Raw genomic sequence first — 72089 nt, forward strand, 5'->3', positions numbered from 1 at the left:
TGCTGATAATAATAGAGCCATGTCTGATACTGCGTCACAATTTGCAGAACATGAGGACGGAGAGCTTCATTCTGTGGGTGACGGATCTGATCCAAGTAAACTGGACTCAGACATTTCAAATTTTAAATTTAAGCTTGAGAACCTCCGTGTATTACTAGGGGAGGTATTAGCGGCTCTGAATGATTGTAACACGGTTGCAATTCCAGAGAAAATATGTAGGCTGGATAAATATTTTGCGGTACCGGCGTGTACTGACGTTTTTTCCTATACCTAAAAGGCTTACAGAAATTGTTAACAAGGAGTGGGATAGACCCGGTGTGCCTTTTTCACCCCCTCCTATATTTAGAAAAATGTTTCCAATAGACACCACCACACGGGACTTATGGCACACGGTCCCTAAGGTGGAGGGAGCAGTTTCTACTCTGGCTAAGCGCACCACTATCCCGGTGGAGGATAGCTGTGCTTTTTCAGATCCAATGGATAAAAAGTTAGAGGGTTACCTTAAGAAAATGTTTGTTCAGCAAGGTTTTATATTACAACCCCTTGCATGCATTGCTCCTGTCACAGCTGCGGCGGCATTCTGTTTTGAGTCTCTGGAAGAGACCCTTAGCTCAGCTCCATTGGATGAGATTATAGACAAGCTTAAAGTCCTTAAGCTAGCTAATTCATTTATTTCTGATGCCGTAGTACACTTAACTAAACTTACGGCTAAGAACTCCGGATTCGCCATTCAAGCGCGTAGAGCGCTGTGGCTTAAATCCTGGTCAGCCGATGTGACTTCGCGGGGATTCTCGGAGTCAGTGATTGATACCTTAATACAGGCTAGGAAACCTGTTACCAGGAAAATTTACCATAAAATATGGCGTAAATACTTATATTGGTGCGAATCCAAGAGTTACTCATGGAGTAAGGTTAGGATTCCTAGGATATTGTCTTTTCTACAAGAAGGTTTAGAAAAGGGTTTATCTGCTAGTTCGTTAAAGGGACAGATCTCAGCTCTGTCTATCCTTTTACACAAACGTCTGTCAGAAGTTCCAGACGTTCAGGCTTTTTGTCAGGCTTTGGCTAGGATTAAGCCTGTGTTTAAGACTGTTGCTCCGCCGTGGAGCTTAAACTTAGTTCTTAACGTTCTGCAAGGTGTTCCGTTTGAACCCCTCCATTCCATTGATATCAAGCTGTTATCTTGGAAAGTTCTGTTTTTAATGGCTATTTCCTCGGCTCGAAGAGTCTCTGAGTTATCGGCCTTACATTGTGATTCTCCTTATCTGATTTTTCATTCAGACAAGGTAGTTCTGCGTACTAAACCTGGGTTCTTACCTAAGGTAGTCACTAACAGGAATATCAATCAAGAGATTGTTGTTCCATCATTGTGCCCTAACCCTTCTTCAAAGAAGGAACGACTTCTGCACAATCTGGACGTCGTCCGTGCCCTGAAATTTTATTTGCAGGCAACTAAGGATTTTCGTCAAACTTCTTCCCTGTTTGTCGTTTATTCTGGACAGAGGAGAGGTCAAAAAGCTTCGGCTACCTCTCTCTCTTTTTGGCTTCGTAGCATAATACGTTTAGCATATGAGACTGCTGGACAGCAGCCTCCTGAAAGAATTACAGCTCATTCTACTAGAGCTGTGGCTTCCACTTGGGCCTTTAAGAATGAGGCCTCTGTTGAACAGATTTGCAAGGCTGCAACTTGGTCTTCACTTCATACTTTTTCAAAATTTTACAAATTTGACACTTTTGCTTCTTCGGAGGCTGTTTTTGGGAGAAAGGTTCTACAGGCAGTGGTTCCTTCCGTGTAAAGATCCTGCCTTTCCCTCCCGTCATCCGTGTACTTTTAGCTTTGGTATTGGTATCCCATAAGTAATGGATGACCCGTGGACTGACTACACTTAACAGGAGAAAACATAATTTATGCTTACCTGATAAATTCCTTTCTCCTGTAGTGTAGTCAGTCCACGGCCCGCCCTGTTGTTTACGGCAGGTCTAAAAAATTTTAACTTAAACTCCAGTCACCACTGCACCCTATAGTTTCTCCTTTCTCGTTTGGTTTCGGTCGAATGACTGGGTGTGACGTAGAGGGGAGGAGCTATATAGCAGCTCTGCTTGGGTGATCCTCTTGCACTTCCTGTTAGGGAGGAGATATAATCCCAAAAGTAATGGATGACCCGTGGACTGACTACACTACAGGAGAAAGGAATTTATCAGGTAAGCATAAATTATGTTTTTGGGGGATGTCCTGGGAGACGCAGTAAACCTGACGGTGGCGCATGCACTCCTTAATAGCACACTAAGACCATACAATAAGGTAATTAACACCTTCATTAGGACAGCCTGCACGGCCACTAGGGTCTGTATTGCCAGACATTGGAAAGTAGGAGCGCCACAATGGTCAGAGGTGTTGGATAAGATTGAGCACATCTATACAATGTCAGAGATAGTGGCCAATATGCAGGGAACCAAGGAACAGTTTACGAACATTTGGTTCTACTGGATCATGTATAGAGCAAGTAGGTAGAGCAGAAGTTGGAGAGAGGAGTGAGCGGCAAGAATAAGAGGGATTCGTAACACAGAGTAGTACCCTTATCGGAGAGTCTAGTCTCACCTGAAATAGGTAAATAGCTCAGTAAGTAGAGCAGAGACAGGACAGTAAAAATTGGAAAAATTTCAGTTTTCAAGTAGCACAGGAAAATTTGGTTAGTTCTGGTACGGTTGGTTGAGACCAGAACAGAGTTTTGTTATTACGGAGGGTGTTTTACTTAACAAAATAAGAAGGGATCACAGGGAAGGGAAGTGGGGAGGGGGGATGACAGGAGTTTATCTGATGAGATTGTACATTGGTCACAACACAAGTTTCTCTTTCTGTATAAATGTTAAGGATGGAGTTGTGACTCCAGTATATGTTCCCTCTTCAGTTATGAAAAATGTCTCGTTATGTACTTTACCTTGTGATCCTGATTATAATAAAGAATATTTCAACATAAATGTCATGATCCTATCTTTTTAGTCAACACATTGATTTAACTCTATTTTATTTTACTTACCTTTAAAGGGATAGTAAACCCCAACATTTTCTTTTATGATTCAGATAGAACATACAATTTTAAACAACTTTCCAAGTTAATTCTATTATCAAATTTTCTTCATTCTCTTGTTATCCATTGCTGAAGGGACAGCATTGCACTACTGACAGGAAGCTGAAAATATCTATTTAGCCAATCACAAGAGACAAATGTGTGCAGGCACCAATTAGCAGCAGCTCCCACTAGTGTAGGATATGTGCATATTTATTTTTTAACAAGGGATACTAAGAGAACGAAGCACATTTGAAAATAGAAGTGAATTTGAAAGTGTCTTAAAATGACATGCTCTATCTGAATCATGCAAGTTTAATTTTGACTTTCATATCCCTTTAACTATTAGGCGAGAGATAAATTAATTAGTATTAAATGTATGTCATTTTGTTGCATATGATATGAGCACTATATGTTACATACATATACTTGCAGCTTGATATTTGCAGAGTTTATAAATGTATGTTACTTTGCTGCATATGACACACTGGGGCCTATCTATCAAGCACCCTATGGAACTTGATGGCCTGTGTTTCTGGCGAGTCTTCAGACTCGCCAGAAACAGCAGTTATGAAGCAGCGGTCTAAAGTCCGCTGCTCTATAACCCTGTCCGCCTGCTCTGAGCAGGCGGACAGGAATCGCTGCAATTCAACCCGATCGAATACGATCAGGTTGATTGACACCTCCCTGGTGGCGGCCGATTGACCCTGACTCAGCAGGGGGCAGCGTTGCACCAGCAATGCTGAATATGGAGAGCGTATTGCTCTCCGCATTCAGCGAGGTCTTGCGGACCTGACCTGATAAATAGAGGCCACCGTGTTTTACATATTTATATACTTGAAGCTTGACTATGGGGACCTGAATACTTTGCAGCTTCTTTGATGTTTAAATGAAACTCTGATGAATTTACGCTGTCAACACTGCTTCTTTATGTATATGTATCTATATTTGTACTTATTCCATATAATCCTAACTGGCAAGGTTGTATTTATTTATCACTTAACATTTCTTATTTGAAACCAGTTTGACTAAGGGGTTAATTAAGAGTGTTTTGTTTTTAACCAATCATGTAACACTATCGTCTTTTTAAAAGTCTCTTGTAACACATGTAGCTAACAAGTCTATGGCCGCGTTCGGCAAGCACTCAGAGCCAGTGCTGGGCACATCTTCTCCAGCGATGATGTGGTGCTAGGAGACGTCACAAGTAAGGGAGCTTATAAAAAAAACGTTTGCATGCGCAAAGGGATCTGCTGCACAATAATGGAGCACTCCTATATAATTCATATGTGAGACACTTTAAGTATTAGAAATATTGCATGCAAATAGAAATGTCTCACATATGAATCATATAGGAGTACTCCATTATTGTGCAGCAGATCCCTTTGCGCATGTGAACGTTTATTATAAGCTCCCTTACTTGTGACAACACATATATATATATATATATATACACACACGTGTTGCTCGTGGAGGCTGCCATGTTTACAAGCGTCTAAGCTTGCTCTGAAAAGTCCCAGCTTTACCAGCACGCTGGAAACGCTGGGACTTGCGTCATCAGAGCACTGAGCGAACGCCCAGCGCCTTGCTTTGAAGTCTTCGCAAAACGCTCCAAGCGAGCTCGAGTTTGCTTGGAGCGCTTGCCGAACGCGGCTTATAAATACTGTTGGCAGAACGAAACCGGTCAGACTTTTTTTTTACCTCTTTAACCCCACTACATGTTGTGGCTTTTATTGGATTGATTAATAAAAATTATATTTTTTATAATACTTTCAATTTTCCATTTTTTTTTCATTGCCTATAAGGAGTACTGGCACTCCGCTTTTGAAAGTGTTTAAATCTTTGGGCATTTTTTTGCATATTTTTAGCTTAACAGGATAGCTTTTGAACTCATCTGTTATACTACAGACTGTGAGCCTCGCTTTGGTATCTGATGTATCAGTCCCCCGGGGTTATATTGGCTTTTGAGCAGGACGCCGAGAATCGAGTGGCTGGATGCCAGTGAGTCAATTCAAGTTCCTATACAGGCTTTGAGGGACTTTACTTCATGTGTTGATTACCAGTGTGGCTTTTGAGTGAGCCGTCCACTGCATAGGAGGTATGTGGATTAGTTTAGCTCCTTATTGAGCTTTAATGAGATTTGCAACCGGTGTGGTCTCTGAGTGATCTGTCCCCTATACATGAGAGATGTGGATTAACTACAGAATTATGGTGGCACGTGTTCGACTCTGTATTAAGAGCGTCTAAGTGTGGACATTAGGGATATGAGTGGTTTGAACTGTGTCCCCTGTGCGCTCCCTTTTCTCTATCAGACCATACATATTCAGTTCATTAAGCTAGCCTGTGTCTCTATGCAGAATTTATTTTTATATACTAACCATATAAATGTATTATTATCATCATCATCATCCATCATCCATCCATCCATCATCATCCATCATCATCCATCATCATTTTGTAAAAGTGCTGCAAAATGCCGTAGCACTGGATATAGAGATAGGGGTATACAATGACAAATATTTGTTATAAGATAATATAAAAATATAACGGACTAAACAAATCAAGTACAAGAGGAGGAGGGCCCTGCTCCTGAGACTTTAAAATTTACAGGTTGAGGATGCAGAGACATAATGTTTGGGGTAGCTTGTTACGTGGATTGTAGTTGCAGAAGTGAGTCAAGGCAGTTCAAGATTTATTTTGAGTAGGATAAAAAACAGAGGAGAGATGGTAAGCCTCTCTAAACAGATGGGTTTTTAAAGAGCATCCGAAGCTTTACAAGGTTGAAGACAGTCTGATGATAGAGAGTTCCAGAGGACAGGAGCAGCCCCTAAGAAGTCTTGGAGGCAAAAAAGGGACGTAGAGATAAACGGAGTGGAGAGACCTAGGTCAGAGATTAATCAAAGAGGATGGGTTGAGAATTATTTAGAGATGAGAAAGGAAATATAGTTGGGAGTGAGACTGTTGAGTAGTTTATAGTTGAGTTGTGAAATTGTCCTTAAAACTAAGTATGATGTTGGGTCTTACGATACAAAGAAAATGTTGCAGGGTTAATGCTTTTAAAAGACATTGATTATGAAAAAGATAATTTTTTCTTAAATATTAAATATTCAACATAGACTATATTGCCGAATGTAAATAGACACCTGACCATCACACCTATATAAGTTTTTTGGACATCCCATTCTAAAACCTTGGCATTAATATGGAGTTTGAGGGTATACTAGCTGCCACTCCTCTGGGAAATCTTTCCACAAGATTTTGGAGTGTCTGAGAATTGATGTCCAATTCAGCTAAAAGAGAGTTTGTGATGTCAGGCACTCTTATTGAACGAGAATATCTGGCTCGCAATCTGCTTTCCAAGTCATCCCAAAGGTGTTTGTGGTTGAGGTCTAAGGGCTCTATGCAGGCCACATAAGTTTCTCCACACCAAACCCGTCAAACCATATATTCATGGATCTTCCTTTGTGCACATGGGCACAATCATGCTTAAACAGGAAAGGGTCTTCCCCAAACTGTTGCCACAGTTGGAATTAGTCAATTGTCTAAAATGTCTTTGAATCCTGTAGCATTCTATACTGGAACTTAGGAGTTCTATAAAACAGCTCAAACCATTGTCTATCCTCACTAAAGTTAGGCACTAGGCATTCAAGTAGAAAGCGTTCTCCTGGCATTTGCCACACACAGATTCTTCCATCAGACTGCCAGATAATAAAGTGTGAATCAGCACTTCACGTTTCCACTGCTCCAGAGTCCAATGGTAGTGGGTTACACCACTCCAGCTGATACTTGGCATTGCACATGTTGGTATAAGGCTTGTGTATAGCTGCTTGGTCATGTGATTTCTTGAAACTCCCAATGCACAGTTCTTGTGCTGATGTTGCTTTCAGAGACAGCTTGGAACTCTATAGAGAGTGATGAATTTTTTTTTCATGATAGCACTTGACAGCCACACTCTTTTAGTTTGTATTTGCTAGTTTTGCATCTAGATGCTTCCATGTCACAAAAATAACACTTATAGTTGACCGGGGCATAAATGTCACAAACTGACTTGTGGCAAAGGTGGCATCATATGACAGTGCCACATTGAAAGTCAATGAACTCTTCAGTATGACATATTGTATTGCCAATGTTAGTCTATTGCTATGTGCTGGATTTTATGCACCAGTTAGTTATGGTTGTGGCTGAAACACCTGAATTAAATAATTAATAGGGTGTCTACATACTTTTGGCCATATAGTGTATATAACATGTATCACATATTGTTTCTCATTACAATAAATATATAATACATTTAATTAAATATATTACAAAAATGCATCTAAAAATTACTTAAAATGAATCATATATGTTTCTATGTTATTAAAACAGCACATTTAAATGTCAAAAACAAACACAAATATATAAAACAATTATATGTAAAGATTGCTTATTCAGTCCTATAGGTGAGTGATCTGGTATTTAATTTATATTCATAAACACCTCCTGTTTGACAAGAATACAATACTCTGCCTATGTTAAAAGTGACCTAAATATTTCCAAGATTAACATAGCTACATATTTAATAAATCTTAACAAAGCAAGTGTAAAAAAAACCTGTTAGTATTTAGTAAATTAAATTCATCCCTTGCAGATTCCCAAAAGTGTATGAGCATAGCATACAACTGATCGGAACAGCCAATAGAATGCGAGCTCAATCTGATTGGCTGATCGGATCAGCCAATCAGATTGAACTTGATTCTGATTGGCTGATTCAGCCAATCGGAATTCGAGGGACGCCATCTTGGATGACATCCCTTAAAGGAACCGTCATTCGTCGGGAAGTCGTCGGTGAAGATGGATTTTCCGCGTCGGCGGGATGAACATGGATCCGGAAGAAAGAAGATTGAAGATGCCACTTGATAGAAGACTTCAGCCGGATCATGGACCTCTTCAGCTCCCGCTTGGATGAAGACTTCAGTCGGATCATGGACATCTTCAGCCCCCCGCTTTGGCTTGGATCAAGACATCGGAGGAGCTCTTCTGGATCGATCGGTGAACCCGGCGTGGTGAAGATAAGGTAGGAAGATCTTTAGGGGCTTAGTGTTAGGTTTATTTAAGGGGGGTTTGGGTTAGATTAGGGGTATGTGGGTGGTGGGTTGTAATGTTGGGGGGGGGTATTGTATGTTTTTTTTTTTACAGGCAAAAGAGCTGAATTCTTTGGGGCATGCCCCGCAAAGGGCCCTTTTCAGGGCTGGTAAGGTAAAAGAGCTTTGAAGTTTTTAAATTTAGAATAGGGTAGGGCATTTTTTTATTTTGGGGGGCTTTGTTATTTTATTAGGGGGCTTAGAGTAGGTGTAATTAGTTTAAAATTGTTGTAATACTTTTCTAATGTTTGTAAATATTTTTTTATTTTTTGTAACTTAGTTCTTTTTTATTTTTTGTACTTTAGTTAGTTTATTTAATTGTATTTATTCGTAGGTATTGTATTTAATTAATTTATTGATAGTGTAGTGTTAGGTTTAATTGTAGATAATTGTAGGTAATGTATTTAATTAATTTATTGATAGTTGAGTGTTAGGTTTAATTGTAACTTAGGTTAGGATTTATTTTACAGGTAATTTTGTAATTATTTTAACTAGGTAACTATTAAATAGTTATTAACTATTTAATAGCTATTGTACCTGGTTAATATAATTACAAAGTTGCCTGTAAAATAAATATTAATCCTAAAATAGCTACAATATAATTATAATTTATATTGTAGCTATATTAGGGTTTATTTTACAGGTAAGTATTTAGCTTTAAATAGGAATAATTTATTTAATAATAGTTAATTTATTTCGTTAGATTTAAATTATATTTAAGTTAGGGGGGGTGTTAGGGTTAGAGTTAGACTTAGCTTTAGGGGTTAATACATTTATTATAGTAGCGGTGTGGTTCGGTCGGCAGATTAGGGGTTAATTATTGTAGGTAGGTGGAGGCGACGTTGGGTGCGGCAGATTAGGGGTTAATAAATATAATATAGGGGTCGGCTGTGTTAGGGGCAGCAGATTAGGGGTACATAGGGATAATGTAGGTTGCGGCGGTGTACGGAGCGGCAGATTAGGGGTTAAAAAAAATATGCAGGTGTCAACGATAGCGGGGGCGGCAGATTAGGGGTTAATAAATATTATGTAGGGGTCGGCTGTGTTAGGGGCAGCAGATTAGGGGTACATAGGGATAACGTAGCTGGCGGCGGTGTACGGAGCGGCAAATTAGGGGTTAAAAATTTTTAATAGAGTGGCGGCGATGTGGGGGAACCTCTGTTTAGGGGTACATAGGTAGTTTATGGGTGTTAGTGTACTTTAGAGCACAGTAGTTAAGAGCTTTATGAACCGGCGTTAGCCCAGAAAGCTCTTAACTACTGACTTTTTTCTGCGGCTGGAGTTTTGTCGTTAGATTTCTAACGCTCACTTCAGCCACGACTCTAAATACCGGCGTTAGAAAGATCCCATTGAAAAGATAGGATACGCAAATGGCGTAGGGGGATCTGCGGTATGGAAAAGTCGCGGCTGCAAAGTGAGCGTTAGACCCTTTCCTGACTGACTCCAAATACAGCGGGCGGCCAAAACCAGCGTTAGGAGCCTCTAACGCTGGTTTTGACGGCTACCGCCCAACTCTAAATCTAGGCCCTAGTTAGCCAATCACAAGAGACAAATGTGTGCAGGCACCAATTAGCAGCAGCTTCCACTGGTGTATGATTTGTGCGTATTCTTTTTCAACAAGGGATACTAAGAGAATGAAGCACATTTAAAAATAGAAGTGAATTTAAGTGTCTTAAAATTACCTGCTCTATTGGAATCATGCAAGTTTAATTTTAACTTTCCTATCCCTTTAAATTTTTTAGTTACCATAATTGTGGATTTTTGGATTTGACTTTGTAGCCTCCTTGTGGGAGCTCTTTCTTCAGTTGGCAACGTTTTCTCTTGATTCACACATTGAGCCTATACATTAATATGTATCACATGACATTCCCTGTACTAAATGTGGCTGTGTAGTACACTACCTGGGTTTAATTTCAGATTGATGATGACGAGGAGCATACTTCAGAGGAAAGAAGTACTTTATGTATGTCAATACCACATATGCCACAATGCTTGTATGGTCACATGATACCCCGTTAAAAAAGTAAGCATCAATTTCCTGGAAGCATTTAAATCCCTAAAGGGCCATTAAATACATTAGAATTGTAAAATCAACAAGAGCATAATAAAATGGCATTACAATAGCACTTTATTATAAATGAGCAGTAGAATTTTTCTGACAAATTTCAAAATGTATTTAAATATGTCTTGTGACATCCATCAGCCAAACACAGACTCTCATATATAGGCATACACTGTGAACTTTTGCACATACTCAGTAGTAGCTGGTGCCTTAGAAAATGTACGTATAAGAATACTGCACAATTTGAAAAAGGAATTAAATTGGAAAGTTGTTTAAAATTGCACGTTCCATTTGAAGCATGAAATTTTAATTTCACTTTAGTATCCCTTAAAGGGACATACAACCCAAAAAATTTATTTTATGATTCAGATAGAACATGTAATTTTAAGCAAATTTCCAATTTACTTCTATTATCTAATGGCTAGATTACGAGTTTGGCGTTAGCCTTAAAAAGCAGCGTTAAGCGGTCCTAACGCTGCTTTTTAACGCCCACTGGTATTACGAGTCTTGCAGGTACAGTTGTACCGCTCACTTTTTTTGGCCAGACTTGGAAATACCGCAAATCCACTTACGTCAATTGCGTATCCTATATTTTCAATGGGACTTGCATAGCGCCGGTATTACGAGTCTGACCAAAAGTGAGCGGTAGACCCTCTCCTGTCAAGCCTGGTACCACATTTAAAAGTCAGTAGTTAAGAGTTTTACACTACAACGTCGTAGCATAAAACTCTTAACTAAAGTGCTAAAAAGTACACTAACACCCATAAACTACCTATTAACCCCTAAACCGAGGCCCCCCCCCCCACATTGCAAACACTAAAATAACTTTTTTAACCCCTAATCTGCCGAACCGGACATCGCTGCCACTATAATAAACATATTAACCCCTAAACCGCCGCACTCCCACATCGCAAACATTAGTTAAATATTATTAACCCCTAATCTGCTGGCCCTAACATCGCCGCCACCTACCTACATTTATTGACCCCTAATCTGCCGCCCCTATAATAAAGTTATTAACCCCTAAACCTAAGTCTAACCCTAACGCCCCCTAAGTTAAATATAATTTAAATAAATCTAAATAAAATTACTACAATTAACTAAATTATTCCTATTTAAAACTAAATACTTACCTATAAAATAAACCATAAGCTAGCTACAAAATAACTAATAGTTACATTGTAGCTAGCTTAGGGTTTATTTTTATTTTACAGGCAACTTTGTATTTATTTTAACTATGTACAATAGTTATTAAATAGTTATTAACTATTTAATAATAACTACCTAGTTAAAATAAATACAAAAGTACCTGTAAAATAAAACCTAACCTAAGTTACAATTACACCTAACACTACCCTACAATTAAATTAATTACCTAAATTAAATACAATTAATTACAATTAAATAAAATTATCTAAAGTACAAAAACCCCCACTAAATTACAGAAAATAATAAAATAATTACAAGATTTTTAAACTAATTACACCTAATCTAATCCCCCTAATAAAATAAAAAATCCCCCCAAAATAATAAAAAGCCCTACCCTATACTAAATTACAAATAGCCCTTAAAAGGGCCTTTTGTGGGGCATTGCCCCAAAGTAATCAGCTCTTTTACCTGTAAAAAAAAGTACAAATCCCCCCAACATTAAAACCCACCACCCACACAACCAACCCTACTTTAAAACCCACCCAACCCCCCCCCCCCTTAAAAAAAACTAACACTAGCTCCCTGAAGATCACCCTACCGTGAGACGTCTTCACCCAACTGGGCCGAAGTCCTCAACGAAGCCAGGAGAAGTCGTCATCCAAACGGTCAGAAGTGGTCCTCCAGATGGGCAGAAGTCTTCATCCAGACGGCATCTTCTATCTTCATCCATCCGGCGCGGAGCGGGTCCATCTTCAAGATATCCGACGCAGAGCATCCTTCTCGGCCGACGACTACCCGACAAATGAAGGTTCCTTTAAGTGACGTCATCCAAGATGGCGACCCTTCAATTCCGATTGGCTCCGATTAATGCTGGGCATAATACATGTGTGATGCGCAGTGGCATTTAGCGGCCTTCTAATTACCAAAAAGCAACGCCAAAGCCATACATGTCTGCTATTTCTGAACAAAGGGGATCCCAGAGAAGCATTTACAACCATTTATGCCACAATTGCACAAGTTGTTTGTAAATAATTTCAGTGAGAAACCTAAAGTTTGTTAAAAAAATTTGTGAAAAAGTGAACGATTTTTTTTTATTTGTTCGCATTTGGCGGTAAAATGGTGGCATGAAATAAACCAAAATTGGCCTTGATCAATACTTTGGGATGTCTTCTAAAAAAAATATATACATGTCAAGGGATATTCAGGGATTCCTGAAAGATATCAGTGTTCCAATGTAACTAGCGCTAATTTTGAAAAAAGTGGTTTGGAAATAGCAAAGTGCTACTTGTATTTATTGCCCTATAACTTGCAAAAAAAGCAAAGATCATGTAAACATTGGGTATTTCTAAACTCAGGACAAAATTTAGTAACTATTTACCATGGGTGTTTTTTGGTGGTTGTAGACGTGTAACAGATTTTGGGGGTCAAAGTTAGAAAAAGTGTGTTTTTTTCCATTTTTTCCTCATATTTTATATTTTTTTATAGTAAATTATAAGATATGATAAAAATAATGGTATCTTTAGAAAGTCCATTTAATGGCGAGAAAAACGGTATATAATATGTGTGGGTACAGTAAATGAGTAAGAGGAAAAATACAGCTAAACACAAACACTGCATGAATAGCCCAGGTCCTTAAGGGAAAGAAATTGAAAAATGACCTGGTCCTTAAGGGGTTAAGCAGGAAAGGGTCTTCCCCAAACTGTTGCCACAGTTGGAATTAGTAAATTGTCTAAAATGTCTATGAATCCTGTAGCATTCTGTACTGGAACTTAGGAGTTCTGAAAAACAGCTCAAACCATTGTCTATCCTCACTAAAGTTAGGCACTAGGCATTCCAGTAGAAAGCGTTCTCCTGGCATCTGCCACACACAGATTCTTCCATCAGACTGCCAGATAATAAAGTGTGAACCATCACTTCACGTTTCCACTGCTCCAGAGTCCAGTGGTAGTGGGTTACACCACTCCAGCTGACACTTGGCATTGCACATGTTGGTATAAGGCTTGTGTATAACTGCTTGGTCATGTGATTTCATGAAACTCCCGATGCACAGTTCTTGTGCTGATGTTGCTTTCAGAGACAGCTTGGAACTCTATAGAGAGTGATGCTTTTTTTTCATGATAGCACTTGACAGCCACACTCTTTTAGTTTGCATTTGCTAGTTTTGCATCTAGATGCTTCCATGTCACAAAAATAACACTTATAGTTGGCTGGGGCATAAATGTCACAAACTGACTTGTGGCAAAGGTGGCATCATATGACAGTGCCACATTGAAAGTCAATGAACTCTTCAGTATGACATATTGTATTGCCAATGTTAGTCTATTGCTATGTGCTGGATTTTATGCACCAGTTAGTTATGGTTGTGGCTGAAACACCTGAATTAAATAATTAATAGGGTGTCTATATACTTTTGGCTATATAGTGTATATAACATGTATCACATATTATTTCTCATTACAATAAATATATAATACATTTAATTAAATATATTACCAAAATACATCTAAAAATGACTTAAAATGAATCATATATGTTTCTAAAACAGCACAGTGAGCACATTTAAATGTCAAAAACAAACACAAATATATAAAACAATTGTATGTAAAGATTGCTTATTCAGTCCTATAGGTGAGTGATCTGGTATTTAATTTATATTCATAAACATCTCCTGTTTGACAAGAATACAATACTCTGCCTATGTTAAAAGTGACCTAAATATTTCCAAGATTAACATAGCTACATATTTATTAAATCTTAACAAAGCAAATGTAAAAAAAAACTGTTAGTATTTAGTAAATTAAATAAATCCCTTGCATAATAAAATGCAGATTCCCAAAAGTGTATGAGCATAGCATACAACTAGCACCTTCTGCACTGTAGATATCTATATACAAATTAGCTAATGAGTCACTAGCAATTTGTGAAAGGAGGTTTTTAGCAATTAAACCACAATACTGTCTATTGCAAACTATAGGATATCTAATACACTGTTTAAAAGATTTACATCTTTGATTCTTGCTTATCAATACATTTGGTTATATGTTGTAAATTCAGTAACGCTAATATTTCCATATTTTCCATAAGTTCATAAGTATGAAAAAAGTATTTTAGGACACAGGGAAATCCATGTGAGATTTATATGCTTCTGTAAATGTTTTAGTATACTATACATTTTATTAAAGGGTTAGTAAACCCAAACATTGTCTTTTATGATTCAGATAGAACATACAATTTTAAACAGCTTTCCAATTTACTTCTTTTATCAAATTTGCTTCATTCTCTTGTTATCCATTGCTGAAGGGACAGCATTGCACTACTGACAGGAAATTGAACACATCTAGTTAGCCAATCACAAGAGACAAATGTGTGCAGGCACCAATTAGCAGCAGCTTCCACTGGTGTATGATTTGTGCGTATTCTTTTTCAACAAGGGATACTAAGAGAATGAAGCACATTTAAAAATAGAAGTGAATTTAAGTGTCTTAAAATGACCTGCTCTATTGGAATCATGCAAGTTTAATTTTGACTTTCATATCCCTTTAAGTTTTTTAGTTACCATAATTGTGGATTTTTGGATTTGACTTTGTAGCCACCTTGTGGGAGCTCTTTCTTCAGTTGGCAACGTTTTCTCTTGATTCACACATTGAGCCTATACATTAATATGTATCACATGACATTCCCTGTACTAAATGTGGCTGTGTAGTACACTACCTGGGTATAATTTCAGATTGATGATGATGAGGAGCATACTTTAGAGGAAAGAAGTACTTTATGTATGTCAATACCACATATGCCACAATGCTTGTATGGTCACATGATACCCTATTAAAAAAGTAAGCATCAATTTCCTGGAAGCATTTAAATCCCTAAAGGGCCATTAAATACATTAGAATTGTAAAATCAACAAGAGCATAATAAAATGGCATTACAATAGCACTTATTATAAATGAACAGTAGAATTTTTCTGACAAATTTTAAAATGTATTTAAATATGTCTTGTGACCTCCATCAGCCATACACAGACTCTCATATACAGGTAGCCCTCAGTTTACGCCGGGGTTAGGTTCCAGAAGGAATGGTTGTAAATCGAAACCGTCGTAAATTGAAACCCAGTTTATAATGTAAGTCAATGGGAAGTGAGGGAGATAGGTTCCAGGCCCCCTCTCAAAATGTCATAAGTAACACCTAATAAATTATTTTTAAAGCTTTGAAATGAAGACTTTAAATGCTAAACAGCATTATAAACCTAATAAAATAATCACACAACACAGAATATATAATTAAACTAAGTTAAATGAACAAAAACATTTGCTAAACAGCATTATAAACCTAATAAAATAATCACGCAACACAGACTTCACTTGCATTTTTTTGCAAACAGTTCTTTCTTTGCATTCCAATCTGGACTGATTTATAGACAGGAAGATCTTGTTCCTTTGTAATCTGCTCGATAGCTCAGGTGTGGTTAAACTGATTAATTTCAGCTTGCTTGGCTTTGCTGCAACACAAGCGGACAGCTCCACCTACTGGCTACTTTAATAAATGCACTGCTTCTCAATGCTTTTCAATAGTAGTCACATGACTGGAAAAAAAGGTTGTTATTCTGAAACGGTGTAAATTGAACCGTTGTAAAATGAGGGTCACCTGTATAGGCATACACTGTAAACTTTTGCACATACTCAGTAGTAGCTGGTGCCCTTGAAAATGAACATATAAAAATACTGCACAATTTGAAAAATAGGAGAATTAAACAAATGTGATAATAGAAATAAATTGGAAACTTTTTTAAAATTGTATTATCTCTCTGATATATTTCCAGCAGTGAGTAGGATATGCTACATGTAACTATTGCATCTATCATTGATGGTAGTGTATCAAGATGCTGGAGAAAGTATCCTCATAAGAAGCGAGGTAGACACAAAGTGGCTGATTTATTCATGTCTGACGGACATGATTCGCTGCAGCATATCATGTCTGCCAGACATCTCTGAATGCGGACAGCATACGCTGTAAGCATTCAGCATTGCACAAGCAGTTCTAGTGAACTGCTTGTGCAGTGCGGCCCTCTGCAGATTTGCAGCCGCTAGCAGGAGGTGTCAATCAACCCAATCATATTTAATCGGGTGGATTGCTGTACGTCGCTCAGAGGCGGCGGATCCAGTTAAGGAGCAGTGGTCTTAAGACCGCTACTTCTTAACTCCTGTTTCCTGAAGGCTTGCACGGAAAAGAGTTGGCCCCATTCGGGGCATAGTAATTCGGCCCCAAAGTGTTACATTTTTCCGTTTGCGGCGACGTGATAATTAACCAGCCATGAGCTTACGGTAGCAATTAGCGCTCTAAAAAATAAACCAGAGAAACAATCTCCAATTTCTCTTGTTAAGTGTAGTCAGTCCACGGGTCATCCATTACTTATGGGATTATATCTCTTCCCCAACAGGAAGTTGCAAGAGGATCACCCAAGCAGAGCTGCTATATAGCTCCTCCCCTCACATGTCATATCCAGTCATTCTCTTGCAACCTAACTAAAGATAGGTCGTTGTGAGAGGTCTGTGGTGTTTTTAAACTTAGTTTATTTCTTCAATCAAAAGTTTGTTGTTTTAAATGGCACCGGAGTGTGCTGTTTGTTTCTCAGGCAGCATTAGAAGAAGAATCTGCCTGCGTTTTCTATGATCTTAGCAGACGTAACTAAGATCCACTGGCTGTTCTCGCACATTCTGAGGAGTGAGGTAACTTCAGAAAAGGGGAATAGCATGCAGGGCCCCCCCTGCAAACGAGGTATGTGCAGTAAATTATTTTTCTAAGCAATGGAATTGACTGAGAAAATACTGCTGATACCAATGTAATGTAAGTTCAGCCTTAAATGCAGTGGTAGCGACTGGTATTAGGCTGATGAGTGTGTGTACACTGAAGTATTTTTCTAGGGAATGGAATTTGACTCAGAAAATACTGTTAATACTTAAGTAATGTATGAGCCTTAACTGCAGTAAAAGCGACTGGTAGCAGGCTTATTAATAACAATTCATAACTTTTAAAATGTATGTTCAAAACGTTTACTGGCATGTTAATCGTTTTTTGTGAGGTACTTGGTGATAAAACTTATTGGGGCATGATTTTTACCACATGGCTAACTTTTGTTTCTGCATAGAAACAGTTAACTGAGCTTCCCCACTGTTGTAATATGAGTGGGAGGGGCCTATTTTAGCGCTTTTTTGCGCAGTAAAAATTCAGTCACAATCTTCCTACTTCATCCTCCATGATCCAGGACGTCTCCAGAGAGCTCAGGGGTCTTCAAAATTCATTTTGAGGGAGGTAATCAGTCACAGCAGACCTGTGACAGTGTGTTTGACTGTGATAAAAACGTTAATTATTAAATTGTTATCCGTTTTTGGGTATTAAGGGGTTAATCATCCATTTGCTGGTGGGTGCAATCCTTTGCTAACTTAATACATTTACTGTGAAAAATTGGTTGCTATAACTAATTTGGTTCATTGTTATTTCAACTGTGACAACTTTTTGTGCTTCTTAAAGGCACAGTAGCGTTTTTTATATTGCTTGTAAATTTATTTGAAAAGTATTTTCCAAGCTTGCTAGTCTCATTGCTAGTCTGTTTAAACATGTCTGACACAGATGAATCTGTTTGTTCACTATGTATGAAGGCCAATGTGGAGCCCCATAGAAATATGTGTACTAAATGCATTGATGTCACTTTAAATAAAAGTCAGTCTTTACATGTAAAGAAATTATCACCAGACAATGAGGGGGAAGTTATGCCAACTAACTCTCCTCACGTGTCAGTACCTTCGCCTCCCGCTCAGGAGGTGCGTGATTTTGTGGCGCCAAGTACATCAGGGAGGCCCTTGCAAATCACTTTGCAAGACATGGCTACTGTTATGACAGAAGTATTATCTAAATTGCCAGAATTAAGAGGCAAGCGTGATAGCTCTGGGTTAAGGACAGAGCGCGCTGATGATGTGAGAGCCATGTCCGATACTGCGTCACAATTTGCAGAAGATGAAGACGGAGAGCTTCATTCTGTGGGTGACGGATCTGATCCAGGGAGACTGGATTCAGAGATTTCTAATTTTAAATTTAAGCTTGAGAACCTCCGCATATTGCTAGGGGAGGTATTAGCGGCTCTGAATGATTGTAACACGGTTTGCAATTCCAGAAAAATTATGTAGGTTGGATAGATACTATGCGTGGGTTCCGGTGTGTACTGACGTGTTTCCTATACCTAAAAGGCTTACAGAGATTATTAGCAAGGAGTGGGATAGACCCGGTGTGCCTTTTTCCCCTCCTCCCCATATTTAGGAAAATGTTTCCTATAGACGCCACCACACGAGACTTATGGCAGACGGTCCCTAAGGTGGAGGGAGCAGTTTCTACTTTAGCTAAGCGTACCACTATCCCAGTGGAGGATAGTTGTGCCTTTTCAGATCCAATGGATAAAAAATTAGAAGGTTACCTTAAGAAAATACAGCCCCTTGCATGCATTGCGCCTGTCACTGCTGCGGCGGCATTCTGGTTTGAGTCTCTGGAAGAGGCCATTCGCACAGCTCCATTGGATGAAATTATGAACATGCTTAAAGCACTTAAGCTAGCTAACGCATTTGTTTCTGATGCCGCCGTACATTTAACCAAACTTACGGCTAAGAACTCCGGATTCGCCATCCAAGCGCGCAGAGCGCTATGGCTTAATCCTGGTCAGCTGACGTGACTTCTAAATCTAAATTGCTTAATATTCCTTTCAAAGGGCAGACCTTATTCGGGCCCGGCTTGAAAGAAATTATCGCTGACATTACGGGAGGTAAGGGCCATGCTCTGCCTCAGGACAGGGCCAAATCAAAGGCCCAAACAGTCTAAATTTTCGTGCCTTTCGTAACCTCAAGGCAGGAGCAGCATCAACTTCCTCCGCTCCAAAACAGGAAGGAGTTGTTGCTCGTTACAGACAGGGCTGGAAAACTAACCAGTCCTGGAACAAGGGCAAGCAGGCCAGAAAACCTGCTGCTGCCCCTAAGACAGCATGAAGAGAGGGCCCCCTATCCGGAAACGGATCTAGTGGGGGGCAGACTTTCTCTCTTCGCCCAGGCTTGGGCAAGACGATGTCCAGGATCCCTGGGCGTTGGAGATTCATATCTCAGGGATATCTTCTGGACTTCCAAAGCTTCTCCTCCACAAGGGAGATTTCATCTTTCAAGGTTATTCAGCAAACCAAATAAAGAAAGAGGCGTTTCTACGCTGTGTACAAGACCTCTTACTAATGGGGGTGATCCACCCAGTTCCGCGGACGGAACACGGGCAAGGATTCTATTCAAATCTGTTTGTGGTTCCCAAGAGAGAGGGAACCTTCAGACCAATCTTGGACTTAAAAATCCCAAACAAGTTCCTAAGAGTTCCATCATTCAAAATGGAAACTATTCGAACCATCCTACCCATGATCCAAGAGGGTCAGTACATGACCACAGTGGACTTAAAGGATGCCTACCTTCACATACCGATTCACAAGGATCATTATCGGTACCTAAGATTTGCCTTCCTAGACAGGCATTACCAGTTTGTAGCTCTTCCCTTCGGGTTTAGCTACGGCTCCAAGAATCTTTACAAAGGTTCTGGGCTCACTTCTGGCGGTACTAAGACCGCGAGGCATAGCGGTGGCTCCGTACCTAGACGACATTCTGATACAAGCGTCAAGATTTCAAACTGCCAAGTCTCATACAGAGATAGTTCTGGCATTTCTGAGGTCGCATGGGTGGAAGGTAAACGTGGAAAAGAGTTCTCTATTACCACTCACAAGGGTTCCCTTCCTAGGGACTCTTATAGATTCTGTAGAGATGAAAATTTACCTGACGGAGGCCAGGTTATCAAAACTTCTAAATGCTTGCCGTGCCCTTCATTCCATTCCACACCCGTCAGTAGCTCAGTGCATGGAAGTAATCGGCTTAATGGTAGCGGCAATGGACATAGTACCATTTGCGCGCCTGCATCTCAGACCGCTGCAATTGTGCATGCTAAGTCAGTGGAATGGGGATTACTCAGATTTGTCCCCCTCTACTAAATCTGGATCAATGAGGACCCAGAGATTCTCTTCTATGGTGGCTTTCTCTCGGCCCCACCTGTCCAAGGGGATGACCTTTCGCAGGCAGATTTCGCAGCCCTTCTAGGTTGGGGCGCAGTCCTGGAATTCCTGAGGCTCAGGGATCATGGTCTCAGGAGGAGAAACTCCTCCCAATAAATATTCTGGAGTTAAGAGCAATATTCAATGCTCTTCTAGCTTGGCCTCAGGTAGCAACTCTGAGGTTCATCAGATTTCAGTCGGACAACATAACGACTGTGGCTTACATCAACCATCAAGGGGGAACCAGGAGTTCCCTAGCGATGTTGGAAGTCTCAAAGATAATTCTCTGGGCAGAGTCTCACTCTTGCCACCTGTCAGCGATCTACATCCCAGGCGTGGAGAACTGGGAGGCGGATTTTCTAAGTCGCCAGACTTTTCATCCGGGGGAGTGGGAACTTCATCCGGAGGTCTTCGCTCAACTGATTCATCGTTGGGGCAAACCAGATCTGGATCTCATGGCGTCTCGCCAGAACGCCAAGCTTCCTTGTTACGGATCCAGGTCCAGGGACCCGGGAGCGGTGCTGATAGATGCTCTGACAGCCCCTTGGGTCTTCAACATGGCTTATGTGTTTCCACCATTTCCGATGCTTCCTCGGCTGATTGCCAAGATCAAACAGGAGAGAGCATCGGCGATTCTGATAGCGCCTGCGTGGCCACGCAGGACCTGGTATGCAGACCTAGTGGACATGTCGTCCTGTCCACCATGGTCTCTGCCTCTGAGGCAGGACCTTCTAATTCAGGGTCCTTTCAACCATCCAAATCTAAATTCTCTGAGGCTGACTGCATGGAGATTGAACGCTTGATTCTATCAAAGCGGGGCTTCTCGGAGTTGGTTATTGATACCTTAATACAGGCTAGGAAACCTGTTACCAGAAGAATTTACCATAAGATATGGCGTAAATATTTATATTGGTGCGAATCCAAGAGTTACTCATGGAGTAAGGTTAGGATTCCTAGGATATTGTCTTTTCTACAAGAGGGTTTAGAAAAGGGCTTATCCGCTAGTTCGTTAAAGGGACAGATTTCTGCTCTGTCTATTCTTCTACACAAACGTCTGGCAGAAGTTCCAGACGTTCAGGCTTTTTGTCAGGCTTTGGCTAGGATTAAGCCTGTGTTTAAGACTGTTGCTCCGCCGTGGAGCTTAAACTTAGTTCTTAACGTTCTGCAAGGCGTTCCATTTGAACCCCTTCATTCCATTGATATCAAGCTGTTATCTTGAAAAGTTCTGTTTTTGATGGCTATTTCCTCGGCTCGAAGAGTCTCTGAGTTATCTGCCTTACATTGTGATTCTCCTTATCTGATTTTTCATTCAGACAAGGTAGTTCTGCGTACTAAACCTGGGTTCTTACCTAAGGTAGTTTCTAACAGGAATATCAATCAAGAGAATGTTGTTCCATCATTGTGTCCTAACCCTTCTTCAAAGAAGGAACGACTTTTGCATAATCTGGACGTATAGTCCGTGCCCTGAAGTTCTATTTGCAGGCAACTAAAGATTTTCGTCAACTTTCTTCCCTGTTTGTCGTTTACTCTGGACAGAGGAGAGGTCCAAAAGGCTTCGGCTACCTCTCTCTCCTTTTGGCTTCGTAGCATAATACGTTTAGCCTAATGAGACTGCTGGACAGCAGCCTCCTGAAAGAATTACAGCTCATTCCTACTAGAGCTGTGGCTTCCACCTGGGCCCTTTAAAATGAGGCCTCTTGTTGAACAGATTTGCAAGGCTGCAACTTGGTCTTCACTTCACACCTTTTTCAAAATTTTACAAATTTGACACTTTTTGCTTCTTCGGAGGGCTATTTTTTGGGAGAAAGGTGCTTCAGGCAGTGGTTCCTTCCGTTTAAAGTTCCTGCCTTGTCCCTCCCTTCATCCGTGTACTCTTAGCTTTGGTATGGTATCCCATATGTAATGGATGACCCCTGGACTGACTACACTTAACAAGAGGAAAGACATAATTTCTGCTTACCTGATAAATTTATTTCTCTTGTAGTGTAGTCAGTCCACGGCCCCGCCCTGTCTTTTAAGGCAGATCTAAATTTTAATTAAACTCCAGTCACCACTGCACCCTATGGTTTCTCCTTTCTCGTCTTGTTTCGGTCGAATGACTGGATATGACATGTGAGGGGAGGAGCTATATAGCAGCTTTGCTTGGGTGATCCTCTTGCAACTTCCTGTTTGGGAAGAGATATAATCCCATAAGTAATGGATGACCCGTGGACTGACTACACTACAAGAGAAATAAATTTATCAGGTAAGCATAAATTATGTTTTTAAAAGTGCCCCAAATGCCCTCAAAATAGAGGGCATTATATATATATATTTTTTTTTTAAAAAAGTAGCATTTTTTTAAAATTAAAAACAACGGCACTAGGCAGTTTTTGGGGGCTAAAGTTGGCGGATGTGGGGCACTGAAAATGCCTTTACATTGTGGTCTATGGGAATTGTGTGATATTTAGCGCTCCACTTGTAATCTAGCCCAAAAGGTTTACAAACTCTGGTATCAATGTTGTAACAGAAATTGAGATGAAGCCAACCAGGCAGAAGCACACACACACTGGTGTCAATGTAGGAGCAAGATCTAAAGATTAGAAAGATTATGAACTTGACATCTCAGCAGAGGTGATGTTCAGAGACAAGCGACAAGAAAAGGACTGATCATGTGAATCATAGCAAAGTGCTAATCCAAATGAGAACTTAAAGGGATATTCCAGCTAAAATTGAAAAACACATGGTTGCTTTTCGGTATTGAACTGAAACAATTTTGTAATATACATGTTTCTTCTGTTAAGTGTGATCAGTCCACGGGTCATCATTACTTCTGGGATATTACTCCTCCCCAACAGGAAGTGCAAGAGGATTCACCCAGCAGAGTTGCATATAGCCCCTCCCCTCTACGTCACCCCCAGTCATTCTCTTGCACCCAACGACTAGATAGGATGTGTGAGAGGACTATGGTGATTTTATTTAGTTTATTTCTTCAATCAAAAGTTTGTTATTTTTTTAATAGCACCGGAGTGTGTTATTCCTTCTCTGGTAGAGTTTGAAGAAGGAATCTACCAGAGTTTTTACTATGATTTTAGCCGGAGTTGTTAAGATCATATTGCTGTTTCTCGGCCATCTGAGGAGAAGGTAAACTTCAGATCAGGGGACAGCGGGCTAGTTTATTCTGCAAAACAGGTATGTAGCAGTTTTTATTTTCTAACAATGGAATTGCTGAGAAAATCCTGCCCATACCGACATTATATCATGTATGTATAAATTTACATTTTAGTATTCTGGGGAATGGTACTTCACTGGAATTACACTGTGTAAATAAGATTTTAGCCTTAATAGAACTACAACAGGCTTTTTATAATTCTTAATTATGTTAAACGTTTTTGCTGGAATGTAACAATCGTTTTCATTTTCTGGAGGTACTGGGTGAATAAAATGTTTGGGCATATTTTTCCACTTGGCAGTGCTGGGATCTAATTATGACAGTTTTTAATCTCTCTCACTGAGTGTGTGTGAGGAGGGAGGTGGGACCTTTTTTAGGCGCTTTTGCTACGCATCAAAAATTTCAGTCAAAAGCTCATTGTCTTTTTCCTGCATGTTCCGGTTTATCTCTACAGAACCCAGGGATCTTCAAAGCTAATTTGAGGGGAAGTAATCTAACAGAGCTGTAAGATTGTAGTTGACTGTGATAAAAAAACGTTTATTCTTTAACTTTTTTTATGCCTCAGGGTTAGTTATTTCTTGCTTCTGGGTACAAGCCTTTACTAAGTTGCAATTTTGTTTTACAAAGCTGATTGATTTATTCTGTTATATATATCTCAGTGCTTTTTCAAGCACAGTTCGTTTTTTTCATTGTATTTTACTTGTATTAGTATTCCAAATTGCAAGTTTATTTGCTAGTTTGTTAAACCATGTCTGATTCAGAAGATGAGACCTGTACTATTTGTTACTAAAGCCAAGGTGGAAGCCCAATAGAAATTTATGTACTAACTGTATTGATGCTACATTAATAAAAGTCATTCTGTACAAATTGAACAAATTTCACCAAACAACGAGGGGAGAGTTATGCCGACTAACTCGCCTCACGTGACAGTACCTGCATCTCCCGCTCGGGACGTGCGCGATATGGCGACGCCAAGTACATCTGGGCGGCCATTACAAATAACATTACAAGATATGGCTACTGTTATGACTGAGGTTTTGGCTAAATTACCAGAACTAAGGGGCAAGCGTGATCACTCTGTCAGATACTGCGTCACAACTTGCAGAACATGAGGACGGAGAGCTTCATTCTGCGGCTGACGGTTCTGATCCAAACAGATTGGATTCAGATATTTCAAATTTTAAATTTAAGCTGGAAAACCTCCGTGTTTTACTAGGGGAGGTGTTAGCGGCCCTGAATGATTGTAACACAGTTGCAATACCCGAGAAAATGTGTAGGTTGGATAAATATTTTGCTGTACCAACAAGTACTGACGTTTTTCCTATACCTAAAAGACTAACTGAAATTATTACTAAGGAGTGGGATAGACCCGGTGTGCCGTTCTCACCCCCTCCAATATTTAGAAAGATGTTTCCAATAGACACCACCACACGGGATTTATGGCAAACGGTCCCTAAGGTGGAGGGAGCAGTTTCTACTTTAGCTAAACGTACCACTATCCCGGTAGAGGATAGCTGTGCCTTTTCAGATCCAATGGATAAAAAATTAGAGGGTTACCTTAAGAAAATGTTTGTTCAACAAGGTTTTATATTGCAACCCCTTGCATGCATTGCGCCGATCACGGCTGCAGCGGCATTCTGGATTGAGTCTCTAGAAGAGAATCTTGGTTCAGCTACGCTGGACGACATTTCAGACAGGCTTAGAGTACTTAAGCTATCTAATTCATTCATTTCGGAAGCCGTAGTACATTTAATTAAACTTACGGCTAAGAATTCCGGATTCGCCATTCAAGCGCGCAGAGCACTGTGGCTAAAATCCTGGTCAGCTGATGTAACTTCTAAGTCCAAATTACTTAATATACCTTTCAAGGGACAGACCTTATTTGGGCCTGGTTTGAAAGAAATTATCGCTAACATTACAGGAGGTAAGGGCCACGCCCTACCTCAAGACAAAGCCAAACCTAAGGCTAGACAGTCTAATTTTCGTTCCTTTCGGAATTTCAAAGCAGGAGCAGCATCATCTTCCACTACTCCAAAACAAGAAGGATCTGGTGCTCGCTACAGACAAGGCTGGAGACCTAACCAGTCCTGGAACAAGGGCAAGCAGGCCAGGAAGCCTGCAGCTGCCACTAAAACAGCATGAATTGAGGGCCCCCGATCCGGGATCGGATCTAGTGGGGGGCAGACTTTCTCTCTTCGCCCAGGCTTGGGCAAGAGATGTCCAGGATCCCTGGGCGCTAGAGATAATATCTCAGGGATACCTTCTGGACTTCAAACACTCTCCTCCAAGAGAGAGATTTCATCTGTCAAGGTTGTCGACAAACCAAACAAAGAAAGAAGCGTTTCTACGCTGCATACAAGAACTATTGTTAATGGGAGTAATCCATCCAGTTCCACGGTCGGAACATGGACAAGGGTTTTACTCAAATCTGTTTGTGGTTCCCAAAAAAGAGGGAACTTTCAGACCAATACTGGATTTAAAGATCCTAAACAAATTCCTAAGAGTTCCATCATTCAAAATGGAGACTATCCGGACAATTTTACCCATGATCCAAGAAGGTCAGTACATGACCACAGTGGACTTAAAGGACGCTTACCTTCACATACCGATTCACAAAGATCATTACCGGTATCTAAGGTTTGCCTTTCTAGACAGGCATTACCAGTTTGTGGCTCTTCCATTCGGATTGGCTACAGCTCCAAGAATCTTCACAAAGGTTCTAGGTGCTCTTCTGGCGGTACTAAGACCGCGGGGAATTTCGGTAGCTCCTTACCTAGACGACATTCTGATACAAGCTTCAAGCTTTCAAACTGCCAAGTCTCATACAGAGTTAGTACTGGCATTTCTAAGGTCACATGGATGGAAGGTGAACGAAAAGAAAAGTTCACTCGTTCCACTTACAAGAGTTCCCTTCCTGGGGACTCTTATAGATTCTGTAGAAATGAAGATTTACCTGACAGAAGACAGGTTAACAAGACTTCAAAGTGCTTGCCGCACCCTTCATTCCATTCAACACCCATCGGTGGCTCAATGCATGGAGGTAATCGGCCTAATGGTAGCAGCAATGGACATAGTGCCATTTGCTCGCTTACACCTCAGACCACTGCAATTGTGCATGCTAAGTCAGTGGAATGGGGATTACTCAGACTTGTCCCCTTCTCTGAATCTGGATCAAGAGACCAGAAATTCTCTTCTATGGTGGCTTTCTCGGCCACATCTGTCCAGGGGGATGCCATTCAGCAGACCAGACTGGACAATTGTAACAACAGACGCCAGCCTTCTAGGTTGGGGTGCCGTCTGGAATTCTCTGAAGGCTCAGGGACAATGGAGTCAGGAGGAGAGTCTCCTGCCAATAAACATTCTGGAATTGAGAGCAGTTCTCAATGCCCTCCTGGCTTGGCCCCAGTTGACAACTCGGGGGTTCATCAGGTTTCAGTCGGACAACATCACGACTGTAGCTTACATCAACCATCAGGGAGGGACAAGGAGCTCCCTAGCAATGATGGAAGTATCAAAGATAATTCGCTGGGCAGAGTCTCACTCTTGCCACCTGTCAGCAATCCACATCCCGGGAGTGGAGAATTGGGAGGCGGATTTCTTAAGTCGTCAGACTTTTCATCCGGGGGAATGGGAACTTCATCCGGAGGTCTTTGCCCAAATACTTCGACGTTGGGGCAAGCCAGAGATAGATCTCATGGCGTCTCGACAGAACGCCAAGCTTCCTCGGTACGGGTCCAGATCCAGGGATCCAGGAGCAGTCCTAATAGATGCCCTGACGGCACCTTGGGACTTCAGGATGGCTTATGTGTTTCCACCCTTCCCGATGCTTCCTCGATTGATTGCCAGAATCAAACAGGAGAGAGCATCAGTGATTCTGATAGCACCTGCATGGCCACGCAGGACTTGGTATGCAGACCTGGTGGACATGTCATCCTGTCCACCTTGGTCTCTACCTCTGAAACAGGACCTCCTGATACAGGGTCCTTTCAAACATCAAAATCTAACTTCTCTGAAGCTGACTGCTTGGAAATTGAACGTTTGATTTTATCAAGACGTGGGTTTTCTGAGTCAGTTATTGACACCTTAATACAGGCCAGGAAGCCTGTTACCAGAAAGATTTACCATAAAATATGGCGTAAATACCTATATTGGTGTGAATCCAAAGGTTACTCTTGGAGTAAGGTTAGGATTCCTAGGATATTGTCTTTTCTACAAGAAGGTTTAGAAAAGGGTTTATCTGCTAGTTCATTAAAGGGACAGATCTCAGCTCTGTCTATTCTGTTACACAAACGTCTGTCAGAAGTGCCAGACGTTCAGGCTTTTTGTCAGGCTTTAGCGAGGATTAAGCCTGTGTTTAAGACTGTTGCTCCACCATGGAGTTTAAATCTTGTTCTTAACGTTTTACAGGGCGTTCCGTTTGAACCCCTCCATTCCATTGATATAAAGTTGTTATCTTGGAAAGTTCTATTTTTAATGGCTATTTCATCGGCTCGAAGAGTCTCTGAATTATCAGCCTTACATTGTGATTCTCCTTATTTGATTTTTCATTCGGATAAGGTAGTTCTGCGTACTAAACCTGGGTTCTTACCCAAGGTAGTCACTAACAGGAATATCAATCAGGAGATTGTTGTTCCATCTTTGTGTCCAAATCCTTCTTCAAAGAAGGAACGTCTTCTGCACAATCTGGATGTAGTTCGTGCCCTAAAATTTTACTTACAGGCAACTAAAGAATTTCGACAGACGTCTTCCCTGTTTGTCGTTTACTCTGGTCAGAGGAGAGGTCAAAAAGCTTCTGCTACCTCTCTCTCTTTTTGGCTTCGTAGCATAATACGTTTAGCCTATGAGACTGCTGGACAGCAACCTCCTGAAAGAATTACAGCTCATTCCACTAGAGCTGTGGCTTCCACTTGGGCCTTTAAGAATGAGGCCTCTGTTGAACAGATTTGCAAGGCTGCAACTTGGTCTTCGCTTCATACTTTTTCCAAATTTTACAAATTTGACACATTTGCTTCCTCGGAGGCTATTTTTGGGAGAAAGGTTCTTCAGGCAGTGGTTCCTTCTGTATAAAAGAGCCTGCCTATCCCTCCCGTCATCCGTGTACTTTTGCTTTGGTATTGGTATCCCAGAAGTAATGATGACCCGTGGACTGATCACACTTAACAGAAGAAAACATAATTTATGCTTACCTGATAAATTCCTTTCTTCTGTAGTGTGATCAGTCCACGGCCCGCCCTGTTTTTTAAGGCAGGTAATTATTTTTAAATTATACTCCAGTCACCACTACACCCTTGGTTCCTCCTTTCTCGTTGGTCCTTGGTCGAATGACTGGGGGTGACGTAGAGGGGAGGGGCTATATGCAACTCTGCTGGGTGAATCCTCTTGCACTTCCTGTTGGGGAGGAGTAATATCCCAGAAGTAATGATGACCCGTGGACTGATCACACTACAGAAGAATGGAATTTATCAGGTAAGCATAAATTATGTTATTAGCTAAAATGCTTCTAATAAAAGCTATAGCTGTTTCAAAAGTGTTTTTAAGTATGCACCGTGCACCAGCATTTTAAACACAACACTTGGTCAAAGAGTCTAAGGTGCTTGTACCATCTGGTAATGACTTAATTTGTTAATTGCTGACAATATAATAAAAGTCCCAGTGATGATCTGAGCAGCTGCAGTATTTAAAATGTGGGTGCAGTAACAATATCTAGCTATGCTTCACATGCACGTGCAGAGAAAAACGTTAACACTAAACAGTGATGACTTTTACTAGAAGCATTTTTGCTTATACATGTATATTGCAAATATCTTTCTATTCAAAGATGTAATTAATCTATCTGCATTTAAATTTTTACTGGAATGTCCCTTTAAAGGGCCATGATACCCGAGTATTGAAGCACATGAAACTGATGCAGCATAGCTGTATAAAGCTGACTAGAAAATATCACCTGAACATCTCTATGTAAGATATTTACTAGACACGTGCAACGCTAAAAATGTTTTGTTTAGTTTTCACTAGTTAAATAAATAATTTTGTTAGTTAAATTTAAAAAAAAAATTAGTTTTGGCAAATTAGTTATGTTAAGTTAAATCGTTTTTTTAGATCCGTTTGTTTTTTCGGATCCATTGTTTATTCATATGCATTAATCTATTCTGAAGTTTAGAATAGAATAATGCATATGAATAAAGAATGGATCCAAAAAAATGAAAGGATCGGAAAAACAATTTAACTTAAACCGCCATCCCCCCACGTCGCCAACACCAACTAAACCTAATTAACCCCTAAACTGCCGTTCCCAAACATCGCCAACACTAACTAAAACACTAAACCTATTAACCCCTAAATCGCCATTCCCAAACTTCCCCAACACTAACTAAACATATTAACTCCTAAACCACAGTTCCCAGACATCGGCAGCACTAACTAAACCTGTTAAACCCTAAACTGCAGTTCCCCGACATCGCTGACACTAACTAAACCTATAAACCCCTAAACCGCTGTTCTAAAACATCGCCAACACTAACTAAACCTATTTACCCCTAAACCGCAGTTCCCCGACATCGCTGACACTAACTGAAACATTAAATAAACCTATTAACCCCAAAACCGCCGTTCCAAAACATCGCCAACACTAACTAAACCTATTAACCCCTAAACCGCCGTTCCCAAACGATTAGGGCTTTTTTTTATTTTAATGGGCCGAAAAAGAGCCCATACAAATGCCCTTTTCAGGGCAATGGGTAAATTAGGAGTTTTTAAATGTCACAATACAAACTGCATAGCTTGCAGCCATTTACTAATGGGAAATGGATTTAAAAGCGAAGTAACAGGGGAAAACTTCACACATGAGAAATGCTTTAATTGTAGAGCTACTTATGTGATTTATTTACTAACACGCTCACTACGTAATTTGCAATACATAGGTATTACCTCACGAGAGGTCAAATCTGGAATTCGTGAGTATGCGAGTAATATAAAAGGAGGAATTTTGACAACTCAATTAATTTCACATTTTAACTACCTTCACAATAAGAGCCCTAGTTGTCTAAAATGGACCATTGTCAAACATATCTCACCCCCACAAAGAGGGGGACACAGAGATCAATTACTAGCAAGGGAAGAGGTCTATTGGATCCTAAGATTAAAGAGTAGGAGACCATTTGGCCTCAATAGTGAATATGACTTCATAAACTTCTGGCATTAACAAAGATCTGGTATTAAATAGCTTAGTGTTTGATAATCTACACTCTGTATTATTATTATTTTACCTCCTAAGTATGAGCTTAGATTTAAGTAAGGCTTAATAGAGCATCAGAAAAAATGTATAACAGGAGCACCAAGTATATGGATAAAAAATCAAACTTTATTTAGAACATAAAGGGTGTCTTAACCCTTGGGTAAGAACATACATGTATAGTTAAACAGATGAAAAAAAAAGGCTGACCGGTTTCGGCTGTTGCCTTACTCCTAGCCTGCTTAAAACTGTCTGTCAGTTCTCAGATTTAAAAAAATAGTATCACGAACAAACACAGATTCTTAGTAGAATACACCACTTTCTTTAACTAAAACATAGGCGGTCTAGAAGCATATCAGGAAATCTTAGAGCTGTTAAAAGAGACAGGATAAATACAAAAACACACAGTACTCGTGTTTATACATATCTCTATATACAAGCGGTTTCAGCTCTGAGACAGTTTCTCTATACAAATATATGTTGAATAGACCCAATTAACAGTTTTTTGTCATTTCTCATTGTTTGGCACTTATTGAATATTGAATACTAATGATCAATAGGAGATTAGGAACTTAGTCTTTTTGTAATAATATTTTGTAATATTGAGTAAATAGACAAGTGCATCTATGTTGAAAAGGAGGGTCAATTGATCCCAGCTGAAGGGAGTTACAATGAGGGGTGTGGATTTTTGAACCAATAGGATTGCAGATGAGGGTTTTTAAATCTGAGAACTGACAGACAGTTTTAAGCAGGCTAGGAGTAAGGCAACAGCCGAAACCGGTCAGCCTTTTTTTTCATCTGTTTAACTATACATGTATGTTCTTACCCAAGGGTTAAGACACCCTTTATGTTCTAAATAAACTTTGATTTTTTATCCATATACTTGGTGCTCCTGTTATACATTTTTTCTGATGCTCTGCTTACCACTTGGCCAAACAGTGAGCACAGGTTTTGGATATGAATTGCGGTAGGTGGGCTAGAGGCACACTGCACTGACTGTCTTTTCATCCAAGGGACACAGGTGAAGTTTTTCAGGGCCCTTAAAATGGAATAATGGGCAGAGAGTAGCAATCCTGGATTACAAGACACAATTGTTCACACCAGCACTGGACACAGCATCCTGATCTGAATAAACACCACACCAAGGGACTGAAGAGTGGTGAGTCAAGCATCTTTTCTTGTGTATACACGGATGTCTGGGAGTGGTCCCTTGTGAATGATATTAGTGTGGGGGTTGTTTTGGGGAACACCGCCACATTTTTTCCTTTATAAACAGTCTAAGTTGTGCAGTGGCCTTACAAGGAATTGTTTACAGGACTTTTTATACATTTCTTTAATACAGTGCATACACCTTAACCATTTCCCCTATTGTATTTTGAAAGTAAGGCTTAATAGAGGTCTAAACTTAACATGTCATGTTGTTGCTTAAAAATGGCAACTAAGTTTATTTTTATTGGAATGCATATTGAAACTAGATGTGGTATGAGTGGCATTCCAAATCATCACTCTACTGTCTGTTCATTCGCTATAATAAATGTATAGCATTTTAAAGCTACAATACCCATTGTATGACAGAAACAGACTTTAAGGGTTTGTAATGATTTCATGGAAAGCTTTGCAAACACAACTATGTTTAATTGAAGACTAAGCTAACTTCCCTGATTTGAGGATTGGCGGATAATTCCGCATAAGCTTTCTCTTTTAGGAATTTGTTGTTTGATTTTCTTTTCTGATCATTGCTTAAGTAGCATGCATTATGGCAGTAGGGTGTTCAGGATCTGAATGAAGGTGTTTAGTGGGCGTTCATAATAATTTTTGTATAATGAGCAGGATTGGTTAGGTGTGGTTTTGTTTTAACCAATAGTGTGAGATCCACTCTGTCTTAAACTGTAAGGATGGCGGTCACTAATTAAGCTATGACTACGGCAAAGGAAGCCGAAACACGTCAGCATTAGCGGTGCTGCAGCCCTGAGTGCTGTGTAAATGCTGCCGGATTGTTTTATCCTTTTCTACGGAGCACATTGTTGTATCAAATAAAGATGATCTGAGGATTCTAAACAAGGTGTCCAGGACTCTCTTTACCTCTGTTTGTTGCATAGGTTTTTGTTAGTTAGGTTTTTTTTTATTTTGTGGGTTTGGCGGGGTGGGGGTTTGTAATGTTAGGGGGGGTTGTTTTTATTTGTTTTCAAAAGAGCGTTTAACTTTAGGGCAATGCCCTACAAAAGGATCATTTAGTTTGCTATTTTTTGTAATAGTAGTTTTTTTGTATTTTTTGTAATTTTAGTGTTTATTATTTTTGTAATTGTAGTTTTAATTTTTTAGTAATGTTATTTTTTTTATTTTTAGTAATGTTAGGTTTTATTAGTTTAAGCTTAGGTTTTATTTTTATTTCACAGGTAAGTTTGTATTTATTTTAACTAGGTAGTTATTAAATAGTTATATTGTAGCTATCTTAGGTTTTATTTATATTTCACAGGTAAGTTTGTATTTATTTTTAAATAGGTAGTTAGTTAATAATTGTAACTTTCTCCTGTTAAGTGTAGTCAGTCCACGGGTCATCCATTACTTATGGGATATTAACTCCTCCCCAACAGGAAGTGCAAGAGGATCACCCAAGCAGAGCTGCTATATAGCTCCTCCCCTCTACGTCACACCCAGTAATTCTCTTGCACCCAACTAATAGATAGGATGTGTGAGAGGACTGTGGTTATTAAACTTAGTTTTTATTTCTTCAATCAAAAGTTTGTTATTTTAAATGGCACCGGAGTGTGTTGTTTTTTCTCAGGCAGCATTAGATGAAGAATCTACCTGAGTTTGTGTATGATCTTAGCGGACGTAACTAAGATCCATTTGCTGTTCTCGGCCATTCTGAGGAGCGAGGTAACTTCAGAACAGGGGACAGCGGGCAGGTTCACCTGCAAAGAGGTATGTTGCAGTATATTATTTTCTAAGGAATGGAATTGACTGAGAAAATACTGCTAATACCGATGTAATGTAAGTACAGCCTTAAATGCAGTAGTAGCGACTGGTATCAGGCTGATATATATGTATGTTTACAATTAAGTATTTCTGGGGAATGGCACTTCACTGGGAAAATACTGTATACATATAACTTTTAGCCTAATCTGCAGTGTGAGCGACTAGCAGCAGGCTTTTTAATAACATTTCATAGATTTTATTTTAAACGTTTGCTGGCTGTTAATCGTTTATTTATCTGAGGTACTTGGTGAAAAATTGTTTTGGGCGTTATTTTCCACATGGCTGTCGTTTGTTTTGAATTAAAACAGTTTACTGAGCTTCCCTCACTGTTGTATTGTGAGTGGGAGGGGCCTATTTTGGCGCTTTTACTGCGCATTAGAAATTCAGTCACAGCCTGCCTTCTTCTCCCTGCATGATCCAGGACGTCTCTACAGAGCTCAGGGGTCTTCAAAACTAGTTTTGAGGGAGGTAATCACTCACAGCAGACCTGTGAGACTGTGCTTTGACTGTGATTAAAACGATTATATTTTCAATTGTTAACCGTTTTTTTCTGATATTAAGGGGTTAATCATCCATTGCTAGTGAGTGCAATCCTTTGCTAACTTTATGCATTTACTGTGAAAATTTGGTTTCTATAACTAATCCGGTTCATTGTTATTTCAACTGTGACACTTTTGTGTGCTTCTTAAAGGCACAGTAACGTTTTTTATATTGCTTGCAAATTTATTTGAAAAGTATTTTCCAAGCTTGCTAGTCTAATTGCTAGTTTGTTTTAACATGTCTGACATAGAGGAATCTCTTTGTGCAATATGTTCAAAAGCCAATGTGGAGCCCAATAGAAATTTGTGTACTAATTGCATTGATGCTACTTTAAATAAAAGCCAATCTGTACATTTTAAGAAAATTTCACCAGACAACGAGGGGAAAGTTATGCCGACTAACTCTCCTCACGTGTCAGTACCTGCATCTCCCGCTCAGGAGGTGCGTGATATTGCGACGCCAAGTACATCAGGGCGTCCATTACAAATCACTTTACAAGACATGGCTAATGTTATGACTGAAGTTTTATCTAAATTACCAGAACTTAGAGGTAAACGCGACCACTCTGGGGTGAGAACAGAGTACGCTGATAATGTTAGAGCCATGTCTGATACTGCGTCACAGATGGCAGAACATGAAGACGGAGAGCTTCATTCTGTGGGTGACGGATCTGATCCAAATAAACTGGATTCAGACATTTCAAATTTTAAATTTAAGCTTGAGAACCTCCGTGTGTTACTAGGGGAGGTATTAGCAGCTCTGAATGATTGTAACATGGTTGCAATCCCAGAGAAAATACCTAAAAGGCTTACAGAAATTGTTAACAAGGAGTGGGATAGACCCGGTGTGCCTTTCTCACCCCCTCCTATATTTAGAAAAATGTTTCCAATAGACGCCACCACACGGGACTTATGGCAGACGGTCCCTAAGGTGGAAGGAGCAGTTTCTACTTTTGCTAAGCGTACCACTATCCCGGTGGAGGATAGCTGTGCTTTTTCAGATCCAATGGATAAAAAGTTAGAGGGTTACCTTAAGAAAATGTTTGTTCAACAAGGTTTTATATTGCAACCCCTTGCATGCATTGCGCCTGTCACGGCTGCGGCGGCATTCTGGTTTGAGTCTCTGGAAGAGACCATTAGCTCAGCTACATTGGATGAGATTACAGACAAGCTTAGAGTCCTTAAGCTAGCTAATTCATTTATTTCTGATGCCGTAGTACATTTAACTAAACTTACGGCTAAGAACTCCGGATTCGCCATTCAGGCGCGCAGAGCGCTGTGGCTTAAATCCTGGTCAGCTGATGTGACTTCTAAATCTAAATTGCTTAACATACCTTTCAAGGGGCAGACCTTATTCGGGCCCGGTTTGAAAGAAATTATCGCTGACATTACTGGAGGTAAGGGACATGCCCTGCCTCAAGACAGAGCCAAACCAAGGGCTAGACAGTCTAATTTTTGTGCCTTTCGCAACTTCAAGGCAGGAGCAGCATCAACTTCCTCCGCTCCAAAACAGGAAGGAACTGTTGCTCGCTACAGACTGGGCTGGAAACCTAACCAGACCTGGAACAAGGGCAAGCAGGCCAGAAAACCTGCTGCTGCCCCTAAGACAGCATGAAGTGAGGGCCCCCGATCCGGAAACTGATCTAGTGGGGGGCAGACTTTCTCTCTTCGCCCAGGCTTGGGCAAGAGATGTCCAGGATCCCTGGGCGTTATAGATCATATCTCAGGGATATCTTCTGGACTTCAAAGCTTCTCCTCCCAAAGGGAGATTTCATCTTTCAAGGTTGTCAACAAACCAGACAAAGAAGGAGGCGTTTCTACGCTGTGTTCAAGATCTTTTGCTAATGGGAGTGATCCACCCGGTTCCGCGGTCGGAACACGGACAAGGGTTTTACTCAAATCTGTTTGTGGTTCCCAAGAAAGAAGGAACCTTCAGACCAATCTTGGATTTAAAGATACTAAACAAATTCCTAAGAGTTCCATCGTTCAAAATGGAAACTATTCGGACAATTTTACCCATGATCCAAAGGGGTCAGTACATGACCACAGTGGATCTAAAGGATGCGTACCTTCACATACCGATTCACAAGGATCATTACCGGTACCTAAGGTTTGCCTTCCTAGACAGGCATTATCAGTTTGTAGCTCTTCCCTTCGGGTTAGCTACGGCTCCAAGAATCTTTACAAAGGTCCTGGGCTCTCTTCTGGCGGTACTAAGACCGCGAGGAATAGCCCTTCTGTCTTGGCCTCAGTTAGCAACTCTGAGGTTCATCAGGTTTCAGTCGGACAACATCACGACTGTGGCTTACATCAACCATCAGGGAGGGACAAGGAGTTCCCTAGCGATGATGGAAGTTTCAAAGATAATTCGCTGGGCAGAGTCTCACTCTTGCCACCTGTCAGCGATCCACATCCCAGGTGTAGAGAACTGGGAGGCGGATTTCCTAAGTCGCCAGACTTTTCATCCGGGGGAGTGGGAACTTCATCCGGAGGTCTTTGCCCAAATACTTCGACGTTGGGGCAAACCAGATATGGATCTCATGGCGTCTCGCCAGAACGCCAAGCTTCCTTGTTACGGGTCCAGATCCAGGGACTCGGGAGCGGTCCTGATAGATGCTCTGACAGCACCTTGGACTTTCAAGATGGCTTATGTGTTTCCACCATTCCCGATGCTTCCTCGATTGATTGCCAGGATCAAACAGGAGAAAGCATCGGTGATTCTAATAGCGCCTGCGTGGCCACGCAGGATCTGGTATGCAGATCTAGTGGACATGTCATCCTGTCCACCTTGGTCACTGCCTCTGAGACAGGACCTTCTAATCCAGGGTCCTTTCAAACATCAAAATCTAATTTCTCTGAAGCTGACTGCATGGAGATTGAACGCTTGATTTTATCAAAGCGTGGATTTTCGGAGTCAGTAATTGATACCTTAATACAGGCTAGGAAACCTGTTACCAGGAAAATTTACCATAAGATATGGCGTAAATATTTACACTGGTGCGAATCCAAGAGTTACTCATGGAGTAAGGTTAGGATTCCTAGGATATTGTCTTTTCTACAAGAAGGTTTAGAAAAGGGTTTATCTGCAAGTTCTTTAAAGGGACAGATCTCAGCTCTGTCCATCCTTTTACACAAACGTCTGTCAGAAGTTCCAGACGTTCAGGCTTTTTGTCAGGCTTTGGCCAGGATTAAGCCTGTGTTTAAGACTGTTGCTCCACCATGGAGCTTAAACTTAGTTCTTAACGTTTTACAGGGTGTTCCGTTTGAACCCCTTCATTCCATTGATATCAAGCTGTTATCTTGGAAAGTTCTGTTTTTAATGGCTATTTCCTCGGCTCGTAGAGTTTCTGAGTTATCGGCCTTACATTGTGATTCTCCTTATCCGATTTTTCGTTCAGACAAGGTAGTTCTGCGTACTAAACCTGAGTTCTTACCTAAGGTAGTCACTAACAAGAATATCAATCAAGAGATTGTTGTTCCATCATTGTGCCCTAATCCTTCTTCGAAGAAGGAACGACTTCTGCACAATCTAGACGTAGTCCGTGCCTTGAAATTTTATTTACAGGCAACTAAAGATTTTCGACAAACTTCTTCCCTGTTTGTAGTTTACTCTGGACAGAGGAGAGGTCTAAAAGCATCTGCTACCTCTCTCTCTTTTTGGCTTCGTAGTATAATACGTTTAGCCTATGAGACTGCTGGACAGCAGCCTCCTGAAAGAATTACAGCTCATTCTACGAGAGCTGTGGCTTCCACATGGGCCTTTAAGAATGAGGCCTCTGTTGAACAGATTTGCAAGGCTGCAACTTGGTCTTCTCTTCATACTTTTTCCAAATTTTACAAATTTGACACTTTTGCTTCTTCTGAGGCTGTTTTTGGGAGAAAGGTTCTTCAGGCAGTGGTTCCTTCCGTGTAAAGATCCTGCCTGTCCCTCCCGTCATCCGTGTACTTTAGCTTTGGTATTGGTATCCCATAAGTAATGGATGACCCGTGGACTGACTACACTTAACAGGAGAAAACATAATTTATGCTTACCTGATAAATTCCTTTCTCCTGTAGTGTAGTCAGTCCACGGCCCGCCCTGTTTTTTATGGCAGGTCTAAATTTAAATTAAACTCCAGTCACCACTGCACCCTATAGTTTCTCCTTTCTCGTTTGGTTTCGGTCGAATGACTGGGTGTGACGTAGAGGGGAGGAGCTATATAGCAGCTCTGCTTGGGTGATCCTCTTGCACTTCCTGTTGGGGAGGAGTTAATATCCCATAAGTAATGGATGACCCGTGGACTGACTACACTACAGGAGAAAGGAATTTATCAGGTAAGCATAAATTATGTTTTCTCCTGTTAAGTGTAGTCAGTAGCTGATGTGTCATCTAAATCTAAACTTTTGAACATCCCTTTCAAAGGAAAGACCCAATTCGGGCCTGAACTGAAAGAGATTATTTCAGACATCACTGGAGGGAAAGGTCATGCCCTCCCTCAGGATAGATCAAATAAGATGAGGACCAAACAAAATAATTTTCGTTCCTTTCGGGAACTTCAAGAGTGGTCCCGCTTCAGCTTCCTCTGCTGCAAAGCAAGAGGGGAATTTCTCCAACATAGGTGTGTCCGGTCCACGGCGTCATCCTTACTTGTGGGATGTTCTCCTCCCCAACAGGAAATGGCAAAGAGCCCAGCAAAGCTGGCCATATAGTCCCTCCCAGGCTCCGCCTACCCCAGTCATTCTCTTTGCCGTTGCACAGGCAACATCTCCACGGAGATGGCTAAGAGTTTTTTTGGTGTTTAAATGTAGTATTATTCTTCAATCAAGAGTTTGTTATTTTAAAATAGTGCTGGTATGTACTATTTACTCTGAAACAGAAAAGAGATGAAGATTTCTGTTTGTAAGAGGAAAATGATTTTAGCAACCGTTACTAAAATCGATGGCTGTTTCCACACAGGACTGTTGAGATGAATTAACTTCAGTTGGGGGAAACAGTGAGCAGACTTTTGCTGCTTGAGGTATGACACATTTCTAACAAGACTTGGTAATGCTGGAAGCTGTCATTTTCCCTATGGGAACCGGTAAGCCATTTTCTTAGTTTAGTATAAGAATAAAGGGCTTCATTAGGGCTTAAAAAACTGGTAGACATTTTTCTGGGCTAAAACGATTACTTTACTAAGCATATTTGGCAGATTATAACTATTAATAGTTATTATAATCTTGGGGATTGTTTTAAAAAAACGGCAGGCACTGTATTGGACACCTTTTTCACTGGGGGCCTTTTCTAGTCATAGGCAGAGCCTCATTTTCATGCCACTAATGCGCAGTTGTTTTTGGAAAGCAAGGCATGCAGATGCATGTGTGAGGAGCTAAGAACCACTGAAAAAGCTTATAGAAGGCATCATTTGGTATCGTATTCCCCTCTGGGCTTGTTTGGGTCTCAGCAAAGCAGATACCTGGGACTGTATAGGGGTTAAATGTAAAAACGGTTCCGTTATTTTAAGGGTTAAAGCTTTCAAATTTGGTGTGCAATACTTTTAAGGCTTTAAGATACTGTGGTGAAATTTTGGTGAATTTTGAACAATTCCTTCATACTTTTTCACATATTCAGTAATAAAGTGTGTTCAGTTTAAAATTTAAAGTGACAGTAACGGTTTTATTGTAAAACGTTTTTTGTGCTTTGTTGACAAGTTTAAGCCTGTTTAACATGTCTGAACCATCAGATAACGATGTTCTATATGTATGAAAGCCAAGGTTTCTCCCCATTTAAATATATGTGATAATTGTGTCATAGTGTCCAAACAAAGTAGGGACAATAATGCCATAGATAATGATATTGCCCAAGATGATTCCTCAAATGAGGGGAGTAAGCATGGTACTGCATCATCCCCTTCTGTGTCTACACCAGTTTTGCCCACACAAGAGGCCCCTAGTACATCTAGTGCGCCAATACTTATTACCATGCAACAATTAACGGCTGTAATGGATAATTCTATTGCAAACATTTTATCCAAAATGCCTACTTATCAGAGAAAGCGCGATTGCTCTGTTTTAAACACTGAAGAGCAAGAGGACGCTGATGATAACTGTTCTGGCATGCCCTCACACCAATCTGAAGGGGCCAGGAGGGAGGTTTTGTCTGAGGGAGAAATTTCAGATTCAGGGAAAATTTCTCAACAAGCTGAACCTGATGTTGTAACATTTAAATTTAAATTAGAACATCTCCACGCACTACTTAAGGAGGTATTATCTACTCTGGATGATTGTGACAATTTGGTCATTCCAAAGAAATTATGTAAGATGGACATCCTAGAGGTTCCGGTGTCCCCTGATGCTTTTCCTATACCCAAGTGGGTGGCGGACATAGTAAATAAGGAGTGGGAAAGGCCCGGCATACCTTTTGTTCCTCCCCCTATATTTAAGAAATTATTTCCTATAGTCGACCCCAGAAAGGACTTATGGCAGACAGTCCCCAAGGTCGAGGGGGCGGTTTCTACTCTAAACAAACGCACTACTATTCCTATAGAAGATAGTTGTGTTTTCAAGATCCTATGGATAAAAAGTTAGAGGGTTTGCTTAAAAAGATGTTTGTTCAGCAAGGTTACCTTCTACAACCAATTTCATGCATTGTTCCTGTCACTACAGCTGCGTGTTTCTGGTTCGAAGAACTAGAAAAGTCGCTCAATAAAGAATCTTCGTATGAGGAGGTTATGGACAGAGTTAAAGCACTTAAATTGGCTAACTCTTTTATTTTAGATGCCGCTTTGCAATTAGCTAGATTAGCGGTGAATAATTCAGGGTTTGCTATCGTGGCGCGCAGAGCGCTTTGGCTAAAGTCTTGGTCAGCGGATGTGTCCTCCAAGACCAAATTGCTTAACATCCCTTTCAAGGGTAAAACACTGTTTGGCCCTGACTTGAAAGAGGTTATTTCAGACATCACTGGGGGAAAGGGCCACGCCCTTCCTCAGGATAGGTCTTTTAAGGCTAAAAATAAGCCAAATTTTCGTCCCTTTCGCAGAAACGGACCAGCCTCAAATTCTACACCCTCTAAGTAAGAGGGTAATACTTCTTAAACCAAGCCAGCCTGGAGACCGATACAAGGCTGGAACAAGGGTAAGCAGGCCAAGAAACCTGCCACTGCTACCAAAACAGCATGAAGTGTTGGCCCCCGATCCGGGACCGGATCTGGTGGGGGGCAGACTTTCTCTCTTTGCTCAGGCTTGGGCAAGAGATATTCAGGATCCTTGGGCGCTAGAAATAGTTTCTCAAGGTTATCTCCTGGAATTCAGGGAACTACCCCCAAGGGGAAGGTTCCACAGGTCTCAATTATCTTCGAACCAAATAAAAAGACAGGCATTCTTACATTGTGTAGAAGACCTGTCAAGAATGGGAGTGATTCATCCTGTTCCATTAGGAGAACAAGGGATGAGGTTTTACTCCAACCTGTTCATAGTTCCCAAAAAAGAGGGAACATTCAGACCAATTTTAGATCTCAAGATTCTAAACAAGTTTCTAAGGGTTTCATCGTTCAAAATGGAAACCATTCGAACGATCCTTCCTACCATCCAGGAAGGTCAATTCATGACCACGGTGGATTTAAAGGATGCGTACCTACATATTCCTATCCACAAGGAACATCTTCGGTTCCTAAGGTTCGCCTTTCTGGACAAGCATTACCAGTTTGTGGCACTTCCATTCGGATTAGCCACTGCTCCAAGGATTTTCACAAAGGTACTAGGGTCCCTTCTAGCGGTGCTAAGACCAAGGGGCATTGCAGTAGTACCTTACTTGGACGACATCCTGATTCAAGTGTCGTCTCTGTCAAAAGCAAGGGCTCATACGGACATTGTCCTAGCCTTTCTCAGATCTCACAGGTGGAAAGTGAACATAGAAAAAAAGTTATCTGTCCCCGTCAACAAGAGTTCCCTTCTTGGGAACAATAACAGTTTCCTTAGAAATGAAGATTTTTCTGACAGAGGCCAGAAAATCAAACTTCTAAGCTCTTGTCAGGTACTTCATTCTGTTCTTCTTCCTTCCATAGTGCAGTGCATGGAAGTAATAGGTTTGATGGTTGCGGCAATGGACATAGTTCCTTTTGCACAAATTCATCTAAGACCATTACAACTGTGCTTGCTCAGACAGTGGAATGGGGATTATACAGACTTGTCTCCGACGATCCAAGTAGATCAAAGGACCAGAGATTCACTCCGTTGGTGGCTGACCCTGGACAACCTGTCACAGAGAATGAGCTTCCGCAGACCAGAGTGGGTCATTGTCACGACCGACGCCAGTCTGGTGGGCTGGGGCGCGGTCTGGGAACCCCTGAAAGCTCAGGGTCTATGGTCTCGGGAAGACTCTCTTCTCCCGATAAACATTCTGGAACTGAGAGCGATATTCAATGCTCTCAAGGCTTGGCCTCGACTAGCAAAGGCCAAATTCATAAGGTGTCAATCAGACAACATGACGACTGTTGCATATATCAACCATCAGGGGGGAACAAGGAGTTCCCTGGTGATGGAGGAGCATCCAGGGGAGTGGGAACTCCATCCGGAAATCTTTGCCCAAATAACTCAATTATGGGGCATTCCAGACATGGATCTGATGGCCTCTCGTCAGAACTTCAAGGTCCCTTGTTACGGGTCCAAATCCAGGGATCCCAAGGCGACTCTAGTGGATACAATAGTAGCACCTTGGATCTTCAACCTAGCTTATGTATTCCCACCGTTTCCTCTCATTCCCAGGCTGGTAGCCAGGATCAATCAGGAGAGGGCTTCGGTGATCTTGATAGTTCCTGCGTGGCCACGCAGGACTTGGTATGCAGACCTGGTGAATATGTCATCGGCTCCACCATGGAAGCTACCTTTGAGACAGGACCTTCTTGTTCAGGGTCCATTCGAACATACGAATCTGGTTTCCCTCCAACTGACTGCTTGGAGATTGAACGCTTGATTCTTTCAAAGCGTGGGTTTTCAGATTCTGTAATAGATACTCTTATTCAGGCTAGAAAGCCTGTAACTAGAAAAATTTACCATAAAATATGGAAAATATATATCTGTTGGTGTGAATCTAAAGGATTCCCATGGAACAAGATAAAAATTCCTAAGATTCTTTCCTTTCTACAAGAAGGTTTGGAGAAAGGATTTTCTGCAAGTTCTCTGAAGGGACAGATCTCTGCTTTATCTGTTTTACTTCACAAAAGGCTGGCAGCTGTGCCAGACGTTTAAGCGTTTGTTCAGACTCTGGTTAGAATCAAGCCTGTTTACAGACCTTTGACTCCTCCCTGGAGTCTTATTCTAGTTCTTTCAGTTCTTCAAGGGGTTCCGTTTGAACCCTTACATTCCGTAGATATTAAGTTATTATCGTGGAAAGTTTTGTTTTAGGTTGCAATTTCTTCTGCTAGAAGAGTTTCTGAGTTATCTGCTCTGCAGTGTTCTCCGCCCTATCTGGTCCATGCAGATAAGGTGGTTTTGCGTACTGAGCCTGGTTTTCTTCCGAAGGTTGTTTCCAACAAAAATATTAACCAGGAGATAGTTGTACCTTCTTTATGACCGAATCCAGTTTCAAAGAAGGAACGTTTGTTACACAATTTGGACGTAGTCCGTGCTCTAAAATTCTATTTAGAGGCTACAAAAGATTTCAGACAAACATCTTCCTTGTTTGTTGTTTATTCTGGTAAAAGGAGAGGTAAAAAAGCAACTTCTACCTCTCTTTCCTTTTGGCTTAAAAGCATTATCAGATTGGCTTTTGAGACTGCCGGACGGCAGCCTCCTGAAAGTATCACAGCTCACTCCACTAGGGCTGTGGCTTCCACATGGGCCTTCAAGAACGAGGCTCCTGTTGACCAGATATGTAAGGCAGCGACTTGGTCTTCACTGCACTCTTTTGCCAAATTTTACAAATTTTATACTTTTGCTTCTTCGGAGGCTATTTTTGGGAGAAAGGTTTTGCAAGCCGTGGTGCCTTCCGTTTAGGTGACCTGATTTGCTCCCTCCCCTCATCCGTGTCCTAAAGCTTTGGTATTGGTTCCCACAAGTAAGGATGACGCCGTGGACCGGACACACCTATGTTGGAGAAAACAGAATTTATGCTTACCTGATAAATTACTTTCTCCAACGGTGTGTCCGGTCCACGGCCCGCCCTGGTTTTTTAATCAGGTCTGAGGAATTATTTTCTCTAACTACAGTCACCACGTTTCCATATGGTTTCTCCTATATATATTTCCTCCTGTCCGTCGGTCGAATGACTGGGGTAGGCGGAGCCTGGGAGGGACTATATGGCCAGCTTTGCTGGGCTCTTTGCCATTTCCTGTTGGGGAGGAGAATATCCCACAAGTAAGGATGACGCCGTGGACCGGACACACCGTTGGAGAAAGTAATTTATCAGGTAAGCATAAATTCTGTTTTTGAAAAACAGGATTCTATCCTAGGTTCTTTGGACGCTTTCTTTTCAGAAATGTCCACACTCTACGATGATCCTTATAAGCAGATCTCAGCAGAGAATAACCTCAGAGCTTTGAAACAAAATAAAAATGCTGTTGAAACATACATAACTCAGTTTAAGATTTATGCCACTGACTCTTTGTGGAATGAGATTTCACTAAGGAATCAATTTCGCCTGGGATTAAGTGAGGAGCTGAAAGATGAACTCTCACGGATTGGAATACCAGACACCTTGGAGGAGCTGTACACAGTGTCCATATCCATTGACCGGCGTCTGAGGGAGAGACGTTCTGAAAAATCTGGGTTCACAAAGAGAGTTTCTGCAATACCTTCTCCTTCTTCAGGAAAAGATTTCCCACAACCTATGGAAATAGGCTTTATTAAAGGCCCTTTATCCACACAAGAAAAATCTAGAAGAAAAACACTAAACCTGTGTTTATATTGTGCTTCCCCTAAGCACAAGGTTAAGGAATGCCCCCTACTGGCAAAACAGAAATTAGGTAAGAATGACCTTCCTCTTCCTAACTTTTTCTCCAAAACTGCTGCCACTAAATATTTAACATTGCCCATCTCTTTACAGTGGGAACATTACAAGATCCGGACTACAGCCATAATTGACACAGGGTCCTGTGGTAATTTCATTGACGCGAATTTTGTGAAAATAAATAAAATTCCTTTGATCACTAAGCACATCCCAGTCTCTGTGAAGGTTATTGATGGTAATCTTTTACCTAGTGGTCCACTCACTCATCAAACCATTCCCCTCCTGTTACACACAGAACAGAATCACTCTGAACAGATAAGTTTAGATGTTATCTCTTGACCTATGTTCGAAGTTATTCTTGGAATTAAATGGTTAAGTCTGCATAAGCCACATATTGATTGGTCAAGTCTAACCATTACATTCCCAGAAAACCATAACATCAAGATTACAACTAGTAATCCTATTTGTTTAACTCTGACTGATTCAGAGAATAAGTTACCCCCTCAGTACTATGAATTCACTGACGTATTTGACAAAAAAGAAGCAGAATCCTTACCTCCCCACAGGGCATATGACTGCCCCATCGATCTGCTTCCAGCTGTCTCTATACCATTCGGGCATCTGTATCCCCTGTCTAAGCCTGAATTGGAGCATTTGAAAACATATATAGATGAGAACCTTAAAAAAGGCTTTATAAGACCCAGCACCTCACCTGCAGGTGCTGGCATGTTCTTTGTTACCAACAAAGACGGTTCTCTCAGACCTATAATAGACTATAGAGAGCTAAATAAACGCACTAGAAAAAACAGGTACCCTCTTCCATTAATCCCCGAACTGATAGAAAGATTGCGGGACGCCTCAATATTCACCAAATTGGATCTTAGGGGCGCCTATAATCTTATCAGAATGAGAGCTGGTGACGAATGGCTTACAGCATTTAGGACCAGATATGGTCTTTATGAGTATACTGTAATGCCATTCGGGCTTTGTAATGCCCCAGCAACATTTCAGTGCTTCATTAACGACCTTTTCAGAGACATATTGGATGTATATATTGTCGTCTATTTAGATGACATTCTAATATATTCACAAAATCTTGACCAACATAGAATTCACGTCAAAGAAGTACTAACCAGATTAAGAAAAAATAGTTTATACGCTAAACTTGAGAAATGTATTTTTGAAACTCAAGACATCTCTTTCCTAGGCTATCATATAACCGTACAAGGAATTTCTATGGATAACAAAAAGGTACAAGCGGTGCTTGATTGGCCAATTCCTAGCACTAGAAAAGAAACTCAACGCTTCCTAGGATTCTCAAACTTCTATAGGAAGTTTATTCCTGGGTTTGCTGCAATTGCTAAACCTCTTACGGAACTCACAAAGATACATAGCATATTCCGTTGGACGCCTAAAGCTCAAGAAGCATTTGATATCCTCAAGGAAAGATTCTCTACAGCCCCCATCTTAAGATTTCCAGATATGAATCATCAATTCGTACTGGAGGTAGACGCTTCCGAATATGCAATCGGTGCTATCTTCTCCCAAAGACCATCATTCAAGGATCCTTTGCATCCGGTTGCCTATTTTTCCAGGATTTTACAGCCTGTCGAAATTAATTACCCTGTCGGTGAAAAGGAATTGCTGGCGATCAAAAGTTCATTTGATCACTGGAGACATCTGCTGGAAGGCGCTGTTCACCCTATCATAATATTCACAGACCATAAGAACCTGCAATATTTGCAATCCAATAAAACTCTCTCCTCCAGACAATTACGATGGAGCCTTTATTTTTCAAGGTTCAACTACGTTATTACTTATAGGCCAGGAGAGAAGAACGGAAAAGCCGATGCCCTCTCTAGACAACATGCCATTTCCACCTTTGACAATACCCCATCCACTATAATTCCTCAAGACTGTATCCTAGGTTTCTTAGGTGATATCTTGCCACAGATGAAAAATGCTCAAAATTCTGACGACAACAGACCTACAGATGGTCTTACTATGCATACAGATGGGTTGTTATACAAAGAAAAGAAATTGTATGTGCCAGCTTCCCTCCGTCCATTGGTGTTGAAAAGTGTCCATGACTCACCTTTAGCAGGACACATGGGGGTAAGCAAGACCACCAAACTTATTCTTCGTTCTTATTGGTGGCCTGGAATCAGAAAATCAGTTAAATCCTATCTATCTAATTGTACTATCTGTGCCACCTCAAAACATTCAAAACAACGTCCAATTGGATTCTTACAACCACTCCAAGCCCCCCTGAGGCCCTGGGATAAAGTCTCTATGGACTTCATCGTTGAGTTGCCCAGATCCAATGGGTATACTACTATCTTCGTTGTTACCGATCTGTTTTCGAAGATGGTCCACTTTATCCCTACTTCTGCTCTTCCTACGTCCAAACATACTGCTGAACTTTTCATTAGAGAGGTGATTCGCTTACATGGAATACCAAAATCTGTGGTTAGTGACCGAGGAACGCAGTTCACGTCTAGGTTTTGGAGACACCTTTGTAAGGCCTTACATATTGACCAATGCCTCACGACTTCTTTCCACCCACAGTCTAACGGGCAGACTGAGCGAATGAATCAAGCTGTAGAACAGTATCTGAGATGTTACTGCTCTCAGGAACAGAATGCCTGGGCGACTTATTTACCTTTGGCAGAGTTTGTGTATAACAACCATGTAAGTTCTTCCACTGGTTTCAGCCCCTTTTTCATCAACTATGGACTCCATCCTCGTCATGATCTTTTACCTAAAATCGATTCTCCATGTCCTCTGGTGAACGATACGGTGAATGACATTTCACGCATTTTCTCTTCTGCACGGGCTCATATCCTTGAAGCCCAGGCCTCCCAGAGTAAATACTATAACCTACGCCATAGGGACAGTCCTCAGTATGCGGTTGGACAGCGGGTCTGGCTCTCCACTAAGAACTTAAAGTTACACTATCCCTGTAGGAAGTTGAGTAGGACTTACATTGGTCCTTTTGTTATCACCTCCATGCGTAACCCGGTTACTGTTACTTTGGATCTTCCACCCTCTTTGCGGGTGCATCCCACCTTCCACATTTCCTTGGTGAAACCCTGTACCTCTACTGTGCCTACGACGGGGTGGGTTTGGATCCTCAGGAGGAATACCAAGTTCATAGTATCCTTGATTCCCGTCTTCTCCGTGGTCAACTCTACTACCTGGTCCATTGGTTGGGTTATGGTCATGAGGAGGATTCCTGGGAGCCAGCCTCTAACCTCTCTGCTCCTCGTCTTGTCTCCCTCTTCCATCGGAGACACCCAGATAGACCTCGTCCGTGAAACCTCGCTGTGGTTTCCTTGGTGGGGGGCCTATGTAAGGATTCCTCGCTATTACTCTATCTGGCTGTACCTTTAAGGATCACTACCTCCTCCCTTTATAAGGAACTTCCTCCCAGCAGTTCCTTGCTGGTTAATTGAAGTCTCTAAAGGATCTTCAGCACAGTCAGCCTTACAGAGGTTTACACTTTTCAAGTGAATTTTCCTTTACCTCCTTTGCAGCTACCGGCTTCCTGACATTCTGATACCAAACTAAAGATTACAGCATCCGCTCTGCTACCCAAACAGCATAACCTGTTCTTTCAACTTGGCACCGTTCCAGTTCCATCCAAAGCCGCTGAATACGTCATCAGCTACGGCCGCTGTGCGGTAAGCTTGTCTCTCTCCCTGCAGCTCTGTTCACTGTATCGCCGGAACTCCTCTTTCCTGATCCTTTGCTTGCTAAAGCATTTAGCAACCTCCAAACTTTTCCGCTGACTCAAGCTACATGAACTAAACCTGGGACTTAAGGTACTGTCATTTACTTGTTCAATATCTTAATTAAAAGCCTTACTGTTTCTTGCTGTTATTGCACCTCCCTGATTTCAGTATAAACTGTGTTTGGCTTATAACAATTCATATATGTACCTTGGGAAACATATTATTTTCTATGAAGTTACATGTGTGATACACACTACACTTTGTCTCAGATTATTACAGCTCCCCCATGGAGCTTAAAATTGGTTCTTAAGGTGTTGCAGAAGGTTCCGTTTGAGCCTATGCATTCCATTGACATTAAGATTCTGTCCTGGTAGATTATCTTCCTTTTGGCCCTTGCATCGGCATGCAGAGTATCTGAAATGGCTGCCTTGCAATGTGAGCCTCCTAATCTGGTTTTTCATGCGGATAAGGCTGTGCTTCGCACTGGTTTGGGGTTTCTTCCCAAAGTGGTGTCCAACTGTAACATCAATCAGGAAATAGTGGTTCCTTCTTTGTGTCCTAACCCTTCTTCTTCTAAGGAGAGGGTACTTCATAATCTGGATTTGGTTCGTGCCCTGAAGTTCTATCTTCAGGCTACAAGGGATTTCAGACAGTCTACATCTCTTTTTGTGGTGTATTCAGGGAAGCGCAAGGGGCAGAAAGCCTCTTCTACTTCTTTGTCCTTTTGGTTGAGGAGCTTGATTCGCTTGGCCTATGAGACAGCGGGACATAAGCCTCCTCAGAAGATCACGGCTCATTCAACTAGAGCTGTTGCTTCGTCTTGGGCCTTCAAGAATGAGACCTCTGTGGAGCAAATTTGTAAGGTGACTGGTCCTCCTTACACACTTTTACAACATTTTATAAGTTTGACGTTTTTGCTTCTGTGGAAGCTGTTTTGGGGAAAAAGGTTTTGCAGGCTGTGGTGACCTCAGATTAGGGTCCGCCTTTTCCCTCCCGGTTTCATTCAGTGTCCTCTAGAGCTTGGGTATATGTTCCCAAATGTAATTAATGAAGCTGTGGACTCTCCTCCCCTTTAGATGGAAAACATAAATTATGCTTACCTGATAATCTCATTTCCATCGAGGGGAGGAGAGCCCAAGGCTCCTGCCCGTATCTCCGAGGGGCGGACCTAAATTTAGTTTATCTTCTGGCACCATTTATACCCTGATATTTCTCCTACTGTTCCATGTTCTCTCGGCAGAATGACTGGGGGATGAGGGGATGGATGAAGATAGAAGATGCCGCCTGGATGAAGACTTCTGCCGCTTGGAGGACCTCTTCTGCCTGGATCGGATGAAGACTTCTGCCCCTCTGGAGGTCCACTTGTGCCCGGCTGGGTGAAGACGGCTCAAGGTAGGGAGATCTTCAGGGGGTAGTGTTAGGTTTTTTTAAGGGGGGATTGGGTGGGTTTTAGAGTAGGGTTGGGTGTGTGGGTGGTGGGTTTTAATGTTGGGGGGGGTATTGTATTTTTTTACAGGTAAAAGAGCTGATTACTTTGAGGAAATGCCCTGCAAAAGGGCCCTTTTAAGGGCTATTTGTAATTAAGTAAATATAGGGTAGGGAATTTTAATATTTTGGGGGGGCAGATTATGTGTAATTAGTTTAAAATTCTTGTAATTCTTTTCTTTTTTTCTGTAATTTAGTTTATTTAATTTAATTGTAGGTAGTTTAGGTAATTAGTTTAATTATAGTGTAGTGTTAGGTGTAATTGTAACTTAGGTTAGGATATATTTTACAGGTATATTTGTCTTTATTTTAACTAGGAAGTTATTAAATAGTTAATTACTATTTAATAATTATTCTACCTAGTTAAAATAAATACAAAGTTGCCTGTAAAATAAATATAACTCCTAAGATAGCTACAATGTAACTATTAGTTATATTGTAGCTAGCTTAGGGTTTATTTTATAGGTAAGTATTTAGTTTTAAATAGGATTAATTTATTTAATTGTAGTAATTTTATTTAGATTATTTTATTTTTAATTATATTTAAGTTAGGGGGGGTTAGGGTTAGACTTAGGTTTAGGGGTTAATACCTTTAATATAGTAGCGGCGACGTTGGGGGTGGCAGATTAGGGGTTAATAAATGTAAGTAGGTGTCGGCGATATTAGGGACGGCAGATTAGGGGTTAATAAAATTTAACTAGTGTTTGCGAGGTGGGAGTGCGGCAGTTTAGGGGTTAATATATTTATTAAAGTGGCGGCACTGTCCAGTCGGCAGATTAGGGGTTAATATATTAAAGTGTTTCTGATGTGGGGGGGGGGGCTCGGTTTAGGGGTTAATAGGTAGTTTATGGGTGTTAGTGTACTTTTAGCACTTTAGTTAAGAGCTTTATGTTCCGGCGTTAGCCCATAAAACTCTTAACTATTGACTTTTAAATGCGGTAGAAGTCTTGACAGGAGAGGGTCTACCGCTCACTTCTTCCAAGACTCGTAATACAGCGTTAGGCAAATCCCATTAAAAAGGTAGGATACGCAATTTACGTAAGGGGATTTGCGGTAAGCTCAAGTCGCGGAAGAAAAATGAGCGGTGAGCCTGTACCTGCCTGACTCGTAATACCAGTGGGCGTTAAAAAGCAGCGTTGGGACCTCTCAACGCTGCTTTTTAAGGTGAACGCAAGACTCGTAATCTAGGCGTTAGATTGTAATAAAAAATTATAAATTGTATATGTATAAAAAAGTCTACAATATACTTTCATTGTTTATTTTGGCCTTTTTTACCTGTAATTCCATTTTGAAATTGTGAGCTTTTCAGTTCCTGTTAGAAATGGAAGTGCAGAACACTGTTATATTCCACACAGTCATTGGCTACACACTCTAGTGATCTATTTATAACTATCCCTAATTGGCCACAGCAAAGAAGGTAACCTAAGTTACAACATGGCAGCTCCCATTGTTTTATAGACACTAAGGGGCCTATTTATCAAGCTTCGTATGGAGCTTGATGCCCTGTGTTTCTGGAAAGCCTTAGGGCTCGCCAAAAACACGTTATGAAGCAGCTGTCTAAAGACCGCTGCTCCATAACCTGTCCACCTGCTCTGATTGGCCGCGAATCTGCAGGGGGCTGTATTGCACCAGCAGTTCACCAGAATTGCTGGAGCAATGATAAATTCCGAGAGCATATGCTGTCGGCATTTATCGATGTGCAGCGGACATGATCCATAATATCGGATCATGTCCGCTCGCACGTTCTTAAATAGGCCCCTAAAACTTTACACTTATTTTTTCAATATTTAAACCGCTAATGAAACTTTAATAAAAATACATCTACATGTTATTCTCAGACTAATCTTTTTGAATCATTCTATCTAACATTTATTTACGGCTAGATTTAGAGTTTTGTCGGTAAGGACCCGCGTAGCTAACGCTGGCTTTTTTCTGGCCGCACCATAAAAATAACTCTGGTATTGAGAGTCCACATAAAGGCTGCGTTAGGCTCCAAAAAGGGAGCGTAGAGCATATTTAACGCAGCTTCAACTCTCGATACCAGAGTTGCTTACGGACGCGGCCAGCCTCAAAAACGTGCTTGTGCACGATTCCCCCATAGGAAACAATGGGGCTGTTTGAGCTGAAAAAAAACTTAACACCTGCAAAAAAGCCGCGTTCAGCTCCTAACGCAGCCCCATTGTTTGCTATGGGGAAACACTTCCTACGTCTGCACCTAACACCCTAACATGTACCCCGAGTCTAAACACCCCTAACCTTACAATTATTAACCCCTAATCTGCCGCCCCTGCTATCGCTGATCCCTGCATATTATTTTTAACCCCTAATCTGCCGCTCCGTAAACCGCCGCTACTTACATTATCCTTATGTACCCCTAATCTGCTGCCCCTAACACCGCCGACCCCTATATTATATTTATTAACCCCTAATCTGCCCCCACAACGTCGCCTCCACCTGCCTACACTTATTAACCCCTAATCTGGCGAGCGGACCGCACCGCTATCATAATAAATGTATTAACCCCTAATCCGCCTCACTAACCCTATAATAAATAGTATTAACCCCTAATCTGCCCTCCCTAACATCACCGACACCTAACTTCAATTATTAACCCCTAATCTGCCGACCGGAGCTCACCGCTATTCTAATAAATGTATTAACCCCTAAAGCTAAGTCTAACCCTAACACTAACACCCCCCTAACTTAAATATAATTTAAATCTAACGAAATTAATTAACTCTTATTAAATAAATTATTCCTATTTAAAGCTAAATACTTACCTGTAAAATAAATCCTAATATAGCTACAATATAAATTATAATTATATTATAGCTATTTTAGGATTAATATTTATTTTACAGGTAACTTTGTATTTATTTTAACCAGGTACAATAGCTATTAAATAGTTAAGAACTGTTTAATAGCTAAAATAGTTAAAATAATTACAAAATTACCTGTAAAATAAATCCTAACCTAAGTTACAATTAAACCTAACACTATACTATCATTAAATTAATTAAATAAAATACCTACAATTACCTACAATTAAACCTAACACTACACTATCAATACATTAATTAAATACAATACCTACAAATAACTACAATGAAATAAACTAACTAAAGTACAAAAAATAAAAAAGAACTAAGTTACAAAAAATAAAAAAATATTTACAAACATAAGGAAAATATTACAACAATTTTAAACTAATTACACCTACTCTAAGCCCCCTAATAAAATAACAAAGACCCCAAAATAAAAAATGCCCTACCCTATTCTAAATTACTAAAGTTCAAAGCTCTTTTACCTTACCAGCCCTGAACAGGGCCCTTTGCGGGGCATGCCCCAAGAGGTTCAGCTCTTTTGCCTGTAAAAAAAAACATACAATACCCCCCCCAACATTACAACCCACCACCCACATACCCCTAATCTAACTCAAACCCCCCTTAAACAAACCCCCCTTAAATAAACCTAACACTAAGCCCCTGAAGATCATCCTACCTTGTCTTCACCTCACCGGGTATCACCGATCGGTCCTGGCTCCAAAATCTTCATCCAACCCAAGCGGGGGCTGGCGATCCATCATCTGGTGGCTGAAGAGGTCCAGAAGAGGCTCCAAAGTCTTCATCCTATCCGGGAAGAAGAGTAGATCCGGACCGGCAACCATCATCTTCCAAGCGGCATCTTCTATCTTCATCCGATGAGGACCGGCTCCATCCTGAAGACCTCCACCGCGGACCCATCTTTATCCGGCGACGTCCAACTGAAGAATGACGGTTCCTTTAAGGGACGTCATCCAAGATGGCGTCCCTCAAATTCCGATTGGCTGATAGGATTCTATCAGCCAATCGGAATTAAGGTAGGAATATTCTGATTGGCTGATGGAATCAGCCAATCAGAATCAAGTTCAATCCGATTGGCTGATCCAATCATCCATCTTGGATGACGACCCTTAAAGGAACCGTCATTCTTCAGTTGGACGTCGCCGGATGAAGATGGGTCCGCGGTGGAGGTCTTCAGGATGGAGCCGGTCCTCATCGGATGAAGATAGAAGATGCCGCTTGGAAGATGATGGTTGCCGGTCCGGATCTACTCTTCTTCCCGGATAGGATGAAGACTTTGGAGCCTCTTCTGGACCTCTTCAGCCACCGGATGATGGATCGCCAGCCCCCGCTTGGGTTGGATGAAGATTTTGGAGCCAGGACCGATCGGTGATACCCGGTGTGGTGAAGACAAGGTAGGATGATCTTCAGGGGCTTAGTGTTAGGTTTATTTAAGGGGGGTTTGGGTTAGATTAGGGGTATGTGGGTGGTGGGTTGTAATGTTGGGGGGGGGGGGGTATTGTATGTTTTTTTTTACAGGCAAAAGAGCTGAACTTCTTGGGGCATGCCCCGCAAAGGGCCCTGTTCAGGGCTGGTAAGGTAAAAGAGTTTTGAACTTTAGTAATTTAGAATAGGGTAGGGCATTTTTTATTTTGGGGGTCTTTGTTATTTTATTAGGGGGCTTAGAGTAGGTGTAATTAGTTTAAAATTGTTGTAATATTTTCCTTATGTTTGTAAATATTTTTTTATTTTTTGTAACTTAGTTCTTTTTTATTTTTTGTACTTTAGTTAGTTTATTTCATTGTAGTTATTTGTAGGTATTGTATTTAATTAATGTATTGATAGTGTAGTGTTAGGTTTAATTGTAGGTAATTGTAGGTATTTAATTTAATTAATTTAATGATAGTATAGTGTTAGGTTTAATTGTAACTTAGGTTAAGATTTATTTTACAGGTAATTTTGTAATTATTTTAACTATTTTAGCTATTAAATAGTTCTTAACTATTTAATAGCTATTGTACCTGGTTAAAATAAATACAAAGTTACCTGTAAAATAAATATAAATCCTAAAATAGCTATAATATAATTATAATTTATATTGTAGCTATATTAGGATTTATTTTACAAGTAAGTATTTAGCTTTAAATAGGAATAATTTATTTAATAAGAGTTAATTAATTTCGTTAGATTTAAATTATATTTAAGTTAGGGGGGTGTTAGTGTTAGGGTTAGACTTAGCTTTAGGGGTTAATACATTTATTAGAATAGCGGTGAGCTCCGGTCGGCAGATTATGGGTTAATAATTGAAGTTAGGTGTCGGCGATGTTAGGGAGGGCAGATTAGGGGTTAATACTATTTATTATAGGGTTAATGAGGCGTATTAGGGGTTAATAACTTTATTATAGTAGCGGTGCGGTCCGCTCGGCAGATTAGGGGTTAATAAGTGTACGCAGGTGGAGGCGACGTTGAGGGGGGCAGATTAGGGGTTAATAAATATAATATAGGGGTCGGCGGTGTTAGGGGCAGCAGATTAGGGGTACATAAGGATAACTTAAGTAGCGGCGCTTTGCGGTCGGCAGATTAGGGGTTAATTATTGTAGGTAGCTGGCTGCGACGTTGTGGGGGGCAGGTTAGGGGTTAATAAATATAATATAGGGGTCGGCGGTGTTAGGGGCAGCAGATTAGGGGTACATAAGGATAACGTAGGTGGCGGTCGGCAGATTAGGGGTTAAAAAAATTTAATCGAGTGGCGGCGATGTGGGGGGACCTCAGTTTAGGGGTACATAGGTAGTTTGTGGGTGTTAGTGTACTTTAGAGTACAGTAGTTAAGAGCTTTATGAACCGGCGTTAGCCCAGAAAGCTCTTAACTACTGACTTTTTTCTGCGGCTGGAGTTTTGTCGTTAGATTTCTAACGCTCACTTCAGACACAACTCTAAATACCGGAGTTAGAAAAATCCCATTGAAAAGATAGGATACGCAATTGACGTAAGGGGATCTGCGGTATAGAAAAGTCGCGGCTGAAAAGTGAGCGTTAGACCCTTTTTTGAGTGACTCCAAATACCGGAGGTAGCCTAAAACCAGTGTTAGGAGCCTCTAACGCTGGTTTTCACGGCTACCGCCAAACTCCAAATCTAGGCCTTAGTGTTTAATGTCCCTTTAACCTACCATAGAGGAAGCTCAGACAATTTCAATCACTAGAACTATTCTGTGACTAGACTAAAATTTAATAAGCAAATTGTATGTTCTGTTAGCATTGAAAGATAAGTTCTTGGAATTGATTGAATTCTATAAGGTAATATTTTTATTAAAACTAATTGCATATATTTACTGTCCCCATTGGAATTAATGGTAACAAATCCAAAACCAATACTCAGCTTAAATGAGCGCTCACATGAAGAAGATTCTGCTAAAATAAGTATTAGGACACATCTGAAATGAATCTTTCAAACAAAACTATTTTCTCTTGTTAAGTGTAGTCAGTCCACGGGTCATCCATTACTTATGGAATATATCTCTTCCTAACAGGAAGCTGCAAGAGGATCACCCAGCAGAGCTGCTACATAGCTCCTCCCCTCACATGTCATATTCAGTCATTCTCTTGCAGCCTAACTAGATAGGTCGCTGTGAGAGGTCTGTGGTGTTTTTTAACTTAGTTTATTTCTACAATCAAAAGTTTGTTATTTTAAATGGCACCGGAGTGTGCTGTTTATTCTCAGGCAGCATTAGAAGAAGAATCTGCCTGCGTTTTCTATGATCTTAGCAGACGTAACTAAGATCCACTGGCTGCTCTCATCTGAGGAGTGAGGTAACTTCAGAGAAGGGGAATAGCATGCAGGGCCCCCCTGCAAATGAGGTATGTGCAGTAATTATTTTTCTGAGGAATGGAATTGACTGAGAAAATTCTGCTCATACCAATGTAAAGTAAGTTCAGCCTTAAATGCAGTGATAGCGACTGGTATTAGGCTGATGAGTGTGTGTACACTGAATGTATTTTTCTAAGGAATGGAATTGACTCTGAAAATACTGTTAATACTGAAATAATGTATGAGCCTTAACTGCAGTAAAAGCGACTGGTAGCAGGCTTATTAATAACAATTCATAACTTTTCAAATGTATGTTTAAAACGTTTACTGGCATGTTAATCGTTTTTTGTGAGGTACTTGGTGATAAAACTTATTGGGGCATGATTTTTACCACATGGCCATCTTTGTTTTCTGCATAGAAACAGTTTTCTGAGCTTCCCCACTGTTGTAATATGAGTGGGAGGGGCCTATTTTAGCGCTTTTTTGCGCAGTAAAAATTCAGTCACAATCTGTCTACTTCATCCTCCATGATCCAGATCGTCTCTAGAGAGCTCAGGGGTCTTCAAAATTCATTTTGAGGGAGGTAATCAGTCACAGCAGACCTGTGACAGTGTGTTTTGACTGTGAGAAAAACGTTAATTATTAAATTGTTAATCCGTTTTTGGGTATTAAGGGGTTAATCATCCATTTGCAAGTGGGTGCAATGCTTTGCTAACTTAATACATTTACTGTGAAAAATTGGTTGCTATAACTATTTTGGTTCATTGTTATTTCAACTGTGACAGCTTTTTGTGCTTCTTAAAGGCACAGTAGCGTTTTTTATATTGCTTGTAAATTTATTTAGAAAAGTATTTCCAAGCTTGCTAGTCTCATTGCTAGTCTGTTTAAACATGTCTGACACAGATGAATCTCTTTGTTCACTATGTTTAAAGGCCAATGTGGAGCCCAATAGAAATTTATGTACTAATTGCATTGATGCTACTTTAAATAAAAGTCAATCTTTACATGTAAAGAAATTATCACCAGACAACGAGGGGGAAGTTATGCCGACTAACTCTCCTCACGTGTCAGTACCTTCGCCTCCCGCTCAGGAGGTGCGTGATTTTGTGGCGCCAAGTACATCAGGGAGGCCCTTACAAATCACTTTGCAAGACATGGCTACTGTTATGACAGAAGTATTATCTAAATTGCCAGAATTAAGAGGCAAGCGCGATAGCTCTGGGTTAAGGACAGAGCGCGCGGATGAGGTGAGAGCCATGTCAGATACTGCGTCACAGTTTGCAGAACGTGAAGACGGAGAGCTTCATTCTGTGGGTGACGGATCTGATCCAGGGAGACTGGATTCAGAGATTTCTAATTTTAAATTTAAGCTTGAGAACCTCCGCATATTGCTAGGGGAGGTATTAGCGGCTCTGAATGATTGTAACACGGTTGCAATTCCAGAAAAATTATGTAGGTTGGATAAATACTATGCGGTACCGGTGTGTACTGACGTGTTTCCTATACCTAAAAGGCTTACAGAGATTATTAGCAAGGAGTGGGATAGACCTGGTGTGCCCTTTTCCCCTCCTCCCATATTTAGGAAAATGTTTCCTATAGACGCCACCACACGAGACTTATGGCAGACGGTCCCTAAGGTGGAGGGAGCAGTTTCTACTTTAGCTAAGCGTACCACTATCCCGGTGGAGGATAGTTGTGCCTTTTCAGATCCAATGGATAAGAAATTAGAGGGTTACCTTAAGAAAATGTTTGTTCAACAAGGTTTTATCTTACAGCCCCTTGCATGCATTGCGCCTGTCACTGCTGCGGCGGCATTCTGGTTTGAGTCTCTGGAAGAGGCCATTCGCACAGCTCCATTGGATGAAATTATGAACAAGCTTAAAGCACTTAAGCTAGCTAACGCATTTGTTTCTGATGCCGTCGTACATTTAACCAAACTTACGGCTAAGAACTCCGGATTCGCCATCCAATCGCGCAGAGCGCTATGGCTTAAATCCTGGTCAGCTGACGTGACTTCTAAATCTAAATTGCTTAATATTCCTTTCAAAGGGCAGACCTTATTCGGGCCCGGCTTGAAAGAAATTATAGCTGACATTACGGGAGGTAAGGGCCATGCTCTACCTCAGGACAGGGCCAAATCAAAGGCCAAACAGTCGTGCCTTTCGTAACTTCAAGGCTGGAGCAGCATCAACTTCCTCCGCTCCAAAACAGGAAGGAGCTGTTGCTCGTTACAGGCAGGGCTGGAAAGTTAACCAGTCCTGGAACAAGGGCAAGCAGGCCAAGAAACCTGCTGCTGCCCCCAAGACAGCATGAAGAGAGGGCCCCCTATCCGGAAACGGATCTAGTGGGGGGCAGACTTTCTCTCTTCGCCCAGGCTTGGGCAAGAGATGTCCAGGATCCCTGGGCGTTGGAGATCATATCTCAGGGATATCTCCTAAACTTCAAAACCTCTCCTCCACGAGGGAGATTTCATCTTTCAAGGTTATCAGCAAACCAAATAAAGAAAGAGGCGTTTCTACGCTGTGTACAAGACCTTTTACTAATGGGGGTGATCCACCCAGTTCCACGGACGGAACAGGGGCAGGGATTCTATTCAAATCTATTTGTGGTTCCCAAGAAAGAGGGAACCTTCAGACCAATCTTGGACTTAAAAATCCTAAACAAATTTCTAAGAGTTCCATCATTAAAAATGGAAACTATTCGAACCATCCTTCCCATGATCCAAGAGGGTCAGTACATGACCACAGTGGATTTAAAGGATGCCTACCTTCACATACCGATTCACAAGGATCATTATCGGTACCTAAGATTTGCTTTCCTAGACAGGCATTACCAGTTTGTAGCTCTTCCCTTCGGATTAGCTACGGCTCCAAGAATCTTTACAAAAGTTCTGGGCTCACTTCTGGCGGTACTAAGACCGCGAGGCATAGCGGTGACTCCGTACCTAGACGACATTCTGATACAAGCGTCAAGTTTTCAAACTGCCAAGTCTCATACAGAGATAGTTCTGGCATTTCTGAGGTCGCATGGGTGGAAGGTGAACGTGGAAAAGAGTTCTCTATTACCACTTACAAGAGTTCCCTTTCTAGGGACTCTTATAGATTCTGTAGAGATGAAAATTTACCTGACAGAGGCCAGGTTATCAAAACTTCTAAATGCTTGCCGTGTCCTTCATTCCATTCCACACCCGTCAGTAGCTCAGTGCATGGAAGTAATAGGCTTAATGGTAGCGGCAATGGACATAGTACCATTTGCGCGCCTGCATCTCAGACCGCTGCAATTGTGCATGCTAAGTCAGTGGAACGGGGATTACTCAGATTTGTCCCCCCTACTAAGTCTGGATCAAGAGACCAGAGATTCTCTTCTATGGTGGCTCTCTCGGCCACATCTGTCCAAGGGGATGACCTTTCGCAGGCCAGATTGGACGATTGTAACAACAGACGCCAGCCTTCTAGGCTGGGGCACAGTCTGGAACTCCCTGAAAGCTCAGGGATTATGGACTCAGGAGGAGAAACTCCTCCCAATAAATATTCTGGAATTAAGAGCAATATTCAATGCTCTCCTAGCTTGGCCTCAGTTAGCAACTCTGAGGTTCATCGGATTTCAGTCGGACAACATCACGACTGTGGCTTACATCAACCATCAAGGGGGAACCAGAAGTTCCCTAGCGATGTTGGAAGTCTGAAAGATAATTCGCTGGGCAGAGTCTCACTCTTGCCACCTGTCAGCGATTTACATCCCAGGCGTAGAGAACTGGGAGGCGGATTTTCTAAGTCGCCAGACTTTTCATCCGGGGGAGTGGGAACTTCATCCGGAGGTCTTTGCTCAACTGATTCTTCGTTGGGGCAAACCAGATCTGGATCTCATGGCGTCTCGCCAGAACGCCAAGCTTCCTTGTTACGGATCCAGGTCCAGGGACCCGGGAGCGGTGCTGATAGATGCTCTGACAGCCCCTTGGGTCTTCAACATGGCTTATGTGTTTCCACCATTCCCGATGCTTCCTCGTTTGATTGCCAAGAACAAACAGGAGAGAGCTTCGGTGATTCTGATAGCGCCTGCGTGGCCACGCAGGACCTGGTATGCAGACCTAGTGGACATGTCGTCCTGTCCACCGTGGTCTCTACCTCTGAGACAGGACCTTCTAATTCAGGGTCCTTTCAAACATCCAAATCTAATTTCTCTGAGGCTGACTGCATGGAGATTGAACGCTTGATTCTATCAAAGCGTGGCTTCTCGGAGTCGGTTATTGATACCTTAATACAGGCTAGGAAGCCTGTTACCAGAAAAATTTACCATAAGATATGGCGTAAATATTTATATTGGTACGAATCCAAGAGTTACTCATGGAGTAAGGTTAGGATTCCTAGGATATTGTCCTTTCTACAAGAGGGTTTAGAAAAGGGCTTATCTGCTAGTTCGTTAATGGGACAGATTTCTGCTCTGTCTATTCTTCTACACAAACGTCTGGCTGAAGTTCCAGACGTTCAGGCTTTTTGTCAGGCTTTAACTAGGATTAAGCCTGTGTTTAAGACTGTTGCTCCGCCGTGGAGCTTAAACTTAGTTCTTAATGTTCTTCAAGGCGTTCCATTTGAACCCCTTCATTCCATTGATATCAAGCTGTTATCCTGGAAGGTTTTGTTTTTGATGGCTATTTCCTCGGCTCGAAGAGTCTCTGAGTTATCTGCCTTACATTGTGATTCTCCTTATCTGATTTTTCATTCAGACAAGGTAGTTCTGCGTACTAAACCTGGGTTCTTACCTAAGGTAGTTACTAACAGGAATATCAATCAAGAGATTGTTGTTCCATCACTGTGTCCTAACCCTTCTTCAAAGAAGGAACGACTTTTGCATAATTTGGACGTAGTCCGTGCCCTGAAGTTCTATTTGCAGGCAACTAAAGATTTTCGTCAAACTTCTTCCCTGTTTGTCGTTTACTCTGGACAGAGAAGAGGTCAAAAGGCTTCGGCTACCTCTCTCTCTTTTTGGCTTCGTAGCATAATACGTTTAGCCTATGAGACTGCTGGACAGCAGCCTCCTGAAAGAATTACAGCTCATTCTACTAGAGCTGTGGCTTCCACCTGGGCCTTTAAAAATGAGGCCTCTGTTGAACAGATTTGCAAGGCTGCGACTTGGTCTTCGCTTCACACCTTTTCAAAATTTTACAAATTTGACACTTTTGCTTCTTCGGAGGCTATTTTTGGGAGAAAGGTACTTCAGGCAGTGGTTCCTTCTGTTTAATGCTCCTGCCTTGTCCCTCCCTTCATCCGTGTACTTTAGCTTTGGTATTGGTATTCCATAAGTAATGGATGACCCGTGGACTGACTACACTTAACAAGAGAAAACATAATTTATGCTTACCTGATAAATTTATTTCTCTTGTAGTGTAGTCAGTCCACGGCCCGCCCTGTCTTTAAGGCAGATCTAAATTTTAATTAAATTCCAGTCACCACTGCACCCTATGGTTTCTCCTTTCTCGTCTGCTTTGGTCGAATGACTGAATATGACATGTGAGGGGAGGAGCTATGTAGCAGCTCTGCCTGGTGATCCTCTTGCAGCTTCCTGTTAGGAAGAGATATATTCCATAAGTAATGGATGACCCGTGGACTGACTACACTACAAGAGAAATAAATTTATCAGGTAAGCATAAATTATGTTTTTTACACAATCCACACCTCTTGTGTTCACAGTCGCTTTAAAGGGACATTAAACACTTTGAGATGGTAATATAAAATGATAAATTGTATATATAAAACAACTCTGCAATATACTTTCATTATTTATTTTGTCCTCTTTGCCTGTAATTCCATTCTGAAATTGTGAGCTTTTCAGTTCCTGTTCGAAATGGAAGTGCAGAACAATGTTAAATCCAGCAGAACCATTGGCTGCACACTCTAGTGACCTATTTATAACTGACCCTAATTGGCCACAGCAGAGAAGGTAACACAAGTTACAACATGGCAGCTCCCAGTGTTTTATAGACACTAACGGCTAGATTTAGAGTTGGGCGGTAGCCGTCAAAAAATACCGCCCTCTGGTATTTGGAGTCAGTCAGGAAAGGGTCTAATGCTCACTTTCCAGCCGCGACTTTTCCATACCGCAGATCCCCTTACGTCAATTGCGTATCCTATCTTTTCAATGGGATCTTTCTAACGCCGGTATTTAGAGTCGTGGCTGAAGTGAGCGATAGAAATCTAACGACAAACTCCAGCCGCAGAAAAAAGTCAGTAGTTAAGAGCTTTCTGGGCTAACGCCGGTTTATAAAGCTCTTAACTACTGTGCTCTAAAGTACACTAACACCCATAAACTACCTATGTACCCCTAAACCGAGGTCCCCCCACATCGCCGCCACTCTATTAAAATTTTTTAACCCCTAATCTGCCGTCCGCACGCCGCCGCAAGGTACGTTATACTTATGTACCCCTAATCTGCTGCCCCTAACACCGCCGACCCCTATATTATATTTATTAACCCCTAATCTGCCCCCCTCAATGTCGCCTCCACCTGCCTACACTTATTAACCCCTAATCTGCCGACCGGACCGCGCCACTATTATAATAAAGTTATTAACCCCTAATCCGCCTCACTCCCGCCTCAATAACCCTATAATAAATAGTATTAACCCCTAATCAGCCCTCTCTAACATCGCCGACATCTAACTTCAAGCATTAACCCCTAATCTGCCGACCGGAGCTCACCGCTATTCTAATACATTTTTTAACCCCTAAAGCTAATTCTAACCCTAACCCTAACACCCCCCTAACAAATATAATTTAAATCTAACGAAATAAATTAACTATTATTAAATAAATTATTCCTATTTAAAGCTAAATACTTACCTGTAAAATAAACCCTAATATAGCTACAATATAAATTATAATTATATTGTAGCTATTTTAGGATTTATATTTATTTTACAGGTAACTTTGTAATTATTTTAACCAGGTACAATAGCTATTAAATAGTTAATAACTATTTAATAGTTACCTAGTTAAAATAATTACAAAATTACCTGTAAAGTAAATCCTAACCTATGTTACAATTAAACCTATCACTACACTATCAATAAATTAATTAAATAAAATACCTCCAATTACCTACAATTAAACCTAACACTACACTATCAATAAATTAATTAAATACAATACCTACAAATAAATACATTTAAATAAACTAACTAAAGTACAAAAAATAAAAAAGAACTAAGTTACAAAAAATAAAAAAATATTTACAAACATAAGAAAAATATTGCAACAATTTTAAACTAATTACACCTACTCTAAGCCCCCTAATAAAATAACAAAGCCCCCCAAAATAAAAAAAATGCCCTACCCTATTCTAAATTTAAAAAGTTCAAAGCTCTTTTACCTTACCAGCCCTTAAAAGGACCTTTTGTGGGGCATGCCCCAAAGAATTCAGCTCTTTTGCCTGTAAAAAAACACATACAATACCCCCCCAACATTAAAACCCACCACCCACATACCCCTAATCTAACCCAAAACCCCCTTAAATAAACCTAACACTAAGCCCCTGAAGATCTTCCTACCTTATCTTCACCTCGCCGGGTATCACACCGATCCGTCCTGGCTCCGAAATCTTCATCCAAGCCCAAGCGGGGGGCTGGCGATCATAATCCGGCGGCTGTGAAGGAGGTCCAGAAGAGGCTCCAAAGTCTTCATCCTATCCGGGAAGAAGAGGCGATCCGGACCGCAACCATCTTGATCCAAGCGGCATCTTGGGAACAGGCTCCATCGTGAAGACCTCCAGCGCGGATCAATCTTCTTCTTCCGACGTCCAACTGAAGAATGAATGTTCCTTTAAGGGACGTCATCCCAAGATGGCGTCCCTCGAATTCCGATTGGCTGATCGGATTCTATCAGCCAATCGGAATTAAGGTAGGAAAATTCTTGATTGGCTGATGGAGATCAGCCAATCAGAATCAAGTTCAAGTCCGATTGCTGATCCGATCAGCCAATCAGATTGAGCTTCGCATTCTATTGGCTGATCGAAACAGCCAATAGAATGCGAGCTCAATCTGATTGGCTGATTGGATCAGCCAATCGGATTGAACTTGATTCTGGATTGGCTGATTCCATCAGCCAATCAGAATATTGCTATCTTAATCCGATTGGCTGATAGAATCCTATCAGCCAATCAGAATTCGAGGGACGCCATCTTGGATGATGTCATTTAAAGGAACCGTCATCCGGCGAGTAGGCATCGCTTGAAGAGGGTTGATCCGCGTCGGCTGGGAAGATGATGGTGCTCCGCTCCGCTCCGGGAAGAAAGAAGATTGAAGATGCGGCTTGATAGAAGACTTCATCCCGATGATGGACTTCCGACTTCAGCCCGATGATGGAGTTCTTCAGCCGCCGCTTGGATCAAGACTTCGGACCCTCTTCTGGACCGATCGCTGAACCCGGTGAGGTGAAGACAAGGTAGGGAGATCTTCAGGGGCTTAGTGGTTAGGTTTATTTAAGGGGGGTTTGGGGTAGATTAGGGGGGGGGGGGGGGTAATGTGGGTGGTGGGTTGTAATGTTGGGGGGGGGTATTGTATGTTTTTTTTTACAGGCATAAGAGCTGAATTCTTTGGGGCATGCCTGCAAAGGGCCCTTTTCAGGGCTGGGTAAGGTAAAGAGAGCTTTTCTATTTTAATTTTAGAATAGTGGAGGGCATTTTTTTTATTTTGGGGGGCTTTGTATTTTATTAGGGGGCTTAGAGTAGGTGTAATTAGTTTAAAAATTTTTGTAATATTTTTCTAATGTTTGTAAAAAAATTTTTATTTTTTGTAACTTAGTTCTCTTTTTATTTTTTGTACTTTAGTTAGTTTATTTAATTGTAGTTATTTGTAGTATTGTATTTAATTAATTTATTGATAGTGTAGTGTTAGTTTAATTGTAACTTATGTTAGGATTTATTTACAGGTAATTTTGTAATTATTTTAACTAGGTAACTATTAAATAGTTATTAACTATTTAATAGCTATTGTACCTGGTTAATATGATTACAAAGTTGCCTGTAAAATAAATATTAATCCTAAAATAGCTACAATATAATTATAATTTATATTGTAGCTATATTAGGGTTTATTTTCAGGTATTTAGCTTTAAATAGAATAAGTTATTTAATAATAGTTAATTTATTTCGTTAGATTTAAATTATATTTAATTTAGGGGGGTGTTAGGGTTAGACTTAGCTTTAGGGGTTAAAAAATGTATTAGACTAGCGGCGAGATCCGATCGGCAGATTAATTATTGTAGGTAGGTGGAGGCGACGTTGTGGGGGCAGATTAGGGGTTATAAACATAATATAGGGGTCGGGCGGTGTTAGGGGCAGCAGATTAGGGGGTACATAGGGATAATGTAGGTAGCGCAGCGGTTTACGGAGCGGCAGATTAGGGGGTTAAAAAAAAATATGCAGGTGTCAGCAATAGCGGGGGCGGCAGAGATAGGGTTTAATAAGTGTAAGGTTAGGGGTGTTTAGACTCGGGGTACATGTTAGAGTGTTAGGTGCAGACGTAGGAAGTGTTTCCCCATAGAAAACAATGGGGCTGCCTTAGGAGCTGAACGCTGCTTTTTTGCAGGTGTTAGGTTTTTTTTCAGCTCAAATGGCCCCATTGTTTTCTATGGGGGAATCGTGCACGAGCACGTTTTTGAAGCTGGCCGCGTCCGTAAGCACCGCTGGAATTTAGAGTTGCAGTGGTGTTAAATTATGCTCTACGCTCCCTTTTTGGAGCCTAACGCACTGAAAACGCAGCCATTCTGTGAACTTTAAATACCAGCGGTATTTAAAAGGTGCGGGGGAAAACGCACGCGTAGCTAACGCACCCCTTTGGCCGCAGAACTCTAAATCTAGCCGTAAAACTTTACACTTATTTTGTCACTTTTTAAACAACTAATGAAACTTTTAAAAATACATCTACATGTTAGTCATGGACTTATCTTTTCTTTGAATGCATCATTCTATCTAGGATGTATTTAGTGTTTAATGTCCCTTTTAATATGATCTTCATGAGAAATGATTACAATTTCTATTGAAAGATCAATTTAGAAAATAATGTGCAGTATACTTACTTCGAAAATTTCAGAGTTCAGCCTCTTCACATAGATTTGTAGCCTGATTTTCCCATATTTAGGATTTGACAGATATCTGCAGACAATGGAAATTACACTGTAGGTGATTGTATCTCACAAATTATATAAAGTGCAATATACTCACTCCGAGTAATTCGGAATCCGGTTCCTCAAATGTGGTTTGTAGCTTAAAAATACTTCCAAAAAAGGCAGCAGAGAAAAATACTTGTTGTAACAAACAAATATTTATTAAAACATGTTGATAAAAAGCTCTTCTTTTGGCTCTACGCGTTTCAACGACTGAAATCGTCTTTTTCAAGAGCAGTAAAAAAATTTTGGAAGTTTCTCTGCTGTCTTTTTTGGAAGTATTTTTAAGCTACAAACTACATTTGAGGAACCGGATTCCGAATTACTCGGAGTGAGTATATTGCACTTTATATAATTTGTGAGATACAATCACCTGCAGTGTAATTCCCATTGTCTGCAGATATCTGTCAAATCCTAAATATGGGAAAATCAGGCTACAAATCTATGTGAAGAGGCTGAACTCCGAAATTTTCGGAGTAAGTATACTGCACATTATTTGGTGTTAACTTCTGCAAATCACAAGTCAAGTTTCTCTCTTCAGTGTGCCAAACAACACACAGAAGGATAAAAGACCAGCGCCTCTACATCCAATTTCCACTAATCTATTAACAGTCCTTTGGGAGAGACTGATAGAAGGCTGCGGTCATTTAAGAGGGGAGTATTGTGCTCTATTTATTCTAGTCATTCTGTACAGTTTGTTGTTTTAACATCTACCATATCTGTATAGCATCTGAAATTGGGTATTATCAACAGGACAATGAACAATATAACATTTTATTTTGGGGACTCTTTCAGTAGAATGGTTTGAATATGTTAAAGTTGTAAAGGACCACTATATACAGTAGAATTGCATAATTAACAAAATAACACCTACTCTGAATTTCAAACAAGCAGTAGATTTGTATTTTCTGGCAAATTTATTTTTTCTCTCTCATTTTCTGGCTCCCTATATCATGTGACAGACATCAGCCAATCACAGACTAGTAAACGTATACCCTGTGAGCTTGTGCACATGCTCAGTAGGAGCTTGTTCCCTAGAAAGTGTGTATATAAAAAGACAAAAATTGATAATGGAAGTAAATTGGAAAGTGTCTTAAAACTGCATGCTCTATCTGAATCATAAAAGTTTATTTTGATTTGAATGTCCCTTTAAAGTGAAAGAATTCTAATCCCTCAGCTTTTGCCTATTGCTACCACTCTTTTGTCTACAATTTAAGAGCTGATGTATACATTGTAATTGTGTTTTAATATATTTAATGGTAAGATGCAGTAGGAGGGTAATTTTCACGCACATATCCTTCGAGGGCCTATGGACAATCTTGGAGGCAAGTATAAGGACCAGTCATCTTCAAATTATCCCTAGTATCAGGAAGCATAAACACCCAGGCAACTCAGATACTTAAAGGTATATGAAACCCAAACATTTTCTTTCATAATTCAGATAGAGCATTCAATTTGAAACAACTTTCTAATTTACTTATAATATAAACTTTTCTTTGTTGTCTTTATACCTTTTGTTGAAAAGCAGGGACGTATGCTTAGGAGCCGGCGCATTTCTGGAGCAGTATATGGCAGAAGTTTGGGTAGAATGTTATCTATTTGCAAGAACACTAGATGGCAGCACTACTTCCTGCCATATAGTGCTTCAGATGCCTACCAAGATGTCTCTTCAACACGGAATATCATGGGAACAACGCAAATTTGATAATAGAAGTACATTGGAAACTTTTTTTTTTTTTTTAAATAATATGATCTGTCTGAATCACAAAAGAAAATTCATATCCCTTTAAAGTTCCTGAGTTGTCTTAAAATATTGCAAACATTAAAATCAGTCTATTTGCCAATTATTAATGCAACACACAATGGCCTAGATTTGGAGTTTTGCGGCCAAATGTGCGGCGTTTTCAGTGCGTTAGGCTCCGCCACTGCAACTCTAAATACCAGCGTTGCTTACGGACGCGGCCAGCTTCAAAAACGTGCGTGCACGATTACCCCATAGAAAACAATGGGGCAGTTTGAGCTGAAAAAAAACCACCGGCTTTTTTCTGGCCGCACCATAAAAATAACTCTGGTATTGAGAGTCCACATAAAGGCTGCGTTAGGCTCCAAAAAAGGAGCGTAGAGCATTTTTAACGCAGCTTCAACTCTCGATACCAGAGTTGCTTACGGACGCGGCCAGCCTCAAAAACGTGCTCGTGCACGATTCCCCCATAGGAAACAATGGGGCTGTTTGAGCTGAAAAAAAACCTAACACCTGCAAAAAAGCAGCGTTCAGCTCCTAATGCAACCCCATTGTTTCCTATGGGGAAACACTTCCTATGTCTGCACCTAACACCCTAACATGTACCCCGAGTCTAAACACCCCTAGCATTACACTTATTAACCCCTAATCTGCCGCCCCCGCTATCGCTGACACCTGCATATTTTTTTTAACCCCTAATCTGCCGCTCCGTACACCGCCGCAACCTACGTTATCCCTATGAACCCCTAATCTGCTGCCCCTAACACCGCCGACCCCTATATTATATTTATTAACCCCTAATCTGCCGCCCCAACGTCGCCTCCACCTACCTACAATTATTAACCCCTAATCTGCCGACCGGACCTCACTGATACTATAATAAACGTATTAACCCCTAATCCGCCTCACTCCTGCCTCAATAACCCTATAAGAAATATTATTAACCCCTAATCTGTCCTCCCTAACATCGCCGACACCTAACTTCACTTATTAACCCCTAATCTGCCGACCGGAACTCACCGCTGCTATAATAAATGTATTAACCCCTAAAGCTAAGTCTAACCCTAACACTAACACCCCCCTAAGTTAAATATAATTTAAATCTAACGAATAAATTAACTCTTATTAAATAAATTATTCCTATTTAAAGCTAAATACTTACCTTTAAAATAAACCCTAATATAGCTACATTATAACGAATAATTTTATTGTAGCTACTTTTAGGATTAATATTTATTTACAGCACTTTGTATTTATTTTAACCAGGTACAATAGCTATTAAATAGTTAATAACTATTTAATAGTTACCTAGTTTAAAATAATTACAAAAATTACCTGTATAATAAATCCTAACCTAAGTACAATTAAACACATACACTATCAATAAATTAATTAAATACAATACCTACAATTAATCTACAATTAAACTAACACTACACTATCAATAAATTAATTAAATACAATACCTACCAAATAAATACAATTAATAAACTAACTAAAGGTACAAAAAATAAAAAATAACTAAGTTACAAAAAAATAAGAAAATATTTACAAACATTAGAAAAATATTACAACAATTTTAAACTAATTACACCTACTCTAAGCCCCCTAATAAAATAACAAAGCCCCCCAAAATAAAAAAATGCCCTACCCTATTCTAAATTAAAAAAGTTCAAAGCTCTTTTACCTTACCAGCCCTGAAAAGGGCCATTTGCGGGGCATGCCCCAAAGAATTCAGCTCTTTTGCCTGTAAAAAAAACACATACAATACCCCCCCCCCCCAACATTACAACCCACCACCCACATACCCCTAATCTAACCCAAACCCCCCTTAAATAAACCTAACACTAAGCCCCTGAAGATCTCCCTACCTTGTATTCACCACGCCGGGTTCACCGATCGGTCCAGAAGAGCCTCCGATGTCTTCATCCAAGCCCAAGCGGGGGCTAAAGAGTGACATCCATCCTTCGGCTGAAGTCTTGATCCAAGCGGCAAATGAAGAAGTCCATCTTCGGGAAGAAATCTTCATCCTATCCGGGCAGAAGAGGACATCCGGACCGGCAAACATCTTCATCCAAGCTGCATCTTCTATGTTGTTCCATCCGATGACGAGCGGCTGATCTTGAAGACCTCCGGCGCGGATCCATCCTCTTCGTTCGACGTCCAACTGAAGAATGAAGGTTCCTTTAAGGGACGTCATCCAAGATGGCGTCCCTCGAATTCCGATTGGCTGATAGGATTCTATCAGCCAATCGGAATTAAGGTAGGAAAATTCTGATTGGCTGATGGAATCAGCCAATCAGATTCAAGTTCAATCCGATTGGCTGACCCCCAAAGAAACTACAACAAACTGATTGCATAGGTCTGAACACCATCAGGTTTTGTGCCAAAATATCTTGATATTTGGAGCTATTCTTTATCCCATCTATCTTTGCAAAAGCCCCTGACCCAGCTGAAGAGAAGCAGCTCCAAAGAATGATGCTGCCACCACCTTGCTTCAGTATGGTGTTACTTGGATGATGAGTTTATTGGCTTTTTACAAATCATTACATTTACAATTTAGGCCGAAAAGTTCAACCCTTGCTTTGTTAGACAATAACACACTTTCCCACATGGTTTGGGGTGACTGAATTAAACTTTTGGCATAATTTAGAAGCACTTGGATGTTCCTTTTTGTAAGATAGGGTTTCCATCTTGCCACCCTATCCCCTAGCCCAGACGTGCAGAATATGAGAGATATGTTGCTGTTGGCCTCTTGGTAGCCTCTCTTGTCCTCTCATCAACTTTAGAGGGTTATCAGGATTTGCAATGTCTCTGTGGTGCCACATTTTCTCTACTTATTGATGGTTGTTTTGATAGTGCTCTATGATACATCTACGGACTTTTATATTCTTTTATATCCCTCTCCTTATTTTTTTCACAACTCTTTGTGGACCATACACAAAAAGAGAGAAGCACTCAACCAGGGAACAAACATAAGAATAATAGCTTGTTCTATGCCTAGTTACCACCCCAGAAGCAGCCTCTTTT

Source organism: Bombina bombina, chromosome 6, assembly GCF_027579735.1.
Source record: "Bombina bombina isolate aBomBom1 chromosome 6, aBomBom1.pri, whole genome shotgun sequence".
NCBI lineage: Eukaryota > Metazoa > Chordata > Amphibia > Anura > Bombinatoridae > Bombina > Bombina bombina.